We start from the raw sequence: 72,089 nt of genomic DNA on the forward strand, positions 1-72,089 counted from the left end.
GCTTTGGATTCTGTGTCTCCCTGTCTCTCTCTGCCCCTCCCCTGTTCATGTCCTGTCTCTCTTTGTCTCTCAAAAAATAAAACAAAATGTTAAAAAAAGAAATTAAAAAAAAAAAATCATTGTTAAAGCAGGAGGCCTGCCTTAAAGGATTTAGATTTTTAGGCTTCCAGAAAGTGGCCATGACATTTAAGAAGTTTCAGAGCCTCTGACTCAGCCAGATAAATGAGTAGGCATCTTTAATTTTCCCAAAGCTAACCATCTATTGATTTTTAGAAAGCAGTCTCTGTGAGGTCAGGGCTTGTGCCCATGCTGTTCGCGGCTCTGTACCCTGGGCCTGGCACAGAGAAGGGGTGTAGTACATGTTCATCAAATGGATAAGCAGGTAAAGAAATGAATGAGTAAAAAGGAAAGAAGGTGAGATGGCACCTGGGCAATGTGACCACTTGGTAGTGACAATGCAAAAGTAAAGGTTGTTGAAAGGGACATCGTTCAGAGTGTCTTGTTTAAAGCCATGCAGACCTAAATCGAAAGGCTATTTCTGTTATTCACTAATCTCTGTGACCCTGGGTAAGTCCCCTAACTTCCTAATTCTCAGCTTCTTCATCTGCGAAATGGGGCTAATAGTCTCTACTTTAGGATAGTTGTTTTGAATGCTAAATGAGATACTTCGTTCAAAGAATTTAGCACCATGTCAGCTCATGGTAAATTATAGCTATAGTTATTATTACTCTCATTTTTAGGCAATGAAATACCCCGTCTCCCTCTTAATGAGTAAATGTTAAACTTTTTTAAGAAAATTAACTTTTGTTATCTTTCAAAGTCTCATTACAATATAATGCCTGGTTGAGTGTTATCAATGTTGTTGGCAATTTGCTGCCCTCTTTGGGGTGCTGTGGACACAACAAACCACATATTCAACAGAGGTTTTCCTGGCAGAGGTCTCCAGTTCATAGAACATAAGTAGTCGGGTTCATTATCTGGATAAAAAAAAAATGGTCATCCGTATCAAATCGTTGATTTGTAAGTGTTTAGAAAATTTTGTTGGTCTCACAATTACTTATTGTGAAGAGTATAGAGTAGGATTAATTTCAAATATGATTCTAGGCATCTTTAAGAGTTTTTAAAACTCAGATAATAGAAAACGTTCTTGACTATTCTATCAGCTGTTTTTTTCTCTTTATGGCAGAGACACAGACACTGGAAGCCCTCCATGATAAAAATCAAACTGTAAGTGACATGGACATGTGTGTGCGTGCATGCATGTGTGCGTGGGTGCGCGCGTGCTAACCTCATATTCAACTCAGAGGAAAGAAAGTTTGGCTTTAGTCTTCATTCTTGTTTGCTCCTCGCCTTTGGAGAAAACATGCCTCACTCTCCATTAGCCTCAGAGCCCTCCGCTGTAACATGTTGATGAGGGCCACTTCTAGCCATCTAAGGACAGAATGAGGGGGTAAGTGTAAAGTGCCTAGCACATAGTAAGTGCTGGAAAACAAAAACACAAAACCACTAGCTTCTTGTTTCTCTTCTCATATTTCACAACTGCGAACCGCTGTGGAGGGTTCAAAGACCCTCCATATCCCTGGAATATATTTCTTCTCGCTTGCATGGTAACCCTGATGAGAAAGATTGTGTAAATTTATTTATGTCTGACAAGACACTAGTCAGGAGTATTTGAAGTCAACAATGTATATATCGAAGTATAAACAAATCAATATTTTAATTAACCACAATTTTAGTGTCCCCCACTTTCTCAGAGCAAAAGGGAATCCCCTAGATATCAAGCTTATAGTAGTGACTTAAAAATTCTTTGAGGATGTATACAGGAGTCTGCATTCATTTGACGAAGTCCCCTACTTGTGTGTTCACAACCAAGGCTCAGCACTTTGTGTTTGTCCCTGCCCCTCTTTGTGACCAAAGACTGACTCTAAGTACCTCTGTATATCCATAGTATTTAATGCACAGTACCTTGCATATAGCACTCCTGTAGTAAAAGTTGATTGAATAAGTGGAAAATTTAATTTCTTTGACTTCTTTGTTTTAAAATTATTTATCATTGTTGCTTTTAAAGGGAGAATATGGACTAAAATTTTGAAAGCAGAAGAATGTTATGGCTTTCAGTTAAAAAATAAAATTAATAAAACTAATTAGAGAAATAGCCACAATACCTATCACCACGTAAGCATTGATTACATTTACTGCATACAAGGCCCTGTGCTAGGCATTTTGTATTTCTTGTTACTTCATTTTCCTAAGAACTCTCCAAGATGATGGCAGAGCTGGGATTTGAACCCAGGACTGTCTGGCTGCAAAGGCCTGGCCCTTGAATCAGTTTTTCTGTGAAGGTGGGGGCTTCTCTGCAAGACACCAAGTTTAAACTACTCTGAAACTCCCTGGAACACCAGGGGACCTTGGATGAAAAGGGTTCCACCCGAAAACCTATTTATGTTTGTGGGGGAGGGGAGTCCATTTATTAAGAGTTCCTTGTTCCCCCCCCCCCCCCCCGCCCACATTGTAGAAGCAGCACATTTTATTCCCTTGCTAAGTTTAAGGATTATGCTGATCCCGTTCTTTGGGTGGTTTGAGGCTTGTCTAGAAGGAGATAGATCATGCACGGTCTCAAGGTCCCTGCACTCCTCTGGTGCCGTACGTCACGAGACTAGCTGAGCACACAACTGATTTCTGCCCATCTGCTGCAATTCTGTTTGTGTTTCCATAGCAAATACCCACATTGGCTAACGCACTACAAGACTCTGCTGTGACCACCAGAATAGGCATCTACATTGGAGTGGGGATCTCTGCTGGGCTGACTCTCATTCTTATCATTGCTGCTTTAATTCTCACATGTAAGTTGGTTGATGTTGCAACTCTCTCCCTCTGATAAGGAACTGTTAAAATAGGAACCAACACAAACCTAGACACAAATGTAAGTTTGTATTTATAACTGAAGGCGATTAAACTGAGTACCCTGTAGTCCTTCCAAACCTAACAATAATAATAGCTAATTTTTATGCAATGCTTTACCATGTAATAGCAGGCCTGGTGCTAAACGTTTTACGTACATTTTATTGTCACCATCTCATGTGGTAGGTAGTATTTATCACTGTTTTATAGTGCAGGAAACTATAGCTACTAGAAAGTGAGCCTCTTTCCCAAGGTTTCAGAATCCATAAGAGGCAAAGCTGGAATTGAAATTCAAGCAGACTGATTCTAGCACCTGTTCTCTTACCTTTCGTTAAGAAAATAAACTTCTTTAATTCATGAATTAAGTTTATTAGGAAGTGCGACAACAGAAAGTAATTTCTTTCTGTGCGTTTTTCTATCTTATTTGTTTCTCAGGCACAGGTCTTTAGAGAGAGGGGTGGCAAGTCCTTTTAACAATAGGTCATGGCCAGGATTGCAGCATTTGTATTTTGCTCTATCATGGCACTCAGCACACACATTGTTTTCTAGGTTATTTTTATTAAAAAAAATCTTTTTGAAGTATGATTCATATATAATAGCTGCATATTTGAAGTACGTTCAACTTGATGAGTTTCAGTAGATGATTATGCATGGGAAACCATCACTATAATCAAGACCCAAACATCGTCATCACCCCAAAAGCTTTGCACACTTTTATACTTGTGATATATTCTCTTCTCTTTGAGGACAGAGGCCAAGACCTTATACCCCAGGGCTTAGTACATTCTAGCAACCCTTCCTACTAATACTTAAAACATGGACTGCATATAGGGTGACCAACCACGCTAGATTTTCCCAGGACTGAAGGGGCCTTAGGATGTGATCCTGCCAATGATAAAACTGGGACAGTCCAGGGAAAACCAGGATGAATTGGTCACCCTAATTGCGTGACTTAAACCTGCTGAGTACTTTATGGGCATTAAATCTTCATGATTACCTTAATGAGAAAGATACTAATATTATTCTAATTTACCAAATAGAGAATAACATGCTGGCCAGAGCCACACAGTTATTAGATACAGAATTTGAAAGCAGGACTCTCTTATTCCTTACCATTATGCTATCCTCGGTAAATGGATTGTTCACGGAAAGAAACTACCCCAGCCACACTTACCTGGGTTTGCACAGAGGCAGTAGTGGAGTTTGTGAATTGATCACATGAATGCAAAGTCTACAGGTTGAAAAAGAGCAATGCGAGTACTCACTAGTCTTTCAAGTTCTGCCATGCCATTTCAGCTGGTGCAAAGAGGCTTGAAGTGAAGATAATGAATGGGAGAAGTTTGACACTTTATACACACATATGTATTACTCCAAAAACATGGCTACTTCGAAGGACAGATAGGAAAGTCCTGTTTGATTTGTGGTCTACAGGTTGTTAGACAAAATCTTATGACCAAGGTGACAGGTTTTTAAGTCATGACATCAAAGCCATAAATTGGTAGCAATACAACCAGCAATCCCGTATCTTTCTAGGGCACTCTCTGAGATGAGCGAGCATACCTCAGTACCACTCAAACCCCTCTCATTTCTCACTCAACTGATGAAGTATAAAAGACCTGTTCCATCTCCTTAGACTTAGCTAAGACTTAATTCTCCTTTTACCCCTTTCTCTAGAATTATCTACCTCTCCCTTTCTATTTATTCTATTCTCATCAGCATAAAAATATGTTCTAACTCACAAATTCCTCTTTAGCTACTCCCATTTCTGTTTTCCTTCACAGCCATATTTCTCAGATGAATTTTTCCTACTTTGTACCCCCTGAACTCTTCAGCCCATCATCTAGCTTCCATCCCTTAAGCACCATGGAGATAGTTTTAGTCAAGCTCACTGACAACCTCCATTTTGCTAAATCCAATAGACACTTCTGTCTTCATTGTAGTCAATCTTTCGGCAATATTTAATCAAAATGACTCTCACTCATTCTAGATAGTATTCCTTCTCTTGGCTTCTAAAACACCACTCTCCTACTTCATTGGCCATCCATTTTCAGTCATTTTTGTTATTTCCTCTTCTGCTTGACCTTTAGATATTCCTATTCCTCAGGACTGGCCCTTTCCCTTTCTCTATACCCTCTAGGTGATGGTGTCTATTTCCATAGGTTTAAATGTCATCTTTAATTCCCCCCTCCAACTCTGAGTGTTTGTCCTGTTGATACCTCCACTTAGATGCCTTCCACATTTAACATGTCCCAAATGGAGGTCTAGAGTCTATATTCCACCTTCCCAGAACACGGCCTCTGCCTCTCTGGTCTTTCCCATTATAACGTTTCACTACCATCCATTTGGTTGTTTTAAGCCAGAATGCCATAGGCCATCCTAGAATCCTGTTTCCTCCTAACATAAAATCCAATTTTAATTCCTTCAGACTTTATCCAAAATATATGTAAAATACATTCATTATTCTGAATCTCTTTTTATCACCACCTTACTGTGATGTGAGGCATCATGATCTCTACTTAACTTCTTTTTTTAAATACCTGCTTTTAATCTATTCCCCACATAGGAGTTAGAGTGATCTTCTTTTTTTTTTTTTTTTTTTTTTTTTTAATTTTTTTTTTTTTTTTAAAAATTTTTTTTTTCAACGTTTATTTATTTTTGGGACAGAGAGAGACAGAGCATGAACGGGGGAGGGGCAGAGAGAGAGGGAGACACAGAATCGGAAACAGGCTCCAGGCTCTGAGCCATCAGCCCAGAGCCCGACGCGGGGCTCGAACTCACGGACCGCGAGATCGTGACCTGGCTGAAGTCGGACGCTTAACCGACTGCGCCACCCAGGCGCCCCTAGAGTGATCTTCTTAAAACCCAGTCAGCTCATATTTCTGTCCTCCAATGATTTCTTATAGGAATAAGAGTAAGATTCTTATTTTATAGAATAATATCCAAAATCTAGATTATGACTTAAAAGGTCTTAGAGGAGCTATCCCCAGCCTACCTCTCAGAACTTATCTTGGGATATTTTCTTATTTCAGCCATATTTTCAGTTTCAGGAAGCCATACTCATCATTACCAGGGATTCTCTTTGCCTGAATTCTTCCCCTGCCTGTTCACTTGGCTGACTCATTTTCTTTATTTTCAGAACTGAGCTTAAAGTTTACCCCTCCTGAGAGTTTTTTCCTGACCACCTTCTCAGTCATCTGTTACAGTGCATTGTTGGTTCCACAATTAGAAATTATTATTTTCAATGCCCCCCCCCCCTCACTAGAACACAAGCTTTCAGAAGTAAGGGCTCACAATTCACCTTTGCATTCCCAGTGCCTACCAGATGCTCCATGTATTTCCTGAATGTGAAAAATGTATCTTTATTGCTTTCTAGAAGAGTCCATGTAACAATCCAAGACACACATTGATAGTTTGATTTAATTCAGTCCAAGGGGAGACCAGATTTTCTTAAACAATCCTTGCCTTCAGTGAGTTCATTTTATTTCCTAACTCATTTGTTTTATGAGAGCAGTTTTAATGGACTTTTCTTCCACATTTTACCTAGGGTATTCTTATAGCAAAGAGAAGTTACAGAATTCAAGGTAAGAGTAATGGGTAGGGTAGGGGAAGGTGGGAATCTTGGAGGCCCCTATTCTAATATGGCTTTGCTCTTAGAAGCCTGGCCCTGGGATTTAAACTTGTACTTCCTTCTTACCTTAGATTTATGTAATGCCAATTAAACACACTGCTCTGTTTTACTTACTGATTTCTCTAGCTTCATTGACTAAAGTTAAGGTATAGAATTCATCTCCCTATTGATAGGAAATGCTTATTTGTATATTAATGGTTCTTGGTTTTTTTTTGTTTTTTTGTTTTTTGTTTTTTTTTTTTTCAATGAACTGACCCTTCTAGTGATTGAACTACATCCAGGCTCTGGGTTGAGCTTTGGGTTACAAAAGTGAGAAAGAAACCCAGACTCTACTTTCAGGGCTTTTATAGCTCAGCCCAGGCGTTCTTAACTTGGGTTGCCTACTAGAATCACCTAGGGCACTTGAACATACTGTTGCCAACCCCAGAGCAAATACATTAGCATCTTTGAGGATGAGACCTAAGTATAGGTGTTTTTCTGAAAGTTTTCCAGGTGATTCTAATATGCAAACAGGGTTGAGATCTACTGGTCTATTATACTGCAGTCTCGGTATCTGTTTTTGACTGTATACATATGCGTACATATACACACGTGCACACCTCCCCATTCCAAATATATGAAGCTTATAGCGTGTACTAGAATTTAGTGATATTTGGCACATGGGTAGAATGCAGTACATTTCAAGAAAAAAAATGACTCATCCCTTTGAATTATATCTAAACCATGAGTGATTTTAGGTAAATATAGATAGTGTATCAATTAAGACAAAATACTCTGCAGTAAAAAGAGCCAAATAAAGCCAAATAAAACAATTTAATTATCAATGGCTTTTGATCATCTGTGCCAGGATCTGTTATTAGAACTGAAACTTGAAATGTGATATTACCCATGGGTGATATTTACATGCATTAATTCATTATTTGGTGAAATTAGTTGGTTAATGTTCATCCCTACTTATAAAGGTAAGCTCTGTAGAACGTTAGGAAGTTGTTGCCACATTAACAACTATATCCCCTGATACAGTATGTGATGCTTAGTAGACACCTACACATCTGATGATTGAATGAATAAATGCTCCTTACAGCAGCCCTGTAAAATAGAATGTTCATTATTCCCATTTTACAGATGAGGACCCTGAGACACAAAGTTTGCTAATACGCAGCCTTCATGGGATTTTTGTGTATTGTTTACTGCTGCATTTCTTGCTTCGTAGCACAGTGTGTAACACACTAAAAATTTCTTGACTGAGTAAATGAAAACAAACAAACAAACAAAAACCCAACCACTCAATTTATCCAAGGTCATATAGCTGGTAAGTGACAGACAGAATTCAAACTCAAGTCTGATTGGATCCATAAAATATTTCCTTTTTTTTTTTTCTTTTTGAAACTGTTCAAGTCCACAGAAGAATTGAAGTTATAGTACAACAACAACAGAACGCTTCAACCAAACTCATGGTTTGAGATTTGGACCTGCTTGCTTTGTTTGTTTCTCTATTTACAGAGAACGTTTCTTCTGAACTATTTGTGAGGACATTTCAGACATCTTCCCCCTTCACCTAAACACTTCAGTCTGTACCTCCTTCCAACACGATGCCATTTTTATACTTAGGAAAATTAAGATTAATTCAAAGGAATTCAAATTTCCTCAACTGTTCCACAAATTGTTTTACTGCTATTTTATGGCTTTTTTTTTTTTTTTTCCTAGTTAGGACCTGATCAAGGATCATGTACTATATTTAGTTGTTGTCTCTTCAGCAAAGCCTCTTATCTTAACTCTATTCTGTGCTGCCCAGGAAATGCTTAACTCAATTGTAACATTTATTTCCACAGCCTGGTCACTTTGGCCAACGTCGCTCCCTCAGGGTTAGCAAATACAGTAGCAGAAGGAATGCACTCGGAGGAAAACATCTATATCATTGAGGAGAACATATACGAAATGGAAGATCCATATGAATACTACTGCTATGTCAGCAGCGAGCAACTATCCTGACAACCCAGAGGTCTAACCCTTTAACCCTGCCAGATCCCACTACTTCATTTTTGAGCATGGTATCATTGTGAAAACTATGAAATGTGTCAGCTGATTGGTTTTAGAGGCCCTGTCCATGGCCACCAAGCAGAGTTTTTACATTTTGGGAGATAATTAGCTCACATAGGGATGGAACTGTGTCCTACACTGTATTTAGGTACAACATCACCTCTGTATTTCAGCCAGTGGGGCTACCCAATTCAGAGCATGCTAATTGGGGCATTAGAGTTCAAATGGGCTTTTATATAGAGTAGGAATTTTTTTTTTTAATGTTTATTCACTTTTGAGAGAGAGAGACAGAGACAGAGACAGAGGACGAATGGGGGAGGGGCAGAGAGATTGCGAGACACAGGATCTGAAATAGGCTCCAGACTGTGAGCTGTCAGCACAGAGCCTGATGAGGTGTTCAAGCCCACAGACTGTGAGATCATGACCTGAGCCAAATTTGGATGCTTAACTGAGCTACCCACACACCCCTGGGCTAGGAATTCTTAATATGTGGTCCCAAGAATTCCAGGAAATTCAATCACATGATGTATCCACAGAGCTACTGAAAATATAGGGAAAATTATGTGTTAAGATATGTGCATGTCTTTTTGGTACAGAAAGTCTAAAGGGGCCACTGAGTTTCAAAGAGTTCTGTGACCCATAAAAAGTTTAGAAGCTATTAGAGGAGGAGTAGATGGTCTCAAAGGTTCTCTCTGAGTCTCAAGACTTATGCTTCTTTGAATATTGATTGTTTCCCAGTAAGTGCTGCTGCACAGCTCTCCTTTGCCAGTTAAGTAGACTGCCTAGCAAGTCCTGTGGTGTGAAGGAGCTCCTAGAGAAAAAGGAAGTGTGCTCCGTGTGTTGCCAAGTTTTGCTTGGGGTGCACTCAAAAGGAAATATCTCTGACCAACTTCTCCATTCATGGAGAGAACTGGAGCTATGTTTTTCATAGAAGAAGAAGCAGTGACTTGTACACAAACTCTGTTTCCTGGTGGAAAGAAAGCACAGGGCTCCAGCAATCTATATTTATCGGCATCAAATCCTGTGATGGAAAGGCTGTGGTCCCTAAACTTCATTTCCAAGGTGGTGGTGACTAAGTTTGTCTTCTCTTACTCATTGCCTGCCCAGTGCCTGGCCCGGCTCTCCCACATAATAGAAATGTACTAAATGCCTTTGGAACGAAAAACATAAGCAGAAAGGCAGCCTTCTGGAAAGACTTTTCCATTGCAGAACTTAGAGCTCTTCTTGGAGAACTCACAGACACTCCTAAGCTCTCAAATCTGTTCTTTTCTAGTTCAAAGTGGTGTTTGCTTCTTAGCTCAGGCCTTTGAAAGTCTGTTACTCTCTTGTCTGTGTCCCCTTTTCTGCTGAGCCTCCTCAGTATATAAAGAATCAATGAGAAGGACCTGTTGCTGCCTGAAAACTACCCCTCCCCAGGTAATAACTAAATCGCTGTGATACTGTATGCAGAAAATGTTGGTCACCGAGGATGTAAGCAGCCTGTTTATTTCCAGGAGTCTCTGGAAGTTTTGTTGTGTGAATTATAATGTTTGGGCTGCATTTAGACAGTTTTGGGAATCACTGGATTTCTACTGGGAGATATATAAGGGAGATCATTTCATAAAATTATAGGGAGCAACTCTCATACAAGATGAAGAATTAACTGTAACTGTTTTAAAGTTATGAAATTCTAGAGGGAAAGGACTTCAGACACATTTGAACCATATCAATGGTTCCCACCACCACACCCCTCCTGGAAAGAGATTCTTATCCTATTATTTAAAAATCTTTAAATGATGGTATGTATACGGGATGATTATTGCAACGGTGTTTGTAGGGGACTTTTTATGTCAATTGGGGAATAGTTGATTATTGTAATCTCAACACACTGGTGCATTTAAGTGGTTTCACTTAAGAATTAAGTGGTTTCATCATTGAGCTGTTTTGCTAATTCAATGAATATTTAAGTGCTTACTATGTGTCAGGTACTCTCGTGCTGAGACCATAGAGAGAGACCAAACAGACATATCCCTGACCCTGTAGAACTTGTAGTTCATCTGACAGTAAGGAGGATTCATTCCATTCATTCAGTTGGCGAACATTTATTGGCACCTACTATGTGCCAGATACTGTTCTAGTCCCTAAAAACAGCAGTGAGTTAAACAGACGAAATCCTGATTCTCGTGTAGCATATGTTACTTACTTGTCAGAGAAGAATGCCATATTGCTAAGTAAAAAAAAAAAAAAAAAAAAAAAAAAGTTCTAGAATAGTATATATTGTTGATGCTAATGTTTTCTTTTGCCTTAAAAAATCTAGAAGAATATTCCAAAATCAATATGGCTATCCCACAGGGGCAAATGGTCATGAGGCAGACTTCCACTTTTTCCTTTTATGTGCTTGTAAAATTGTTTGAATTATTTTCTTTTATAATAAAAAAAATTAGATTTAAGCATTATAGCAATGTTTTTCTGTCTGCCCTCCTCATCATAGAAAGAAATGGACACTAGGATAAGCTAAATTCAAGGTCAAGGCTGACAGTAAGCCAGGACTGGAACCCTGGTTGTCAGAGTGGGATCTATTCTACACCAGTTATTTGGAAGGGGGAAGGTGGCAGAATGGGGAACAGAAATCTTCAAGGCTGCTCCAAAGGGCCCAGGAGGTCAATGGGCAACTTAATTAAAAACAATGTAATAAGACTGAACATGTGGCTTGCTCTTAGAAGCATCTTAGGATTTTTTTTCTCCATAGCTCTTCCATAAGAGACCCCAGGACAAAAGGGGGCTCCCTGATCTTTTTAGACTGAAAAAGTAAGGTCTTCCCATGTTTTGTCTGCATCACTTCTAGATTTGGAATTCCCAAGGCAGAAATTCCCAACAGTTCAATCCCTCCCTCATTAGTTGATTTTCGGGTACCCCCCTCATGCCTATTCATATTTTTCATTTCTCATTTAAGTATAAATTCAAAAACTTAAGCTGAACACAATTTTGTCTCCATTTTTTATTCAGAAAGTTTAGATCCTTCTGGAGAAAAGTATAGAGAGATGCCCCAGAGCTGCAGTGTTTAAGATTTTTCCACCACCTTTTTGTGGGACTCAGTTGCTAAGTGGGGAAAAAGAGAGGGGCCTCTGGACCATTTGGCTGAAAAGTTCTCAAGCCTGAGGAGGGCTCAGATTTTAGCCCATTTTCAGTGGAAAATTTGTGCAAAGGAGCAGTATGAGTCAGAAATGTTTCAGGCTTGTAGATCCTCTGTGTCTTTTTCTCAGTAATGGTGACTACAATGATAAAGGTCATTCCAAGTCACTCATTTACTTATTGTAGTGATTATCTTTTGTGAATTCTTGTTTGAATTCCTTCTGCTTATGTGAGTCTCCTTTTCCAGAGAAAGCAGTGAGGCTTTTTTTTTTTTAATGATTGTTTAAGCTATTCATGTGTGGTGGTGGTGGTAATGGGACGTTTGTCTAAATGTGCACATTATTTTAATGTAATTGTTTTGTGGGTGGGTCACTTTTGGAAAATATTTCATTATAGTTTTATATTCTGTACTTGCAACCTGTTTTATGGTAAGTTGATATGTCGTCCTTTGTAATTTCTACATTTTGTATTCATACTTTTTCATTCATTTAAACCTAGTTCATGTAAAATAGAAATACTTCTTACTCCAATGCAGTGTTTACCTTATTTTTGTCAGCTCTGAAATATCCATATTCTATATATCTATATCTGATCTGTTTTAAATTTTACTTGTGGTTTTGGTTTCATTTGCCATTACTGGCCCATTGCATGCTGAGTTTAGTTCTTGTTCAGAAAACACTTCAGTAAAAAGTAACAAATGTATAAATGTAGGTGAAGATTATTTCCAACAGTTTGGTTATATTGCAACAAATAAATTGTATATTATAATATATGTAACTATATTATAATATAGATTTTTGATTCATTTCTCTATCCCAAAGTTCACCACTGTGTCTTAGCAAAAATCTCTTGAACTTAGTATTAGCTGAATCTAAGGGTTGAAGTAGGAATTCAAGGGGGAAGGAGCTTTAAAATCTGCTCACTGGCTAGGTTTCCAGAAGGTTCTTGGGGGAGCAGTGCTTTTCATCATTCTCTCCAGCAACCTCCAACTTCAACAGAAATTCCTATTATGTAAACGGCAGCCAAATAGCTTGTAATCACCATGGGAAAAAAGCATTACCTGAACTAAATGGAATCTTAGGTAAAAACTAAGACATATGACAGCTATCCTAGCTGCCTTACTTGAAGCAAATGAGTTTACGAGGGGCACTCTGGCTGGGACATACAATTTGGAGCTAATTACCTTACAGTATATTGAGACTAAGTAAGAATCTCTATGAAGCAGAAGACACACATCTTGTTAGATTGCTTTTTTCCATTATTATTGTTATTATTATTAATGTTTATTATTTATTTCAGGGAGAGAGAGAGAGAGAGAGACAGAGTGTGAGCAGGGGAGGGGCAGAGAGAGAGGGAGACACAGAATCCGAAGCAGGCTCCAGGCTCTGAGCTGTCAGCACAGAGCCTGACGCAGGGCTCGAACTCACAAACTGTGAGATTATGACCTGAGCCAAAGTCGGACACTCAACTGACTGAGCCACCCAGGCACCTGATGTTTATTTATTTTTGAGAGAGAAAGAGACAGAGTGTGAGTGGGGAAGGGGCAAAGAGAGAGGAGACACAGAATGTGAAACAGGCTCCAGGTTCTGAGCTGTCATCACAGAGTCCCACACGGGTCTTGAACTCATGAACTGTGAGATCATGACCTGAGCTGAAGTCAGATGCTTAACCAATTGAGCCACCCAGGCGCCCCTATTATTTTTTTTTAATGTTTATTTTTGAGAGAAAGAGACAGACAGAGCATAAGTGGGGGAAGGGCAGAGAGAGAGACACACATAGAATCCGAAGCAGGCTCCAGGCTCTGAGCTGTCAGCACAGAGCCAGAACGTGGGGCTTCAACTCACAAAGGGTAAGATCATGACCTGAGCCAAAGTTGGACGCTCAACTGACTGAGCCACCCAGGCGCCCCTCCCTTATTATTGTTTTTTATCTTTTTATTTTGAAATACTTTAAGATTTACAGAAAAACTGCAACGATAATACAGGGTTCCTGTAGTCACCAGTTTCTGCCAATGTTAACAACTTACATAACCATGGTACGTTTGTCCAGACCAAGACATTAACATGGTAAAATACTGTTAACTACAGACTTTGCTTGTTATTCAGTTATTGATTTTTACTATTTGAAGTTAAATTCTTTTTGAAAAATATAATAGAGTTTAGGTTAAAGGTGAATGTCCCTATTCCCTGTCCTCCTTATCCAAATTTCTCCCCAATCTCATTCCCCAGGAATAATCAGTGTTTTTGCTTCATTTTTTTCCACCAGCACCATCTAGTAGAAATGCAATGAAAGCTATATAGGTAATTTAAAATTTTCTACTAGCCACATTTACAAAATAAGAAGAAACAGGTGAAAGTAATTTTTAATAGATTTTTTTTAAGCCCAGTCATTTAAAGTATTGTCATTTTAATGTAGAATAAATATAAACATGATTAATGAGTTCCTTTTTTTCCCCCCATTTTATGCTTCAAAATCCAGTGAGTATTTTATATTTAGAGCACATCTCAATTCTGACTAGTCACATTTTAAGTGCTCTTTAGCCACATGTGGCCAGTGTCTACAGTACTGGTACAGGTCTGGACCATTTCCTATTCTCTCTCATACACACACCAAGACGTACATTGTAATTTAGTTTTCCCACTATTCGTACGTAGAAGGCCATCTGTCCATGTCAGATTACATGGGACAACAACGTTCACTTAGATAACTGAGTAGTATTAAGTAGAACACACGTGCATAATCTATTAAATCACTTTCCTATGCATCTATATTTAGGGCCTTTTTTTTTTTTTTTCCATTTCAAACAAGGCTGCAAGGAACATTCCTCATACAAAAACCTATGTATATTTATGCAGTTTCAAGGCATAGAATTCTAGATATGGAATTGTAGGATCAAAAGATGTGATTGTGTTTCAAGTATTATGATTATAAAACAGTGTATTTTTAAATAGATATGCCAGTCATCATATTGCTAAATGTATATTATCTTTCTCAAGGCAGTCATTTTAGAAAACTATTTACTCCAACAACGTTCCTTTATCTCAAAGTAATTTTTGGATTTTTGGAATTTGACTTAAGAACCAGTTTAAGCTAAAAATACATAGGTCATGTGACTCTCATAGGCCTTGCTCCTTTGTAATCACAGTTATTATTTATTTATTCATTAATTTCTTTCCTTCCTTCCTCCCTTCCTCCCTCCCTTCCTCCCTCCCTTCCTTCTTTCCTTCCTTCCTCCCTCCCTCCCTTCCTCCCTCCCTTCCTTCTTTCCTTTCTTCCTTCCTTCCTTCCTTCCATCCATGTACCCACTCGTCCATCTAAGGAATACCCTCCTATTGGTACCCCCCATTTCACTTTTGCTCTCCTCAGAATCCATTCTCCTTACACAGCAGCCAAAGCAGTTTCTTTTTCTTTTTTAAAGTCATCAACCAGGTTCAATTGCTTTGTTATTTAAAACCTTTCAACAACTTCCCACGGGACTGGATTTTGTCTGACTTGCCCAACGTTTTCTTATTCACTCTATTTCAGCCATGCTGCTCTCCTTTCTGATTCCAGAACAAATTAAGTTCTTCCTGGTTCTGGTACCTTTTTTGATGGAGCTGATCTGTCTGTTTGGGGTACTTCTCGCAGACCATTTGCAGAGCTGTCTTTGTAATTTTTTGTGGGTTAAGTGTCATGAGTGTCCCTGACCACCCACTCTGAAGTACCAACCTGCCTAACTTTAGTCTAGTATATTTCCTGCATAGTTTATTTGAGTTGGAAATCCTATTTATTTGCTTTTATTTCCATGTGATTTGCCTTCCCCAATACCCAACTATAAAGTACTCTACCCTTCATTTCATATCCCAGATGCCTAGTACAATACTTGGCTCAGAGTGGATACTAAATAAGAATTTGTCGACTGACAGACTGAATATATGCCTGCTATATGCAGACTCAAGCCATGATACAGGTACCATAGAAACACAGATTTGTAAGTATTTGTCCATCAGGAAAGCCTCATAGCCAAGCAACTGACTACAATAAAAGATAGTAAGCATATAGTAGACCTGCATACTAGATTCCAAATAGTACAGCAACGCATTTTTTGGTGCTGTCTTCGTTTGTTTCCTCTTTGCTGGGAATACTATTCCTTGTCCTTGCCGCTTCCTTAATTTAACTCTATAAAATTCTAAATGACTCTCATAGAATAAAGATGGCCTGGCACATGGCAGGTGCTCAATAAATATTAATTGGGTGAATGCATGAAGTGGTACAGGTGTCATAGAGTCTAACAGCAGACCCCCAACTAAACACATAGTGACTTGATGTATTTTTTATTTTGCAGAAAAAAAATGTGCCTTACAGTATAAGCACTTTCATATTAATTAAAACATTATTTCATAATCGGCCATCTTTCTAGGTGCTTGGTGATGTCTGAATGTGGCTTGAGGCAAGTTCAGCTGCTTTTTTTTTTCCATCTGGGATAAGGAAAAAGGTGGTTGTAATTAGGTTGTGAAAAATATAGCAGAATGTACAAGACCTCTGCTTTTGTAAGAACATGCTGTTTGAGGACTTGCCTGATTTTCTTATTTTTTTCTTTAGTTAAAACATTTTACATACATTATATAAACAGTACATGGTACATTCTTGTTTTAAGATACTGAAATGATACAAACATATTCTTAAACTGAAAGGCCCCCTTGCCTCTGCTTGTCCCCCTACCGGAGAGGACATTCTGAAGGTGTTGGATGGGTATTCCCAACCCCTTTGCCATGACTTTGCCATGTAGATACGCATGCATGTAAGTTTGTTGTTGTCATTTTATCATGGGGATTTTACAAAATGGGTTTCTATAAAATAGATTGTTGTGTAAATTTTTTTTTTCATTTAGCATTTCTTGGAAACAGTTCCCAACAAAATTTTGACACTCTCAAAGTATATCATTAATAAGCAGAGGGTTTTATCGACACTGTTTAAAGTCTCAATCCCCACCACCAACGCAGTGCCTGCCAAGGGTTTTGATCAAACTCAGTGTATATTTTATCTCAGTGCTACCAGCACACACAGGCAGTTTAACCAGGTGTGCAAGTCGTGCAATAGTCTTGGTTTGGGAGAATAGAATCCTTTAGAAAACTACTCTAACCCTATTGATAAAAGCCCAATGCCATCAAGTGTCTTTGACTCCCCTTCTTTCCTGAAATGGATGTGGATGAAATGTATCACAATCATGTGATAATGAAGAAAGTTACAGGTTAAAACTGAAAAGTTTTAATCCAAAAACACATCTGTGATGTCATTGTTTTTAAGTAGGCAACCTTGTTTTAGTTTCAGGGGGAAAAGAAAAGGACCCATAGTCTCTTAATTTCTTGGGGAAACATTCTGCTTTATACAAATAGTGCCCTCTAGCTGTGTGAGCCGGGGCTTGGCTTGCATCCAGCTTTCTGACATCCTTGTCATACACAACTTTAAAACTCTGGGTCTCAATCGACATGTAATTATAAATTCTACTGGAGCATAGTATAGCTCTACCACTTTCTTATAAAAGGTGACAGCTTGTCTTCCTAAACTTCCAAGGGCAGAGATTGCAGATTTGCTTTATGTGATTAGAATGTTCCATGTTTAGCATGGGGTACTCAATAAAGACTTGGTGAGATAACATTTGTTGAGTGATAAGAATAGTAGAGTAGGTGAAGCTGGCTTTCACTTCTGCATCTGTCCTGAGTGACGTGTACAGGTCCTGCACTCTTCCTCTTTTTCTTCTTTGCTTTATTTCTCTATAAATTGAGAGGTTTGCCCCCTGTTTAAGGTCCCATCATGTGTAAGCAGTATCAAAGTCTATATGACTTTTCAGGCTTGGAGCCTTACCTAAAATCAAGATCTGTGCTGAATCCTTTATTTTTATTTTTTAATGTTTATGTATTTCTGAGAGAGAGAGAGACAGACAGAGAGACAGACAGAGAGAGAGAGAGAGAGAGAAAGCAGGGAAAGAGCAGAGAGAGAGGGAGACACAGAATCTGAAGCAGGCTCCAGGCTGTGAGCTGTCAGCACAGAGCCCAATGTGGGGCTCAAATTCATGAACCATGAGATCATGACCTGAGCTGAAGTCAGATGCTTAAATGACTGAGCCACCTAGGTGCCCCTGTGATGAATCTTTTAAAAACATCCCAGCAGAGAACAAAAACAGAGCTGAGTTCCAGCTCACTAACATCTCCTTATAATCTATTTCAGTTAGTAAATAGACCAAATCCAGCAAAAAAGATTGTCAGACTGGAGAAGTTTGACTTTCAAAGATACCTGCCACTATTCTTATGTAAGGGTGTGGCAAAGAGATGAATGGATGCTGGGAGAAAGTTGTCTGTACCCATAAAAACCTTTGAGGGAGGATTAGTAACAACATCAGGGGAGCTGGAAAACTACCTCTTAACTTGTCCGAATGTAAGTCCTCTAGAAACCAGAAGTATCACATGGGGTATTAGGACAGTGATGACTGAGCCAACAGGAATTAGGGGAAACTTGCATAAAACTGGACAAATATTTGGAGCTTTGGGGAGGTAGATTCTTAGTTAAATAGGATCATGGACTTGTATGTCTGAGTTGTTTACACTTTTCCTGCACGTCAGCCAGAAAAAGAGTGTACCTTTGGAGGAAGCCATATTTATTTAAGCTTGATTGAAAACTGTGTGACCTTAGAGTCAACACATATTTTTGCCGAGCCTCTCCTTGTCTGTGAAATGGATATGATATGATATTATGAAAATGGGAGTATGTGTGTCTAGAGCATTGTTATGTTAGCCCTTTGGCTTCTTGACTTCTGTGATTTGTAAAATAAAAATACTTGTAAATTGTAAAAGATAACTAGTTGTGTAAGTGTAATGTTCATAAAGGAGGAGCTTAGTATTGGCTTCGGACTTTTGCAGGTTTTGTGATGGTCTCTCCTGGGATTACGGGGCACCTGGCTGGCTCTGTTGGTAGAGTATGCAACTCTTAATCTTGGGGTTGCAAGTTTGACCCCCATGTTGGGTGTGATATTACTTAAAAATAAAAAAGAAGCTATTGGGGTTACAAAGGTTAGCAGGTAAAAATGGTTTAATTTGGTTGGCGTTTTGTGAGGCTTGGGGTGGAAGGGTGTGCTCACTTGGGGAAGGTGGGGAAGGTGGAGAAGGTGGGCAGTTTTCAGAGTCTGGACTTTGGCATTGGGAAGCCATTGAATGCTTTTATGGTAGAAGAGATACTTGATTAGATTATTTTTTGAAATATTTATTTTTTATTTTGAAAGAGAGAGAGCATGCACAAACAAGGGAGGGGCAGAAATAGGGAGAAAGAGAGGATCCCAAGCAGACTCCACCCTGTCAAGCACAGGGGTGGACATTGTGCTCTATCCCATGAACCATGAGAGCAGGACCTGAGCCGAAATCAAGAGCTGGACGCTCAACCAACTGAGCGACCCAGCCCCTGATTAGGTTATTTAGAGAGAGATGTGGGAGGAGATTAAAAAAAAAAAAAAAAGGCCATACTCCACTGTGGAGTCTCCTATTCCTCCCCCGTAGCCTGTGCCTGCAGGTAGCTGGAGAATAGCACCAGCCTCTTGGGCTGCTCTCACTTTCATGACCCCTACCTTCAGTGGCACTTTAATGCTGCCTGATGGTCCTACGTTAGTCCCATTTTCTCTTGCTGATGTGCTCCCCTGGTCATGTCTAAAACAAAATCCCCTAATTAGGCACTGGATTTTATTCCTCCATTACTCCACAAATCTTTCCTCTCTTAAATCAATTTTTATTTCTCCTCTGGATCATCTCCGGATCATACAAACATACTGCTATTTTGATCATCTTAAAAAATCTTTCTCTTGACCCTACTCTCCAACTCCATTTCCCATTTATTTTTCCCTATAACACTCCTTTAAAGAGTGCCTGTCTCCAATTTCTCTCTTGATTTTCCCTTTCTTTGTAAACATTTCTTTCTGAAGTGTAATGTACATAGGGAAAGTAAATAATCACTTAAGTACTCTTCACCACAACTGCTTTTGTCAAGGTCATTAGGTTGAACAGTCCTTTAGACAAATCTCATTCCTTGCCTTTGCAACATTTGATTCATGATGATCGCCTCTTCAGTGGACAAATTTGTTTTACGTGACTTCCAGAATCCCATTTACTTTTTTCTTTTCCTCTTACCTCCTTGGTCTGCTTCTGTTTGTGTGCTGGCATCTCTTCTATTTCAACCATCTGTGGGATGCCCCCGAGCCTAGTCCTTAGCCACAAGCATTCCTTTTGATTGAATATCTCTAGGTTCATGATTTGAAAATACCATTTCTATACCAGTGACTCCCAAATATTTATCTTTGTTTTAAAAATTTTTTTAAATGTTTATTCATTTGTGAGAGACAGAGAGAGAGAGAGACAGACAGAGCACAAGCAGGGGAAGAGCAGAGAGAGAGGAAGACACAGAATCTGAAACAGGCTCTAGGCTCTGAGCTGTTAGCACAGATCCCGATGTGGGGTTCGAACCCACCATCCATGAGATCATGACGGCAGCTGAAGTCAGACGCTTAACTGACTGAGCCACCCTGGCACCCCCCAAATACTTATCTTTTTTCTAGATCTCTCTCCTGAACTTCAACAGCCTCCACCTGAAACCCAACACTTTCAAAATCCAGACTATTTCCTCCCAAATCTGTGTCACATGCAGCTTCCCTATCTCAGGTGGTGGCACTTCCAGTTCTTCCAGTTGTTTCAGGCCAAAATCCCCTGGAGTCATGTTTAAGCTCCTGCACCTCATATCCTGTAGAAAATCCTGGTTGCTCTACTGTGTAAACATCCAGAGCCTGAACTGCCCACTACCATCCCTTCCCGTCTTCTGACATACTGCACTCCTGACAGTTCTTCATGCTTCTCAACCCAGCAGCTACAGAGTCCTTATCAAAGGTAAGCCTGGTCTTGTCACTTCTATGCACCTGCAGTGGTGCTCCTTCTCGGGTAGAGTAAACAGCTGGGAATTCATGTCTGGTCCCTGAACATTGTTGCCCATTGAACCTTAACCCTCAACTTGAGATGTATCTTTCAAGGGGTCACAAATTTGGCACTAAAGAGTAGTGATTCATGGAGGTTATGCAGGTCAAATTAAACAAACAAACAAACAAACAAACCACTATGCTGTTTGGGAGCCTTTAGGACACAATAGAGGCTGTCATAGGAGATGGACTTGCTAGAAAATTCAGTCCTACAAAATTATACTTAATCAACATCTCAGAGCCTTGGTTTTATGTCCCTGTTCTGGCTCTTGCTCATTATTTATTCCACTTAAAACACCCTCTGCTCCTTCCCCCATTTTCCAATGATGAATCTCACATGTCACTTTTTTTTTTTTAATTTTTTTTCAACGTTTATTTATTTTTGGGACAGAGAGAGACAGAGCATGAACGGGGGAGGGCCAGAGAGAGAGGGAGACATAGAATCGGAAACAGGCTCCAGGCTCTGAGCCATCAGCCCAGAGCCTGACGCAGGGCTTGAACTCACGGACCGCGAGATCGTGACCTGGCTGAAGTCGGACGCTTAACCGACTGTGCCACCCAGGCGCCCCTCACATGTCACTTTTTTAAGGGATTTTTCTGCCACTCCCTGCATCACCTCCCCACCCTCCCCTGTCAATGAATGATCTCCCTCCATACCTTCATGCTTCCATTACTTTATTTAATCAATGCTAATTGGCTCCCTGTGGGGGGCCGGGCCCCGGTGCCAGGCTGAGACCGGGTAGAGCAACGTTCCCTGTTGACTCAAGCCAACCCGGTGGTTCCCCCTCCCATTCCCCCACTTTCAAGGGCATACGAAAGCCTTGTCAAGGCTGAGAAAGTTAATTCCTGAAGGCTGTGGTCTGCAGGTGTTGGCAGTAATTCTACCTCCCTTTTTCTACCCCGAGTCAGATAGAAACAAACATGGGAACTGTGTTTTGCTAGCAATCTATCAACAAGGTCTTGTGACTCGTTCACAAGGTTCACAAGGTATACAGAACTAAATGTTTTGGCTGGCAGTGATCATGTGAAACCTGTTTATTCTTAGAATGACCTGATCCATAAGAGTCTTATATTATAAAAGATTGTGTATAGCAACAATAAAGCCGTCACTTGGGCCATCAGCCCAGGGGACCCTCCTGTTCCCAAACTTTCTCTTCTCTCTTTTTTTCTTGCATTCCCCTACCCTCAGGACCCTGACCTCGGTGTTTGTCGCGCCGGTCGCGACACTCCCTTACAATGTTTCAGGAGTATAACAGAGAAAAAAATGGAGGAGCTCTATCTTAGAGGAGTTTATGGTCTAGAATTGAGTACCTTTCAAGACCATAGCCATGTGTGGCTATTTCAATTTAAGTTAATTAAATAAAATTAAGTTAATTATTTTTAACTTCTAAGTTGTACTAGTTGCATTTCAAGTGCTCAGTAGTCAGATGTGACTAACAGCTACTATATTGCACAACATCCATATGCTATAATAACTCCGTCATCATGGAAAGTTCTAATGAACAGTACAAGGGAAAGGAAGGATGGACAACACACACACAATCAAGGGCAACAAGGTAAGAAATGCTGCACAGAGAACTGAAATAGTGTAATAGAGTGATGGGTTGGCTACTTTAGACAGAGGGACCAGAAGAATGTCTGAGAAGGTGACAGTTAAACAAGGGCCCAAAAGACAAAGAGAAATCTGAAACTCATGGGGTAAAGGAATGGAGATCTAGGCAGAGGGTATCACTAGGGAAAAAGTCCTAATATGGGGATACATTTGAAAGAACCCCAAATGGCTGGAGCCCCGTGGCAGGGGAGAGAGACATAGAAGAAATTTGAGAGGTAGGCAGGATCCAGATAACGGGGGGATTTTGTAAATCTGGGTAAGACATTAGGGTGTTTTCTTGCTTTTTGTTGTTTTCTGAGAGAGCCGTGGGAACATTGTAAGGGGAAGAGTGACACAATCTGATTATATATTTACCAATTACATCATTCTGCCTGAATTTATTAGTTGCTTACTTACCTGTCTCTCCACCTGATTGCACAATCCTGGGTTTTTTTCATTCTTAGTATATTAAGTCATGCGGCATTAGCCTCAATATATTGATAGCAAATGTGGTATGATTGAATTAAATTAGAAAAATCCTTATCATTGACCTTCTGGGCTTTGACTAAGTCTCGGAGTATAACGAAGCTAGTCATAAAATATTTTGCCTCCCAAATAAATATAAGGCACGACCTACTTCTTTGTGAAGCATTTCAGAATGTGTTCCCCCACTTTTGCTGGTGGTCAATGTGGGGTCAATAGTGTTCCCTTTAAATGGAGAATAAGAGGAGGATGGGAATCCAGAAAGGAGTTGTCCCTTGTGAGAACTCATCTTGTTACCCAATTGAATTCAAGTGTGTGGCATCGTAAAGCTAGGAGGACTAATAAAGGTCATATAATCCAATTGTTGGATGGAAGAGGTGAGTTTCAGCAAATAGGCCAGGGGGACAGCCAGTGTGAAGGCCCAGTGACAGGAAAGAGCTTGTATTCGTGAAGGTGGAGTAGAGTCTAAGACAGGGGCCCCCTCCACACACAGAAGCACCCCACACCCCCAACAAGGCTGGCGCAGGAGCAGGCTGGAGAGGGCACACTCTAAGGGGACTGGGTGCTACAGGCCATTGCTGGCCATCTAATTGTATTTCATAACAAAGCAGAAAAACTGAGTTCTCATGTGGGCTCTCTAGATTTCTAAATGGTGGCCATTAATTAAAAATGAATTTTTTTAAATATTAGTTTTTAACATCTCTACGTGGGGTTTGAAACTCACCACCCCAAAATCAAGAGTTGCATGCTCTACCAACTGAGCCAGCCAGGTGCCCCCAAGAAAAGAATTTTTGAACACCGTGGTACAAAGCACTTCTGTGGGCCAAATATAGTCTTTAGGCCACCAGTTTGTAGTATTAGGCTTTAGGTCTTTTTTCCAAGCGCAGAGACTGCTGGAGTCAGGAGTTCACATTCCCGAGCAGCACAGGACCCGTTGCCACTGTTTTCATGTCTCCGTGAAGCCTGTGATGGGCTGCAATTAGCCTAGAAATGGAGCATCAGTACCTTCCTGGGAGGAAGTTACTGAATCTTTAGATCAGAGGACAGTTAATGAAGTACTAGGCAGGCTGACACATACTTGTATGGCTTAATGATTAAGTGCAAAAGTCGGAAGAGCTTGTCTGGAACCTTGGCTCACTTAACATCTACAAGCCTCAGTTGCCTCTTCTATGAAATAAGGTTAATAGCAGGACCTGCCAAAGGAGGTCTTTGAGGACTAAGTACATGTGTGTGTTTGGCATAGAGTCCACCACACAGTAAGTTTTCCGAAAACCTTGGATAGCATTAATGCATATTTACATTTCATTTTCAAAGGTCTCCCATATCGCTTTTGCTCATTATAACAATTCTTTGAGGGAGACACAGCAAGTACTTTTAGTGCTATGTTACAAATGAGGAAGTCAAGGCTTGGAAGAGCTCAGTAACTCATGGAGATACCCAGCTTTGCAAGTGACAGAGCTGGGATCTAAACCCAAGTCTGGTCCAGAATCTACTTCCTGAAATACTTCCTGACATCACTCAGTGAGATGTGGTCTGAGTCATTGCTTCCTGTAACATGGTCAGGCACGGTGATTTACATTTTTGATTAATTCTTGCCACTGGTAAACTTGACAGTATAACTAAGGCTGGGGACTGATCATTGTGGCCACAGAGCAGGGAGTTCTCTGCACTCATTAAAGGGCCAGTTGACTCATCTCTGAGGCCAAGGGTAAGTGAAGACCAGTCTTGGTTGTGATGGTCCCCTCACTGAGCCTGACTCTGGTTCCTTTCTGTTTGCCCCCTATCCCCTGTGTCAGCATCAGGAGTCAGTTTGGACTCTGTGGGGAAGGAGCTGGGAAACAAGGGGCTGACCTGAGGACAGCTTTGCCTGTCTGTTGGAAGGTGCAGGATGGTCACACTAGAGATAACTGACATGTGAAGCTGTTGTGCATGGTCTCTCCTCACTGACGGGGCAGGCTCATGTGATCCACCCAGTCAGGGTGAAAGGAGAAGTTGCAGTCTGAGAATTAAGACTTGTTCCGAGACCATCTGGTGAGGGGCACACCTACCAGTCTGCTTTCTCTTTCCTTCAGGCCAATACCATCATGCAGCTTTGGGTAGCCATCTTCAGCCCCATACTACTTCTGACAGTAATGAACAGGTGGCCGGCGTCTGGAAGCCCTGAAGATTGGGGCACGTAGGAGACGTGTGAGTGTGGTGTAGGAGATGATGTGCTTGGGCTTTGGTGAAAGGTAATGGGTCAGTTAGTGCCAAAGAACCAGGCTAAATCTTACGCAAAAGAAATTGCTAAATGCTATGACTTACAAAATCCATGGGTGAGTGAGCCAGACCAATGTGCAGAACTGTGTATAATATCTTGTCATTTGTGTTTAAACAATAAAAAGGACGAGTGGACAGCATTGTCAGCATGGACTACTCAAGTGTATGTAGGATATAGTAACAGTGTTGCCATGAGCAGGAGGGATGGGGAGAAGAAGCTGGGATTAGTTGGAAAGGGAACAGTCTCCATTGAACCCATCCTGTGTCATTTGATTTTTTTAAAATGCTGTTGCAACTATTTCTTTTTAAAAGACTCTTAAATACAGAGACAAACTGAGGGTTGATGGGGAGTGGAGGACAGGAGAAAATGGGTGATGGGCACTGAGGAGGGCACGTTGTTGGGATGAGCACTGGGTGTTGTATGTAAGTGATGAATCACGGGAATCTACCCTCCCAAATCAAGAGGACACTATATACACGGTATGTTAACCAACCTAAAAATAAAATATATTAAAAGAAAAAAAACAACAGAATAAAAAGCATCCTTCAAAGTTAAAATAAATTAAATAAATAAATAATAAATAAATAAATAAGATGCTTTATAGGGTTTGAGGACATGATTATACTTAGTCATGAATAGAGTATTCCTTTTAATCAGAATTGAAATAAGCATGTTTATAAGTGATAAGAGAATTTAGTGATATAACTGAATGTCAACTCAATGTATAGGGGCGCTCTGGTGGCTCAGTGGTTGAGTGGCCAACTCTTGATTTCTGCACAGGTCATGATCTCAGGGTTCGTGGATTGAGCACCATGTCAGATTCCCAGAGTCTTCTTGGGATTCTCTTTCTCCATCTCTCTGCATGCACGCATGTGCACTCTCTCTCAAATGAAATAAATAAACATTTAACAAAAATAAAAATAAAAAAATAAAAAATATAAAAATATTTTATTTCAAAACACTCCATGAGAGTAGCAAAGTTAGGACTAGACATAATGCATACATTTTAAAAACAATAATCTCCAGAATCAGATTATGAAGGAAAGGTTCATTTATATAACTTATATAACTTGATTTTTATAATTAACATGTATTATATTTATAATCTAAAAATGATACTAGGCAAAACTAAATATTCTAAGAATTCAGTGCCTTTTTCTTGGTTTATATAACCATGAACATTTTATTCCCAGAGCATTTCCAAAGTCATAGCCAAAATTGTAAATGTGATTGGTTGGTGAATTTCAGATTTCTTTTCATGGCCACCTTGTCTGTATTTGGCAAGATAGGGCTTTTATGCCACTGCCCCAGGAGAGACTTCTTGCTTTTGTTTTTTAAGTGTCATAATTTAGAACTTGGTTGAGTGTTTTCCAACTGTCTGTTTTCACAGGGGAAGTGGGCCTCGCTCAGTTGTGGGGCTGCTAACAACATATGAGAAGGGGGTCCCTATTGGATTTTTTTAGACTGATCTTAAAGCCCATGATAAACCTCAGCTCCTCCTAGAAGTATTAGAAACCCATTCCTAAATTTTAAAAAAATTTTATTATTTATTTTCAGAGAGAGAGAGAGAGAGAGAGAGAGAGAGAGATCATGGAGGAGGGGTGGAGAAAGAGGGATAGAGAGAAAATCCCAAGCAGACTCCATGCTGTGTGGAACCCCATGTGGGGCTCAAACTCACAAACTTTGAGATCATGACCCGAGCAGAAATCAAGAGTCAGACGCGTAACTGACTGAGCCACCCAGGCACCCCAGTCAATAATACTTTAAACAAAACATTAGTTCTGCTTTTATTTTTTTTTTAGCGTTTATTTATTTTGAGATAGAGAGAGTGGGGGGAGGGAGCAGGGGCAGAGAGAGAGGGAGAGAGAGAATCCCAAGCAGGCTCCACGCTATCAGAGCAGAGCCTGACGAGGGGCTGAAACTCACAAACTGTGAGATAATGACCTGACCCGAAATCAAGAGTCAGACACTTAACCCACTGAGGTAGGTAGATGTCCCAAGCTCTGCTTTTCTTATAAGAGAGGTGCTGTGAGGGGACATCACTTGCAATAGAAGTTTAAAAAGCTGCAATAAAAATTAAAACTTTAAATGCAATAGAATTTTTCAAACATATTTCAATTGAGACAGCGAATGAATCTGGGGAAGTGGAAAAGCCACATGTATGTCAAACACAGGATGAAATACATACTCATGTATTACTGGAGTGTCATTTGGTTCAAACCTTTTGGAAAGAAATTTGGTCATGTTCATCAAGAGAGTGAAAGTATTCCTGGTAATTTCTCTCTTAGACATCTGTCCTGTAGAAAATAATCCTTAATACAGAAAAAAAAAGCTTCAATTATATCTTATCTACAAATATCATATAAATAATGCTTTTAAGAAAATGTTAACATAGGGGCGCCTGGGTGGCGCAGTCGGTTAAGCGTCCGACTTCAGCCAGGTCACGATCTCGCGGTCCATGAGTTCGAGCCCCGCGTCGGGCTCTGGGCTGATGGCTCAGAGCCTGGAGCCTGTTTCGGATTCTGTGTCTCCCTCTCTCTCTGCCCCTCCCCGTTCATGCTCTGTCTCTCTCTGTCCCAAAAATAAATAAATGTTGAAAAAAAAAGAAATGTTAACATAAAAATTTTTTTTTAATGTTTATTTTTGAGACAGAGAGAGACAGAGCATGAATGGGGAGGGTCAGAGACAGAGGGAGACACAGAATCCGAAGCAGGCTCCAGGCTCTGAGCTGTCCGCACAGAGCCCGATACAGGGGGCTTGAACTCACAAACCCACAAACTGTGAGATCCTGACCTGAGCCGAAGTCAGACACTTAACCAACTGAGCCACCCAGGCGCCCCAAGAATATGTTAACATAAAAAAGGAGTATGTTACATAAAAATGCTTACAATGAATTTTTTTAATTGAAGATACAAATCCATATGATTGCAAATGAAATAAACTACATTGAAAAGAAAACAGTGAAAATAAATATAAAACTGAAATACTGAGGCCTCATATTCTTCTTTCTCTTTACTTACAGATGCTGTAGTGTCTCACAAACAAGTGAATGGAGTGGTAGGTCTTTCTGCCACGCTGTCCTGCGCTTACTCGACAGCTAAGGGAGTCACCACCATGTGCTGGGGCAGAGGGGTATGTCCTGTGTCCCAGTGCTCAGATGTAATCATCTGGACTAATGGATCCCACGTCACTTTTCGGAAGCACCCACGTTATAAGCTAAAGGGAAACCTTTTAGAAGGGAAGTGTCTTGACCATAGAGAACGTGGCTCCAGACGGACAGTGGCCTATACTGTTGTCGTGTTGAACACAGCGGGTGGTTCAATGACATGAAACTCACCCTGTCATTGGAGATAAAGCCAGGTGAGCTCGTTTTCCTTCTTCCTTTGATCGCTTCATGTGGGTTGGCTGAGATGTTGACTGTTTGGTAGTGTTTTTCTCCTTTAAGAGGGCAAGAGGAGGTTCCTACAGTCTGTTTTTCAGCAACTGTTGGAAATAGAATAACTTTTATTTGTATAAAATGAAGTCTTAGACCAATCTTAATTCAAGATGGTAAGCTAGAGGATCTTCCCAGTCAGCTACTGTTCCCTAAAGCAGTGCTTCAAAAATGCTAGTTGGTTCATGAAAAAGCATTCACTGTTCCACTGTGAAATATAGTAACATTTTTATCAAGCTGAATTTATTCAACGTAAAGAACTGCCCTTGTTCTCTGAGATTATGTTTTAGAGGAATTTTAAATGTTCTTAGCATTTTAAAACTATTTCAGAGCATTTCAAACATATAAAGTAGGTAATATGGTATAAGGTCTTATCATAATAGTAGCACCCAGCTATAACAATTGTCAACTCAATCTTGTTGCATATCTTGTTATTAAGGAATATATAGTTCCTTCCTTCAGCCTGCCTGGGAATTTTTGTAGCATATTCACATCATATTGCAAAACTGCTTCTTTAAAAACAAAAATGACCTTATTGCAATATGAAAGCATTTATATTCCAATAATGATACACCAGTTGCTTTTAAGAATTTCATGAAATCCAGGGGCCCCTGGGTGACTCATTCGGTTAAGTGTCCGGCTTCAGCTCAGGTCATGATCTCATAGTTTGTGAGTTCGAGCCCCACGTTGGGCTCTGTGCTGACAGCTTGGACCCTAGAGCCTGCTTCAGATTCTGTGTCTCCCTCTCTCTCTGCCCCTCCCCTGCTCATGCTCATGCTCTGTCTGTTAAACATAAATAAAGGTTAAAAAATAAGAAAAAAAAAAAGAATTTCATGAAATCCAAAATCTGTCTTGATGTGAACATCTCATTTTCTTTACCACTGGATGAACAGAGTGGATTCCTCAGGATTCCCTGGTTTCTGGTGTTCTTTCCTAATGAAGTTCCTTCCACTAAACTCTTATATTGACAATAGAACCCAATACCTGTGGCCTTAATAAACTGTCTCTCTCTCTATCTGTCTTAAGTTAAGAGGAACTTGGTCTTGCAATCTACCAGCTTTTGGACTTGGCCTGTTTCTTTTGTGAAGGCAAGTGGGATAAGGTCAATTCTGATGGAGAAAATAGCTGACTCTGGGGAAACTACATCTGGGAAGCAATTTAGGGAAGCCCAAGAATGCTGGTGACTGTAGTGTGCTCTAGACAGAAGTGAGGAGGCAGCATGTCCAGAAGAGATGATGATTGTAGCTTTTGTATTTGTGAATTTTTTTATGGTTGGTTGAATTTTTTATGGTTGGTTGTATGGTTTGATTATGTGATAAAGTGCTTCAAAATTCTTTAATATGTGGGCATTTACAAGGGCAGTGCCTGTCAAGTGGGAAGAAGGTTCATAACTGAGCCAAGGTGACTCTGCCTCCAATAACTAACTCTTTGCTAAAGTTGTCTTACATTTTTCATAGGCTGAGCTTACTCTTCAAGCTTCTGTTAGGGCTTTTTTTTCCCCCCACCAGCATCTATCATTATAGTTTCCTAGATTCTGCCCGGGAAAAATATTTACCACTGAAGAAGTCAAGTTCATTAGACAATTCCATCAGGTTACCTCCTCTTTATTGTTTCCCTTATTCTCCTTTGCTTAGATTTTTTGCATACTCAGCATACTTGGTTTTAGCTGGAAGGAGGGGACTGGACTGTATTCTTTTCGGAAGCCTCTGACTACACCTTAGATCAGGGTCAGTAAACTATAGTTCCAGAACTAGATCAGATAACAAAACAGGGTCATTGTTTTATAAATTTTTATTAGAACAGCCATACACATTTGATATATATATTGTCTATGGCTGCCTTTCACTGACAGAGTTGAGCAACTGTGCCTGGGACTATAGGGTGTCCAAAGACTGAGGCATTTACTATCTGACCCTTCCCAGAAAGTTTGCTGACCTCTACTTTAGACTAATGATTCACATTTAATAGACACTCACAAATATTTGTTGAAAAAAGTTTTTCCTCTTCAGATTCTAAATTAAGTTAGATCTTTCAGAAGAGTTTTCAAACCAATTGTCCCCTATATAAGTGAAATGGGTTTTCCTTTGTAGTTAGTCAAGTTGAAATTGAAGGAAACTTCTCGTGGAGAAAAACGGTGCCTAGTGAGATCAAAAGTTTACATTCTTCATTCAGTCCTTGTTGGGGCTTAATTCTGGTTTCAGTTCTCTCTGGGTACTTCTGTGACCTTCACTAAGTGGTTTGGAATCCTACCCCACTTCTGACTCCAGAAAGAGTCTATGTTATTAGCTATTGTTATTATCTCTTAGGTAGAAAGGAACCGTAAAACATCTAGTTTACCTTCTAACCAAATATATAAATCATCTGTGTGATTTATCTAGCTAATACACTAATGGATGTGAGTTAGCCCTCATTTAGGTTGCACGTCCCTCTATTGGCACGGTACCCTCAGGACTGATGGAACTGAATGCTATTTGTTTGGTAAGCATTCTGGGCCTGGGAAATTCTGTTGAAGTCTTAGTCATTCACCACTTAGATGATGAAGACAGCTCCAGGCTCTAGACATTTTCCTTAACTCACAGGTGTTTATGAAGATACATAAATCTCATATGCATGACTGGTCTCAAAGTGCTTCAGTGCAAATCCCAGGTGTCATTTTTCACCTCGGAACCTCCCCAAATATATATCTTTTAATGCAGCTGTTTTCTTTTCACCAGTATGTCTTCAAGCCCTCCTGTGTCACAGATTCTAGTTGACCAATGACAAGAACTCTGAGTTCAGGGAAAATTGGTGCCTAATTCTGCCTGGGTACAGTTTCTCATTGGTTGCATTGGTACATGGGCCCAACCCAAGGCTCTTGTTTCCTGCTGCTTGACTAATCCTTGCTTTCATATTGATTTCTAACTCCAGCTGTGGTCACCAGTGTTCCAACGTCACCTAGGGCCTTTACCTCTACTTCTTCAATGTCAGCACCCACGCAGAACCTCAAGCCAGGTAAACAAATATGTTCCTTGAGCCCTGAGGTCTTCTAATGAGAGGATGTAGACCATCCAGGGCATTATGTTAAAGCAGAAGCACAATCTAGGCCGAGTGTTCTTACCTGGGTTCCAAACATGGGCTTCACAGGGTCTGTGAATACCTGTCACAAATTGTGTACACCTTTTTACATGTAATCATTTTTAGAGAAAGGAGACTCATAGCTTTTGGTCAGATTATCCAATGCATTCATTATTAGCACCCACCAGGCCACCAACCCCCCGCCTCCCCCCCCCACCCCCCCACCACCCAAAGCCAGACCTTTGATCTTAGACAACTATTGAGGGTGGAGTGGATTTGGCCCAGTTGAGCACAGGTTTGTAAGGAAAAAATAGGGAATGCCAGGGAACAGGGGCCAGGTTAATGAGATTCTGTCCTTACAAGGAGCTCTGAATAGAGATCATTTAGTACATTCTGAAGCTGGACCTCCACTTGAGGATAAGATTTCAGTAAAGTTAACATTTACTGTGTTTTCTAAGTGATAGGAACCATGCTAACTGCTTTACAAGTATTATATTGTTTAATATAATACTTATGACAATCTCTCTGCACTGTAGGTGTGATTCAATCCCACTTAATAGTTGTGAGAACTTAGGCAGAGTCTCAGTTCATTGCAGAAAGTTATATGGATAGAAAGTACTTGAATCAGGATTCATTCTCCATTAATTTGAATTTTGGGTTTGTGCTTTTAACTACTGGATTGTTCCTTCTACCATGAGTATTGAGTTTATGTTTGGATGAATTTGTCCTGATCTGACATCCCTCACTGAAAAATCCTTTATACGATTACCCTGTCTTCTCTAGGCATTCAATCTACTCACACAGTTTTGCTTCCAGCATCTTTTAATTTATTTATGTAGCATGGAAATGGCAAAAGATACTATTTATACCGATGAAAAAGTAAACATCGGATTTAAAGACTTCAGGGATTTAGAACTTACACTTTTTTTTCCTCATTCAGGCCACAAGGTTAACACTTCAAACTTCTGATAAATACGAGTTTAGATTTAATACAAATGAAGAATAATTTGATTTAAAGGTAGAGAAATAGCTTGTCATTCTGAGTACAAGTTTAGGTTCAAACCTTCTATCTCTAGGATTAAAAAGATAACTTTCAGTGGAGATTCTTAGAGCCTCCAAAATCTTTGACCCCTTGGGGTAGCAATGGAATCTGAGGAGTAACAGAGATGTCACAACCTCTTAGCCAGAAAAACCTGATGGAACATATTGATTTCCCTTGACTCCTATTGAACCATATGTATATTTAATCAGGAGGGATCTGAAGGATTGGGCTGTGAGCTGAGTTTGGAAGAGAGGGCTTTAGGTTAAAACTGGGATTTTAGAGCCATAAAAGTTTGTAAGAAAAACAGCTCTGTTTGAGGCAGCTGAACATACTAGAGAATCTGTTGACTTTCTCAATATTGATTTAGCTTCATAATATTTAGTTTGTGCCTGCAAATGTGGATGGATTAGTGGACTTGGTTTGGTGAACATGCATGTTTAAAGCAAAGATTGAGAAGAAAAGTGTTGGTTCATATGTCCATGTGACCTCCTCAGGGATAGTATTAATTGAGCCTTATCCTTGTCTTGATGCTTTTCTTAAGAGTTTGAGTTGGAGTTGACAGGAAGGAGGTGCACATTGGAGAAGATCCAACATGGGGATATTTATCTTTACATCCACTCTCTTCCTGTGCTCAATGCTTCTTGTATATACAACTTGCCTAAAAAATTCATGGAATGGTTGGCTGTAAGGTTGTAGAAATGGAGGTGGGGGGGGGGGAGAAAGATGCCTGCTAAGACAGAAACTTGGAAAAAAAGTTAAGCCCAAGAGGTCTTTTGCACAGATCCAAGTTGAATAAAGATTCTGATCACCCAACTTTCTTATATTGTCCTGTTCTTAATTCTTCAACAGAGCTACATGCTATTTTAGATTTGAACATTAGAGATAGGCAGGAAGATAGTTCAGAACATGAGAAAGGGTAAAGTTGAAATGTGGAGATCACTGTGGGGAAGGGAAAACAGAAAGACCAACAAAAGGCGAGAAAAGCCCAGGTTTGGGAATTCTTGTCCAGCCAGCACCAATAACTTGCTCCAAAATTTGTGGTGCTCTAAGAGGAAGGTATATAAAAATAAAATATTTAAAATATTTAATAAAATGCACAAAGAGGGAAGTGATCAATGCTGCATATAAGGTAAAATATCTGATAGAAAAGAAAGGATTGATTTTAGAAAGGAAAGGGAAACCTATCCCTGTACTGGAAAACTCTTAGTGAAGCTTTTGGTGTGAAACATAAGATGAGTCAGATAACAGGAAATCAGTCTTAAGAAAGGAGTGACCACAACGCAACCGCAGAAGGAGCCAGGCCAAGGTCTACCAAGAATGTTGCTTTTAGAGTTGTTAATCATCATCAAGGTTCAGACATTGGACAATATTGTCACCTTGAAGAGACCTCAAAGAATTAAATATTTTGAGTATGTATTCTGTGCTGATATGTGGATGGATACTGGGAACTTGAATAAGGTCAGGAAATCTAGATGGCGCTGTTGTGAAGGGGAAAGGGCAAATAAGCACAAACCCCCAGGCCCTGTTCCCATGAAAGTGAAATGTCATTTGTATGAATAAAAGCTTAATTGGATGTCCTACATAAGGTGCTGTTGTAGACTTTGGACATTTAGGGGGATCCTAGGAGTAGAACAAGTGTGGAATAACCCTATGTATTGATGAACTATCCGGATGATTATCTAGATCAGGTTTGTTCATGATAATGGTATGCCTAGATAGTGGTGCCATCTGTGATTAAATTTCTAAGAGGGGGTTGAAAGGACTGGAAGTGAGTGGGTGAGAGGCATGCCTTCAGGGACTGGCTGCTTCAGGGAATGGCTGCGTGAAGGTGCTGTGGGAAGTTGATCGTGATTCCTGATTTTAGTTGTGTTTTTCATTTTTGTTGGGGGTGGGAATTTTCCTCTACAGATGGAGCACAGTTCTATTCTTTTCATTCCAATAGCTACTTCATCTTCTCCAGTGCAGACAGCAGAAACCCAGCCTACAGCACCACAGGAGACGAGGACACCACAGCCCACCAGTTCACCATTGTACTCTTGCCCAAAAGGTAGCTTCGTTTTTTTCCTGAACACCTGAGAGTATTCAAATTTTGATAATCACCGGCACATCGTTAAAAGCATATATTTCGGAGTAAGACAGACCTGACCTGAATGCTGATGCTGGCCACTCTAATCAGCTATGTGGTTTGAACAAATGTCTTACCTACTTAGAATCTGTTTTTATCGTTTGTGAACTGGATGGAATACCAATTATCTTGTAGAATGCTGGTGAAGAACCTCAGACATAGTTAAAAAGTGGTAAGTAATAGATACAATAGCAACTCTGACTCTTACTTAGAATGTCCAGAATCCCTATACCTGACTGGCAGAGGTGGCTTGTGTGAGTTGGGAAGCACTGACGTGCATATCACTCTTTGTCTTAATCAAATCAATCAGTCTTGACTCCAAACTTATTAGTGGGCTTGCTCCCTTGGGCCAGAGCCTTAAAACAATTAAATCCAGCTCCCTGGTATCCAGACCAAACTGGTCAACCACGTTTCTGCTTTAAGACCCAGACCCTAAGTGTATCTACGAAGCTCCCCTGTCACCCTGTGGAGCTTGTAAATGGACACTTTGAGATTAGCTGAGGACATCAGCACCAGCACCAAGAGGCGTATCCTGCTGAGACTGTCTGTTTACTTCCCCAATTTTTCCCTACTGTCCCTATTCTGGGCAGGTCTCATACAATCTCTGCTTTTTTGAAATGTAAGATTCTCCTGTCTTCCCTGTGGTAGAGAAAGGTGATTTGAATCCTTTCATTTTCCCCAGTTAATTCTGTTACCCATGGTGGTAATTCTGGAGAGTGCCACACGCTGAACCCCTTTGTAATGCAGAGCTGGCTTATGTGTGCTTGTGCATGTGCTGAATCCAAACAAGGTCAAGCCTTGCAAGACTCCTCCCTTATGTGTATGACTCACTGTGCTTAGCAGTTAACAATCCGTAGCTGCCTCCCTGCCCCCCTTCCCCCCCCCCCGCCTTTTGGCTTACCTTTTGCCAATAATTCCTGGAAGCTGGTTAATTTAAAATGGAGCTGCAGTGAGATTTACAGAAGGACCTATTCAACTGGGATTAGATAATGGTGACATTTGGTTTTGAAAGTGGAATCCTTAGTGTGAACTGTTTCCGGGCACAAAAGCAAAGTGAAAATATATAGAAACACAAGGTGGCAGCAGTAGGAGTGGCGGCACCCCACGCTTTCAGTGGTTGAGTAGGAAGAACATAGGAGTAGGAAATCATTTTCTAAAAATCATGTCACTACAACCTGGTCCAGGTAGAGCTTTCCAGAGTGAAACAGACATCAGAGCTGCTGTGTCCCCTATGAGTCATGTGATTGTTGCCATGTTGGCAGTGTACCTGAGGTTCTCGAGCCAAATCCTCATTGTGCCCGAGTCAGCCTGCAGTGGGCCGACGTCTCACAGAAGCAAAGAATGTTAGGTTTGGAAGGATTTTGGTGCTCATATGGCCCACCACCCACCTTAGATGGATATATGTGCCAGGAAACTGTTGTATATTATCTCACTTAATTCTTTTAAGGCAGGCCTTATTTATTGCCATTGCTAGATTAGGGAGGCCCTATAATTCTCCTTTAGAGACAGCTTCCAATTCAACGGCCAGTTATTAGCTTCAGACCTATGGGCAAGATGTTGCATTCCTCACTGGATGTTAATGATGATCGAAAGACATGATGTTTGGAAAGCATACTGCACAGTGACTCTCTCCCCACCGCTCCTTCTATTGTAACATATTTAATTCGTCACAGCTAATATTCATCTAATATGGTGTTAAGTCCTTTACATGCATCATCTAATTTAGCAACTTTATGAGATGGGTGCTGCTATAGCTTGTAGTTCTATCTATATTACAAAATAGATATTTCAAAACTCTATTAAGATTTGAATGCTCAGAACTTTAGGGAATAATATAAATAAAATCCTTTTATATAGGATTTCAGGTAGTATAAGATACATTAGTTTTATAGCTGATATAACAGATTTTTTATAAAATACTTCTGGATCAAAGTGTGGGCACATTGGCATATAATGTAGGAGTTATATGCCCCTTGTTTTAGGTATCTTAGTATGTTTTACTCACATTCTGAATAAAACCAATGTAATGTCCATTCAGAATAGAGTGGTTCTGATCTTTGGATGTGCATGTGGCCTTTGGGTACTCATGGCCTTTATGCCAGTTCTTAGCTGGCATAAAAAATATTGATTTCCTACCATTAAGTGGCATTCTTAACTTGCTTCCAAGAATGGGCCTCTGTGATTCCCCTAAAACTGTAGGTGAACCTTTGTGTATACATGCATTTTTTTTTCCATAAAGAAGAACGGTCCATGACAAAATGGTTAAGACACACAATCTTCCACGATAAATTAATACATGTTAGTAACTTGGTATGACTTTTGCAATGTCTGCAGCATTTGGCCATATTATTATTCAACTTTTCATTCACCACCAGAAGGCAACGTGAATATATTTAGTGTCTGCAGTGAAAATTCAATATTTTTTGTAATTATAATTAATTTTCTTTCTTGTTGAGCAGATGGGAATGGCACTGTGACACAGTCTTCAGATGGCCTTTGGCATAGCAATCAAACTGTAAGCATATTTCTTCCTACTTCATTAGCCAGTTTCACTTGTGTGCCCCCCTGGAAGCAAGTTGCATTTAGAGATTATTTCTGTAAGATTGGCCCACAGATTGATTCTTTCTGGTTGAAATTTTTAAAAAAAGGGAGAAAAGAATTTGACTCTTAAATAGCGATACTTTAATTAATTTGGAAAGTTCATATGGGTGGTGGACCAGTTTGTTAGAATTTGCCTGCTAAATGATATTACATTCTGTGTACGCATACATATACATACAAACGCCCACCACAGACTTTCTCCTGGCCAAACATTAAGAAGAAAGAATGGTCTAATTTAAGGAGAGTGACTTAACATAATAGACCAAGGAAGACTTTAATTATCATTAGGGAAATAACATGCTTTGAATCAATGAAGTGGAGGCCACCCCAGACAAAAATATATCCGTGAAAGTGTGCTTGCTTAAGCGTATCCTCCTTCATATTCTTTTCAAACCCAATTGCCATTCTTTATAGAAATATTGAGGCCACTATTGAGTTTTTCATATATAAACCTCCCCATATGATGAATTTTTAAGGTATTAATATCTTATACACATTTGTGATTTTCTTACACTTTTCCACAGTGAGCTTGGGAAAACTCTAAGGGGCCCTAAATACTCCTGATGCTTGTCAAAGTCTCATCTTTGTAAACAAGTTAGACAAATTTATCAATAGGACCTTTTCTTTTGGTTCCTCTGAGAGAAATAAGTTTTCTTTTAGTATGTGCAAATAACTCTCAGAAACAGCAAACAAAAAGAGTTTGAGGTATGAGAATAGTCCTTCTGGTCCCAAGTACTGAGAAATGACAACACAGGCCATGGTAAGAAAAACTCAAGCTCAGGCACGGTGGGATTATTTAGTGTGGGGTCAAATGGCTTTATGTTGTATACGTTAGTAACAATGAGACCATTACATAGGAGTGATATTAACATTTTTAACCACTTATGTAGCATGGGTACTGATTGACCTGATGGATGTGGGTTGAATTTGTATATACATGCTAAATGTCAGAACTGCAACTATGTGAATGATTCTTCTATTGGTATATAGCCAGGCCTATGCTGGATTAGAAAAAAAAAGTAAATAAAACATTCTGAATGGTGATATTGTTCTCGACCTCAGTTATCTGTAGGACAGGTATGTTTAGCAGCAAATGGAAGCAATTTAGAAGCAAGTCACAACAGGCAGTAGTGAAACCATGGGCTTTTTGTGTCTTGACTCTGAGGATGTTAAGAGGTATCTCAGGTATCTTGAAAACATGCAGCATGTATTTTGACCCAGTGGGTCAGCTTCCTGGACTCTATTGTAGGAGAAATTGAACAAATGCATGAAGATGTATGAGAAAAGATGTTCATTGCTGCTATTTACAGTCATGAAAATACTATAAACAACTTAAGTGTTCAATAGTAAGGGATTAATTACTTAGTTAAGCATGACCACATATTGCCATTAAGAATGTAGTCACTGCAGTGCATTTGCTGACATGGGAAGACAGTGACTGTATATTAAGTGAAAAAAACAACTGTTAAAACAGCATGCACACATGTGGAAATGTAGTAGCATATATTGAATATAGTAATTGTTTCTGTCAAGAAAAACACTAGGAGGATAAAATTCTAGAAGAGCAGATAATGAAAAATGGTAATAGTGGTTGTTCTTGGATGTTAGGATTATGGTTGGTTTCAGTTTTCTTTTTTCATGCTTCGCCGCACATTCTAAAATGAACATGCAGTTTTTATGTAATATTTTTGAAAATGAAAGCAAAGCCTGCCTCCTGCAGCCCCATGTTACATCTAACTACTTTACTCCCCGTTGGAAAGCTAATAACACAGCTCTTCCCTCCCAGACACTGGCCATTTCGCCTTTAAGTAAGGATGGCTCAAACACTAAGTATCTTTTCCTATTGTCCTCATAGTATTTATCAGAAAGTACCTAAAAGTACCTTTCCCAAGAACCCTATTTAATCTGTAGTTGACAGACACAGACACAGAGGCTCAGAGAGGGTAACTAACTTATCCAGGGCCACACAGCAATGAAGTCGAAGAGCTGGGATCCTGACTCCAGACATTAAACTTTTACATAAGAAGACACTTGATCCTTCTCTCTTACCTTCTTTTCTGTTAAAATACTTACCCTCTGGGATCTCTTTAGGATTTGAGCTAAGCTATAAAAAGTTGCTGAGCACAATGCCTGGCATATTTCGGGCTTATTCCAGGAGGTGGTGATCCTTTACAAACACGCACTAGGGTGTTTAAACAAATTTCTGCTTGGGGCGCCTGGGTGGCGCAGTCGGTTAAGCGTCCGACTTCAGCCAGGTCACGATCTCGCGGTCCGTGAGTTCGAGCCCCGCGTCGGGCTCTGGGCTGATGGCTCAGAGCCTGGAGCCTGTTTCCGATTCTGTGTCTCCTTCTCTCTCTGCCCCTCCCCCATTCATGCTCTGTCTCTCTCTGTCCCAAAAATAAATAAACGTTGAAAAAAAAAATTAAAAAAAAAAAAAACAAAAAAACAAATTTCTGCTTCTCTACCCAATTGCACAGCACTTCATGTTGGTTGTTAATGAGGGCCATGTCTGTGAGCACCTACTTTCAAGTCCATTTATGTAGACTTTCACAGACTCTTGAGTTATAGCTAAAAAAATAAATAAAAATAAAGACTGTAATCAAGGGCCAAATTCAGTCACCGAGCATATGCAGATAACATCACCAAGCCAACTTATACACGATCAAAAATTGCTTTTTCTTTTTTAATATCATGGTGGATATATTTATGGAAATAGTTTATTTGTTTTTAAAAATATGCATAATGTACATATAATAAAGTACACCCCTTTGAAACATACAGTTTGAGTTTTGACAAATGCATACCCCTATGTAAATACCACCCCATGCAAGGTATAAAACATTTCTGCCATCCCTAAATACATTTTGAATTTTAAATGGTCTTTGAATTTCACCATATGGTTACAACCTCAGATCACTTGGTCTTATCCCTCATGAGCCAGAAATAGCCAAGGGCCAATAAAGAAAATGGGTCAAAAAAAATTAAAAGTAGATCTAGCCTATGACCCAGCAATAGCACTGCTAGGAATTTACCCAAGGGATACAGGAGTACTGATGCATAAGGGCACTTGTACCCCGATGTTTATAGCAGCACTCTCAACAATAGCCAAATTATGGAAAGAGCCTAAATGTCCATCAACTGATGGATGGATAAAGAAATTGTGGTTTATATACACAATGGAGTACTACATGGCAATGAGAAAGAACGAAATATGGCCCTTTGTAGCAATGTGGATGAAACTGGAGAGTGTTATGCTAAGTGAAATAAGTCATACAGAGAAAGACAGATACCATATGTTTTAACTCTTATGTGGATCCTGAGAAACTTAACAGAAGACCATGGGGCAGGGGAAGGAAAAAAAAAAGGTTGGAGAGGGAGAGCGCCAAACCATAAGACACTCTTAAAAACTGAGAATAAACTGAGGGTTGATGGGGGGGGGGGGGGGGGAAAGTGGGTGATGGGCATTGAGGAGGGCATCTGTTGGGATGAGCACTGGGTGTTGTATGGAAACCGATTTGACAATAAATTTCATATTAAAAAAAGGAAAAAAAAAGAAAAAGAAAAAGAAAAATGGGTCCAAGTACATTATTTTAGGGAATGTCTTCTAATCGTAACTCTAACAAGATGCTTTTCTGATCCACTGATGTCTCCTTAGCATGTGTCGCTGGCACAAAATTCATGGATGACCATCAGTAAGGGACTCTACATTGGAATCTGCATTACTACTGTGGTATTGCTCACTGTGTTGGTTGTCGTGATTACCAAAAGTAAGTCATTTCAGAATTATGCCTAAGGGAACACAGTGCAAGGGTTCTAGAGCCAAACTGCCTGAGTTCGAGTAGCTCCACACATTATGTGATTGTGATTTCACATTTTGACATAAATTTCTGTTTCGTTTCATTTCTCTTCTTTTCTTCTCTTTTCTTTTTTCTTTTCTTTTCTTTCCTTCCTTCCTTCCTTCCTTCCTTCCTTCCTTCCTTCCTTCCTTCCTTCCTTCTTAGAGAGAGAGAGAGAGGATGTGAGTGGGGGGAGAGGGACAGAGGGAGACAGAGAGATTCTTAAGCAGACTCAATGCTCAGTGCGGAGCCCCATGTGCAGTCTTCACAGGGCTCAATCCCATGAGCTTGGGATCATGACCTGAGCTGAAATCAAGAGTCAGACACCCAACCCACTGAGCCACCCAGATGCCCCTAAATGTCTGTTTTCTTAACTGTTCTTTAAAAAATAATATTGGCCTATAAAGATGCAAATTAAATTCTCCAAAGGTGAAATTAAATCTTAAGAAATGAGAATTTTGGGGGCAGGATTGGAGTTTGGAAAGCAACAAACCATTGTAATATATACAACTTGTTCACTCCTTTTCCATTCCCCCCAGGAATCAGTTTTTGTCCTCATGAGTGATGATATTGTTGAATTTTACAACACCCATTTAACAGGAAAGGCAAATGAAACATTGGGAGGGAAACTGATTTCAGGGCTAGAAGAAAGAATTTAAAAAAGCAGTCATCCAGCTGTTGTGTACAGGGTGTGTGTGTGTGTGTAGCCTTCCTTCTATGAAAGAGCCACAGTCATTTATTTTTAATGAAATTTATTTATTAATAATTGCATTAGAGTAAGCCAGGGCATGTGGGTGAATACACTAAGCCATTATGAAAATGAAATACTTTTATGAGAAGTTTGTTTGGGTCTTATCGATTCAAAAGGAGTTACTTGAGTATCTAGGAAAGCACCAAGTCTGGTTTTTTTTTTCTTTTTTTAAACATTCTTTCTTCTAAATTTATTTTTTCAGGCTCTAGCTCTGTCCAGGTTTTGTTTATAGTAAAGCAATAACAGAAATAATATACTTGTTTGAAAAAAAGATCTTGTAAACTATTTGACCAATGTGTGTAATTTTCTCTTTTGCTCTTCCCCAATTTAGAATATTTATGCGTAAGAAACAAGCTGGAACAACTAAAGTAAGTTTGAAAGTGTGTCAATACCTTTTGGTGTTTCTACTCTGCTAAAAGTAAAGAAAAATTTGTCTCTGTCTTTCTCCTCTTTTTCCCCTAAACTCTTCATTTTATACTCTACATCCTGAAAAATCTAGTTTAATGAATACCACTGTTGTTATCCACAACTTCTAGTGATATTTTTCACTTTCTACATTTCTCTGGAATTGTGCCAGAACTGCTACAGAGGGAGCACCCCAATCTTACCTCTTAGAGAAAGAGAACAAAATCACAAATGTTTGATAGAATGTTTGAGTAAGTTATTTGATTTGTTCTTTGATTTCATTCAGTGCTTTGTCTATTGAATGTTTATTGAATGTCTACTATATTTCAAAGAGATGAACAAAGCGGACAGAAACACATCAGCAAATAAACAGGGACCTTGTAGTGCTTCTAGACAAATATCATTGGGGATACGGAAAAAGGTAATGGGTTGAGTGAGCCCTGAAGGAACAGATGGCAGCTCTGCAGAGATGCAGAAAAAGACAGCTCCAGGCTGAAGAAGTGCAAAGGCACTGTGGTGAGGCAGGTACCTCCAGCTCTACACAGGTCCTGCCTTCTCCTGCTGTTCCATTCCCAGCCAGGTGTGCTCATTTACATGGGTTATCTGGCCTCATAAACATTGGCATTTACAGTTTTTGGAAATCTATCCTACTGCCCAATTAAGACTTAAATCCCCTTTACCTGCATCCAAAACTTGGGGTCATCTACTGGAATAGCTGTAATAGTAGGAAGCCAAATCCAAGTAGCTTGCTTCATTTGATAGAGCTTGAGCTTCATTAAGCAAGGTGTTTATTTAAAATCCATTTCTCAGGGGCGCCTGGGTGGCGCAGTCGGTTAAGCGTCCGACTTCAGCCAGGTCACGATCTCGCGGTCCGTGAGTTCGAGCCCCGCGTCGGGCTCTGGGCTGAGGGCTCAGAGCCTGGAGCCTGTTTCCGATTCTGTGTCTCCCTCTCTCTCTGCCCCTCCCCCGTTCATGCTCTGTCTCTCTCTGTCCCAAAAATAAATAAATGTTGAAAAAATATTAAAAAAAAATAAATAAATAAAATCCATTTCTCTTAGATCGCCATACATTATTCCTAGTTCTCCTTCACTGGATGTTTGCACACAGCCTTTCTTAGGTCTGAGTTAATTGCATGAGCTAATCCAAAGAATGCACCTTGAACAATGCCCAACACATTGTAAGTGCTCCATAAACATTGGCTTTTGTAATTGCTGTTATGCCTGTCACGGTAAATCTACCCATGAGATAGGCACTATTATTCTCAGCTTACAAACTAGAATACAGGTTTAGAAGTGTGAAGTGACATCCAAAGTCACACCACACAGCAGGTAAAAGGCTCAGTCTTAGGTCTTTTAGAGTCCCAAACCCATACTTATAGAAGTTTTTGACTGTGCGCTTCTAAGAATGGAAGAGGAAATTACTCCCAATAGGCAGAAAAGCATGGAACACAACATCCTATTAGTTGATCTTTGTTCTTTCACCATTAACTTTTTCTAAGGGCTGACTTTTTATCACCTAATCATAATAGAAAATATTTGTTGTAGAAAATCTTATAAAATATAAGAATATTAAAACAACAAAACCCCAAGCATTTCTTCATGACTTTTTTTCTTTTCTTTTCTTCTTCTTTTTCTTTTTCTTGGTTTTCACAGTTCTCATCACACTGACTCATTTTAAGTCTTTGACACTTGTTTTCACAATGTATGGGTGGTCACTTAAAGATCAGAGCTGAGTGAATCCTCAGTATGTTCCCTATCATTTCTCAGCAGGCTTAGGTAATAAAAATAGGCACTCTCTACAAATTATGAAACAGCAGCTGTACAAAACTGCAAACATGAACTTTCTGTACACTTACTGTAGGAGTGTATGTGTTATGAAAGTTGTCTAACCCATAGCTTTCAAATTCGGATCATTAAAACACAGTAAGATTTCTGCACCATGATCTAGCACACGTTTATATGAAGCAATACCCTTTTACTATGTCCAATATATTCTGATATATTTTGTATTCTGTGTTTATCCTAAATGCAGGATTTAGACCACTAAATAGATTTAATAGTGCTCTCTGGAAAAGTACAACCCACAGTCAGAAAAACAGCAGCCAAACCATTTCTTAGCTACTACCCTTGAGAATATGCTTGATTTAGGACTTCAATTTGATGTGCGATACCAGTCTTAGATTTTCAATTTTTGCATTCTATTACATGAGTCTCCTGAAGGAGAATACTTAGGTTTTCTACATACTTCTTAAACAGACTCTCCTTCAACTTAATATTCACAACCCTGGATCTCCTTTTCATTTCATAGACTGTGAATGGGGCTCTGGGACTGGCAAATACCCAGTCTTGCCTGCGTGTAAACAAATGTGCTCACCATACTTTAGAAGTGGTCTGCTTTTCCTTTACTCGTGTTATTCTTTCTGTAGCTTGGTTTCGTTGAGTGACCCCCAGACTGGAGCTTTGCAAAGTGCATCTGAAGTGGGTGTGAGAGCGGAAGACAATATCTACATTATCGAGGACAATCTTTACGTCATGGATTAAGACCCAGCGGCACTCTAAGGATTTATACCCTTGACTGCAGAAGACAGTGACAAGATATCACCATGTCAGAGTTCTTTTAAGCTGTAGAATGATTTTTCTGTCAATTTCAAATGATATTCCAATATGTCAGTTATGATGGGTAAGCTGACTTTGGTTCATCTGTGTACAGTCAACCTCATTGGTCATGTAGTCCTAATTTTTTATACTACAACTGGTTCAGTATTTCTGGTCATTGCAGAGATTTCTCTCAAACACGAAGTGAACACTTTAGAATTGTGTATTCTCTTTGAACCCTATGAACCCTATATCCATCAAGAATTCTCGCTGGTGAGACAGGAGAGGAACTACTACCTTGGTCACCAAAGCTGTCAAGAAGAGTGGAGTAGGAGTTAAAGTCAGCAAATCCAATTTGGGACTTAAAGTCTTCACTTGGAATCATTTCACAATTATCTCTTGTGTTTTACCTTGTACTAACTCCAAATGTTACATTTCTTAGGTTCCCCAAGGCTTTCAAATCACAGGGGTACACAGGCTTTTATTTCCCCCATAGGGAAATAGAAGTGAATGTGATATTGCCATTGTGGGTAAATCCAATTTCTCATGGCTCTGGAAATACATGGTATTAAGCCTTTCCTTAGAACCAGGGTGGGTATTTTAGCAGTTAGAAGAAACTAGGGTAATGAGTGAACCAAGAAGATTCTCCAGGAAAGAAAATCAGTTGATTTATTACATGCTATTTCTGCTACATCTGTTCCATAGTCCCAAGCATTTGTGTAGATAATTGTCATGCTCTCTGAACTAATTTTTAGAATGAGGCAGGGCATAAATAAATAGAAGAAAAAAAAAGGGAGAAGGCTAAAAGGCTTTCTGCTTTAGAAAAGTTACTTTGCAAATATAATAATGTTGTTTGAAAGTGTTACTAAGTTTCAGTCAAAATTGTCACTAAACCACTGCAATTTTTAAAATTGTTTTGGAAGGATGAAGGTTTTTTTTTTTTTTTTAATATCAAAGCAATTCCAATGCTATTCTTTTTTTTTTCTCACAATTCAGTGAAATTTTTGGCTTTTCCAAGAGAGTTAAACAAAGGCTAAAGGTAAGGATTTTTTAGTCAACACAGGCATTTCTACATGAACAGTTAACAAGGTTGGGTATTAATTTCAATCTGAGTAAACCCTGAAACAACTCCTGCTTGGGGTTCAGAGATACACTATAGCAGTTGAGGAAGGCAGGATGTTCATTTCTGAGGGCAACATGCTTGACATTCTTCTGCAGGTTCTAGGAAGTTAACAGGACCTCTGAATAAAAGTTATATGGGCAAATAATATTGTTAAACATGCTATCTTGGGTTTTCCAAGTGTGGCCAAGATCTGATCTGGCCTAAGAAATTTTTTTGTTTTTGTTTTTAAACTACAGTGTTTTTCTTTCAAATTCAAGACAACATGCATAAACATGGTGAATTCAGATGAAAGCCTGAATTTGTAGCTTTTCTGGAAAGACCTTGCAACATTGGACTGCATTCCTAGGTAGTCAGGGCCCCATTAAATGGTGCTACATCCTCTCAGCCCCTAGTGCTCAACTTTACTGCACAGACACACATTTGTCACCTGCTTTGTGACTGGGAATTTGAATTTATAACAGCTCTGCTCTCTCTACCCTTCCTGCAGATTTATGATGGCACATTCAAAGTTCTGGGAATCTGGTTAACTTTGTTAATCCAGCACTTCCAAAACTTGCTTGAACACAAGGACTACTGCCATATCCAGTCGCATTCTGTGAAACAGAATGTGAGGATGTGTGGGAAAGAAGGTGGTACACAGAATCAAGACTAGGACCTGAGTTCTACTCTTAACTCTTAACAGAAACACTGGATGCCATTAGGGCGAATCTTTCTTGATGCCTACGTTTTTTAATCTATCAGGCATAATTATTCCTATAATTATGTCAGTGTATAGTGGTAATTCCAATGCTATGTTACTTGTGACAGGTCTTTGAAAAGCGGAAAACACTACAGAAATGCAAAAAGTGTTTTTTTTTAATTTGTTTTTATTTTTTGGTTGATTTTATAGTAATAGCAGATGTAGATTTAGTGCTCAGTAAATAATTTCAATGGTGTTGCATTCATATGTATTTTGCTATATGGTACTTTATTGGAGGGAATAATTTACTTTTTGGAAAGCTGATATAGGGTAATTGGGCTAGTTTTATACTGGAGTAAAAACTGTCAATAACTGAAAGGACAAACAGGTGAGTGGGGAGGAAAGGGAGGCGTTCAGTTAATATTAAACTCTTTTTTGTGAATATATCCATCTTATAGAATGTATTGATTTGTTTTCAATCCTTTGAGATGATTGAGGTTCCATTTTCTACAAACTGTCTTGTGATGTTAGGACACTGGTGTAAGTAAGGTATTTAAACTTGGGAAATTTTGCACATCTTTAAGAAGTAGCAGAACGAATTTTTCACTAATGGCTGTGAAGATAATTCTGGGAGTACATGAAAGTATGAGGGACTCTTTGGGACTAGTTTAATTTGTATGTACACTCATTAATAAAACAGATTTTTGTTTTCATTTTGAAAATGACTTGTTGCTTTCTCAAGCTCATCTGTTGAACATGAGCCAGGCATGTTCAACTTGCTGTGGGCTCCCAGGATAAGGGAAAGTAGGGCAAGGTTTGAGAGTCAAGTGTGCCCAGTGCTCCTCTAAATACTGGGGGTAGAGCAGAGAACAACCCTGAAATCCAGTTCCTGAGAAGCTCCAATTTAGTAGGGAAGAACGCCCCAAACCATCGAATTCTATTGCGGAGGAAAAAGAGCATAATGGTAGCTAGGCTCCTCAGTTGTGACATTCGGGGCCAGATAACCCTTCATTGTGGAGGCCGTCCTGTGCATTGTAGGATATTTAGCAGAATCTCTGTCCTCTATGCACTGGAGGAGACAGCTGGGCCCCACGAGTTGTGACAATTACAATACCACCTCTGGTTGAAAGCCAACGTTAGACAGATACCTGAAGGAAGTGGCTGGTGTGGGGAATGGTGTTGCTCGGTTGGTTACGAGCTACCTCTGGGTAAGAGGTGACATTGAAGTCGAAACCAAATGAATGTGTGGGCAGCAGCCTCTTCAGGGAGTCTACCAAATGCAAAGGCCTGAATCAGGAAGAAGCCTGTGTATTAAGAGAAAGTAGGGTATGTTCTGAGGACTAGAAAAAAACAAAAACAAAAAAAAAACCACACAAAAAAACCCAAAACAACATTATGGCTGCAGCAGTGAACAAGCGGGAATAGAAAGAACTGCTGCTGGAGAAATGGCCTGGTAACTGGCAAGATGCTAGGTGAAAAGGGCTCTAGGAACACATCTGTTGGAGAAGAGTCCTTTTCTTAGAAAACAAAGCACTTGTGCACATTAAAGATTAGACCTGCTATCCATCACTGAATTATATATATATATTTTTCAAATGTTTATTTATTTATTTTGAAAGAGAGAGAGCAGGGGAAAGGCAGAGAGAGAGGGAGACAGGATCCCAAGAAGGCTCCATGCTGTGAGCTCGGAGCCTGACACAGGGTTAGAACCCACGAACCATGAGATCATGACCTGAGCCAAAACCAAGAGTTGGCCGCTTAACTGACTGAGCCACCCAGGTGCCCCTCCAAATTATATTTTAAAGTGCATTAATGTGCTCCAGTGACATTGTTCTTAGATCAGATCTAAAAAGTTTGGGGGCACCCGGGTGGCTCGGTCGGTTAAGCATCTGACTCTTGGTTTTGGCTCGGGACATGTGATCTCACGGTTTGTGGGTTCAAGCCCTGAGCCTGCTTGGGATTCTCTGTCTCCCTCTCTCTCTCTCTGCCCCTCCACTCCCCTTCTCTCTCTCTCTTTCTCTCTCAAAATAAGTAAACAAACACTAAAAAAAATTAAAAAGCCAGTTTGATTGGGGTAACAAAACAAGGGGAAGGAGAGGGAAGGGGGGTACATCCTGGCAGTGAGGGGCTTTCCACAGGGCTGTGTGAGGGCACCCAGGCCCAGCAAGAGAAGTCCTGGAAGAACAGGGCTAGGGTGTCACTGCAGCGTTCAGTAGCAGGTGGTGTAGGGATGCCTTCGGTTTGCCCACAGTGGATTTTTAAACTAGTTTTGATGTGCACTTTTAGGCAACAGTGCATTAGAACCATGACTTAATGGATATTGTTCAGGATGACTAAAATTTTAAAGTTAATTAATCTAAAACAACTTGAGTGAACAAGAGCCAGACACCAGTGTGAGTTTAGCAAAGGTCATGCAGACGCATGAAATCAGGGAAGCAACAGGTTAGATCAGCTGGGAGGTAGTTCAAATACAGACTCCTGGGCCCCCCTCCTAGAGATTATGTTTTGTAAGACGGGTGGGACCTAAGAGTTTATTTTTTGTTTAAATTACAGAAGACAAACTACTACAGATTATTTTACATTTCAACCAAAATATTCAGATTTCCTGAAAGAGTATGTAGAAATAAGAGCAGGTAATCTTCCTTCATTTCTACTTCTTTCTTTCCTTTTTAAAAGTCTATTTAATTTGAGAGAGAGAGAGATAGAGAGAGAGAGGGAGCACAAACAGGGGAGGGTCAGAAAGAAGGAGAGACAGAATCCCAAGAAGGCCCCACACCATCAGTGCAGAACCCGATGTGGGGCTTGAACTCACAAACTGCGAGATCTTGACCTGAGCTGAGATCAAGAGACGGATGCTTAACTGACTGCACCACCCAGGCACCCCATTTCTACTTATTTCTAAAGTGAATCTCGGGAAATGAAGCTGGAAACCTTATATTTAGAGTGGGTGGGTATTTTCATGCCAGTTTTGAAGACAAACAAAATTTCTCAGAGTCCCCCGATGTAGGGAAGATGCATTTATCCTCTGCATTTCATAGCCTGGTTTGTGCAGAATTGTTTCTTCTGGGTTCAAAAGTGCTCTCTAGAAGGAAAGAAATAGCAATTGATCATTTGTTCTTCCTCTGATCAAGTTTCTTTATCAGTTGGTTGTGGACCACTTTGGGTACATGTCCTCCCAAGACTTGGTTTCTTCTTTGACTCTTGATGACATCAGATTATCTGAGGAAATATAACAGAAGGGCATTCCTCACCCCTCTGCAAAGGCGATGACAGGTAGCACAAATAAGTAGCTTTGATGTGGAACATGAGCATGGTGTCTGTAGGGCTGTGGGAGAGTCTAATAATTAGGACCCCCAGGAATCTAATTGCAAGGTTCCCTTGGGGATTGTCAAGGGCCCTTCCAACTCTGACTTGTAATCATCGGTTACCAATTGTGTCTTCCCACTCCTTCCGTCCCTTCCCCCACACGGCCATCGGGATAATCTAAAGAACCAAGATCTGATTGTGTAAAGTGTGAACTGAAAAGCTCCCACTGCTCTCTGGTGGGTAAAAGTTTGTAATAAGCCCGTCAGAGCATCTTCCTTGTCTGCTTCATGCAGCCCCCCTCTGCCATACCCCAGTGGATGGAAATGCCTCAGATACCCACTCTCTGCTCTGCAGGTCAACTCACCTTCCAGGAATGCTTGTCTCCTACCTCTCCACTGGGTATGTCATTCCTCAAGTTTCAGCTCAAAATTGTTATCTTCTTCAGCCTTTCTGGACCTCATCTACCTAGACAGAATTAATCCCGTCTGACGAATACTTCTGGTGCAACCCTTTCTAGTCACTGGGTGAATGTAATGAGTGCCTCCCCTCAGCATACAGCGTGGTGCTAATGCCTGCTCAGCTCATTCTACATGAGGCCAGGGCATGTGTGGCATCTTTGCGTGAATTACAAGCAGCCCCCTCTTCCTTCTGGCTGACACAGCCTGAGCCAGGGCCCGATACTTGTCCACTGATCTGTACAAAGTACACAACCATAATAGTGACCTAATAACTTAGTTCTTTGTATTAAAGGAATTTCAGTTGACCGCTTTTTATACTGAGATCTTTGAGGGAAGTATCTAGTGTCTTAGCACCTAGCATTCATATGTTACTTAATACATAGCTGTGAAATGAGAGTAAATTGTCTGAAAAGAACATTCCTAGAAACTTTGTGTATGTGCTACAGTGGGGTGGGGAAGCGAAGAATGTCTTTAAAACTCTTTTAGGAGATAGAAACAACTCTGTTCGTATGACTGGCCGGAGTGTAGGAGTCTGTGTGACTCCCAAGGACTCTCTGAGGCCAGTGATTTGTAACCTTGGCTGTAAATTATAATCACCTGGGAAGCTTGGCCAACCTACCTCTACTCAGACCAATTGAATCAGAATCTCAGTAAGTGGGGCCCAGATAGTGCAGCTTTTCAGTCTCCGCAGGTGATTTCAATGTATAGCTGAGACTGCAAACCACTGACCTAGAGAGAGGGGGAGGGAAAATTACAGCATGTTTTCCTTGTTCTGTGTGACAAGTGCTCTGGAAACATAAAACAGTACAACTAAAACAAGAAAATATCAACAAGGGGCTGGGGCAGGTGAACAACCAAGTAGGAAAGGGCATGCTGCTGGGTAACAGCAGATCTGTCCTACATCTGGCTTCTATGGCAACAGCATTATATTGGCAGCCCTGGGGACAAGAAGTCTGGACGTTGCTTCACTTTTGTAAAGCTTCTCAGGAAGTTGGCCCATGGCTGTCTAGCTGACTGTCCCTGGGCCTCCTAAGAACTAAATGTTTTCTTCTACAAGTTGTAAGAATAAGCAAAGAAGAAAATCCCCTTTGCCCTGTGAGGAAATGCTCTAAGGTAAACTTCTCTGTTTTTGTACTGTGGATTGCTGAGATGGGGTTTGCTCTATCTGGCAGTTCCTGCACCTGCTTGAACCTAAAAAATACTTGGATGAGGACTGATTCACACATTTCTCAATAGACTTTATTTTTTTTAGAGCAGTTTTAGGCTTACAGAAAAGCTGAGCGGAAAGTATGGAGAGTTCCCATATAATCACCCTCCTCTCTCCTAAACAATGCATTCTCCTCCACCATTAACAGCTCTCCCAAATGTGGTACATTTGGTGTCACTGGTGAACCACCATTGACATATCACTATCAACTGAAGTCCATAGTTTACATTAGGGTTCGTACTTTGCATCGTGAATCCTAAGGATTTGGGAAATTGTATAAGGATGTTATCCACCATTATAGTATCATACAGAATAGTTTTACTGCCTAAAAATCCTTATGCTCCACCTTATTCTTCCCTCACTCCCCCCAGACCTGGGATAACCATTATCCTTTTTATTGTCTCCATAGTCTCACTTTTTCCAGTATGTTATCTGATCACAATTATATAGTATGTGGCCTTTTCAGATTGACTTCTTTCACTAAGCAGTATGAGTTTAGGGTCCCTCTATTTCTTTTTGTGGAATGATAGTTCACTGTCTTGATGTACTACAGTTTGTTTGCTCATTGACCAATTGAAGGACATCTTGGTTGCTTCCAAGTTTGGGCAATTATGAATAAAGCTGCTATAAATACCCAAGGGCAGGTTAAGGACAATGTTTGCTTGGTAAAGAGTAGGTTTAATTTTGTAAGAAACTGTTAAACTGTCTCCCAAAGTGGCTATAGCATTTTGTATTCCCATCAGCGATGAATGAGAGTTCCTGTTGTTCCACACCCTTTCCAGCGGTGGGTGTTGAACTTCAGCCATTCTAGTAGGTGTGTATGCCGTTGTTGTTTTCATCAGCATTCTCTAATAACATATGCTGTTAAACATGTTTTTTATGTTTATTTGCTATCTAGATAGCTTCTTTGGTGAAGTATCTATTCAGATATCTTGACCATTTTTAAATCAGGTTGTTCATTTTCTTACGGTTGAGTTTTAAGAGTTATTTGCATATTTTGCATTTTGGTCTTTCATCAGATATGTCTTTTGCAAATGTTTTTTTCACAATCTATGGCTTGTCTTCTCATTCTCTTGACAGTATCTTTTGCAGAGCAGAAACAATTTTAATGAAGTCCAGCTCATCATGGTTTTTCTTTCATGGATCATGTCTTTGGTCTTGTTTCTAAAAAGTTCATTGCCATACCTAAGGTCGGCCAGATTTTTTCCTATGTTATCTTTAGGAGTTTTATAGTTTGGCACTGTATGTTTTGGGGTATGATCAATTTTGAGTTAATTTTTGTGAAGGGCATAAGGTCTGAATCTAGGTTTGGATTTTTGCATGTGGATATCTAGTTGTTCTAGCACCATATGTTGAAAAAACCATTTTTCCTCATTGAATTGCCTTTGCTCCTTTGTCAAAGAGCTGGTGACTATATCAGTGCTGTTCCCTTTCTTGGCTCTCTATTTTGCCCATTTATTTGTTTTTCTATCCTCTGGTTAATAGAACACTGTCTTGATTACTGTAGCTTTATAATAAAACTTGAGATTGGGTAGTGTCAATCCTCTGACTTTGTTCTTCAGTATTATGTTGACTAGTCTGGATCTTTTGCCTCTCTCTAGACACTTTAGAATCAGTTTGTCAATCTCCACACAATAACTTTCTGGGATTTTGATTGGGATTGCATTGAGCCTATGGATCAGGTTGGGAGGAACTGACATTTTAACAATATTGAGTCTTCAGATCCATGAACATGAAATATCTGTTCATTTATTTAATTCTTTGATTTTCTTCATTAATTTTGTAGCTTTCCTCATATATATCTTACACAAATTTTGTTATATTTATACCTAAGTATTTCAGTTTTGAGTACTAATATAGATGGTTTTACATAGAAAAGCAATAGACTTTGGATATTAACCTTGTATCTTGCAACCTTGCTGTAATGGATTATTCTAGGATTTTTTTTTTTAGTCAATTCTTTTGGATTTCCAATGTAGACAATCTTGTCACATGTGAACAAAAGAGTTTTATTTCTTCCTTCCCCATCGATATATCTTTTATTTCTTTTTCTTGTCTTTTGCATTGGCTAGGACTTCCAGTATCATGTTGAAAGGGCATACCTTTTTTGTTCTTGATCTTAGTGGAAAAGCATCTTGTTTGGGCTTTGAACAAGGACCAGGATCATGAGACCTTTTAAAGATGTCTTGGTATATGTTCATCCCAAACTCATCTATATCTTCAATCTTCTGCTTTCTACTGGAATCTTCCCCTCTGCCTGCGAGTATGACAAACAAAAGCCAGTAACAACTTTCCCTTGACCCTTTAAACTCTGGCTGCTCTCCTTTCTCTTTCCTTAACTTCTGAGCCAAACTTCTCTGTTCCAAATATCCATTTCCCTGACTCTTATTTACTCCTTAAACTAATGCAATCTGGTTTCCAGCTCCACTCCTCCAATAAAGCCATTAAGCAATAATAGTTCGATGCAAATGCAGTGACTATTTCTTAATCTTTATCATACTTGACCTTTTTGTAGCATTTGACCCCACTAAGTAAACCATACTTTTTACAAACTTTCTCTTCCTTTTGCTCTCAGGGAGTGGTGCAGTTTATCCTGATTTTCTCCCTATTCTGCGTTTGTTCTTAGAATCTGTGGCTGGATCCTCTTTATCTCTCTCCTTGGGTCTTAATGTGTCCCAGGACTCCATCTACCACTTACTTCTTTTTTGACATCTTCTCTGCTTTTACTGGAGATCCCCAAGTTTCTATTATAGTCAGATCTCTCTCTTTAGCTTCAGACAGAGTTGTGACAGTTACATTATCAATGTTTATTGAAGTGTAGTGTTGAGCAGATTACACACAATTTAGTAGTAGAAAATCCCATTCCATAGATGGAGAAATTGAGTTCAGAGACTGACAATTGGAAAGTTCTAGAAACAGATGTGATTCCATCCATTTTGATTCTAGAGTTGTGCTGTTAAGTTAGCTACTAACCATATATGGTTGTTTTAAATTTACATTAATTAAAATTGAATTGAAAATTCAGCTTCTTGGGGCACCTGGCTGGCTCAGTTGGTAGAATATGTGACTCTTGATCTTGGGGTCATGAGTTCAAGCCCCACAATGGGTGTAGAGCCTACTTAAAAAAATTCAGTTTCTTAGTCACACTAGCCACATTTCAATTGCTCAATTGCCACACATGGCTAGTGGCTTCCCTACTGGAAAGCACAGTATAAAACATTTTCATCATCACTGAATGTTCTATTGAATATTGCTGCTCTAGAGACTTCCTCTAATCACATCTGGAAAAGTATTTTCCTCAGTCTCCTTTCTCATTCTGCAATGACGGGGTAATCATTATTCACAGTTACCTGTGTAACCTTCCACAACTTTCTCTAAACAAATTCATATAAAAACACCCATATAATACACATTTTGTTTTATGTTATTTTTTTAAAATGAGATCAAATTATACTTATTGTTCTGTAACTTGCTTTGTTACCTAGCAATAGATCTTGAACCTACTTCCACATCAGACTTTTAAGAAACTGCCAAACTATTTTCCAGAGCAGATATACCATTTAAATTCTCATAGGTTATGGTGGTATCTCATTATGGTTTTAATTTGCATTTCACTATTGACTAATGACGTTGAACATCTTTTCATGGCTTATTTGCCATCTGTATATCCTCTTTTTAAAAGAATGTTTATTTATTTTTGAGAGAGAGAGAAAGAGCATGAATGAGGGAGGGAAAGAGAGAGAGGAACAAAGGATCTGAAGTGGGATCTGGACTGACAGCAGCCAGCTGGATCCAGGGCTTGAACTCACTAACTGTGAGATCATGACCTGAGCCAAAGTCAAAGTTCAAAAGACTGAGCCACCCAGATGCCCCAACCTGTATATTCTCTTAAGTGAAATTTTCATTCATGTCTTTTGCTCATTTTGTGATTGGAATTTTTTATTTTGTTTACTGTTGAGGTTTGAGAATTTTTCACATATTCTACGTACTAGTCCTTGTGGTTTGCAATATATGTGGTTTGCAAATATATTCTTCCAGTCTGTAATTAACTTTTTTTCCTCTTAACAGGTTCTTTCATGGAGAAAATATTTAAAAATTTGATGTGGTCCAATTTATCAGTTCTCCTTATGTGAAGCACGTTTTAGTGTCTAGTCTGAAAATGATTTGCTGACCCTAGATCCAGAAGAGTTTCTCCTATAATTTTTCCTAAACCCTTAATAGTTATATGTTTTACATTTAAATTCATAATGCATTTTAAGGGTTAATTTTTATATAAAGTTTGAGGTTAGGTCGAGGTTTATTTATTTATTTATTTTGCCCATGGATGTTCAATTGTTCCAACACCATTGTTGAAAAGGGCATCTTTTGGGGCGCCTGGATGGCTCAGTTGGTTAAGCGGCCGACTTCGGCTCAGGTCGTGATCTCTTGGTCCATGAGTTTGAGCCCCGCGTTGGGCTCTGTGCTGACAGCTCAGAGCCTGGAGCCTGTTTCAGATTCTGTGCTTCCCTCTCTCTGACCCTCCCCCATTCATGCTCTGTCTCTCTCTGTCTCAAAAGTAAATAAATGTTAAAAAAAAATTAAAAAAAAAAAAAAAGGTCATCTTTTCTCCATTGAATTACATTTGTACCTCTGTCAAAAAAATTATTGGTCATATTTATGTGAGTTTATTTCTGGGTTTTCTCTTTTTTTTTAACTGAGGTATAATTGACATATATTAATGACATTATATTAGTTTTAAATATACACCGTAATGGGTTGATGTATGCATATATTGCAAAATGATCATCACAATAAATCTAGTTAACATCTGTCATCATACATAGTTACAAAACCTTCAAGGTTCTTTTAGCAGCTTTCAAATATGCAATATAGTATTATTGAGCCACACCAACAATTGATGTGGTCATATGAGTTTTCAGTGGATTACATTGGTCAATTTTTTTAATGTTGAATCAGTCCTGTGCCCTTGAAATAAACCCCATTTGGTCATAGTGTATAATTCTTATATGTTGCTGATTTCTATTTTCTAATATTTTGTTAAAGATTTGTGTGTCATATTCTTTTTTTTTAAAATTTTTTTAAACGTTTATTCATTTTTGAGACAGAGAGAGACAGAGCATGAATGGGGGAAGGTCAGAGAGAGAGGGAGACACAGAATCTGAAACAGGCTCCAGGCTCTGAGCTGTCAGCACAGAGCTTGACGCGGGGCTCGAACTCACGGACCGTGAGATCATGACCTGAGCCGAAGTCGGACGCTCAACCGACTGAGCCACCCAGGCGCCCCATTGTGTGTTGTATTCTTGAGGGATATTGGTGTGTATTTTTCTTTTTTGTATGTCTTTGTCTGGTTTTGGTATCAGGTTAATACTAGCTTCATGAAATGAATTGGAAATGTTTCCTCCTCTTCCATTTTTTTGTTGTTGAGAATATTGTGTAGAATTGATATTAATTCTTCTTTAAATATTTGGTAAAATTTTCCAATGAAACTATTGGGCCTGGAGATTTCTTTTGGGGAAACTTCTTTAAGTTATGAATTAAATTTGCTTTAATATTTATAGGGCTATTCAAATGATCTATTTCATATTGGGTGACTTGTAAAATTTGTGTTTCCTGAGGAATTGGTTCATTTTATCTAAGTTATCAGATTTATCTGGGTAGACTTGTTCTTAGTAGTTCCTTATACTAAGGTAGGGCCATCAGTTGTATCCCCAGTTTCATTTGTGATATTGGTAATTTGTGTCTTCTTTCTGTTTTTTCCTTCCTTCCTTCCTCCCTTCCTCCCTTCCTTCCTTCCTTCCTTCTTTCTTTCTTTCCTTCCTTCCTTCCTTCCTTCCTTCCTTCCTTCCTTCCTTCCATCTGTATTGCTCGAAGTTTGTCAATGTCATTGTTCTTTCAAAGAACCAGCTCTTTGTTTCACTAATTTCCATTAATGTTTTTCTGTTTTAGATTTAGTCAAGTTTTGCTTCTATGTTTGTTATTTTCTTCCTTCTTTTGGCTTGAGTTTCTTTTACTCATCTTTGTGCATGTTCTGGGGTAGGAGCTTAGATTACTGATTTGAAATTTTCCCCCTTTCCTAATGTATGCTTTAGTACTATAAAATTTACTCTCCCCATTGATTTAGCTGTGTCCCACAAGTTCCAACATGATTTTTATTCGGCTCAATGTATGTATGTACGTATGTATGTATGTATGTATTTTTACTTCTTTGAGAGATCCTCTTTGATACATGGTTTGTTTTTTTTTAATATAATTTATTGTCAAATTGGCTAACATACAGTGTGTAAAGTGTGCTCTTGTTTTTGGGGTAGATTCATCCCAACAGGTGCCCTCATCCCTGCTCATCCCAATAGGTGCCCTCCTCAATACCCATCACCCATCCTCCCCTCCCTCCCATCCCCCATCAACCCTCAGAATGTTCTCAGTTTTTAAGAGTCTCTTATGGTTTGGCTCCCTCCCTCTCTAACTTTTTTTTTTCCTTTCCCCTCCCCCATGGTTTTCTGTTAAGTTTTTTAGGATCCACGTAAGAGTAGAAACATATGGTATCTGTCTTTCTCTATATGACTTATTTCACTTAGCATAACACTCTCCAGTTCCATCCAAGTTGCTACAAAAGGCCATATTTCATTCTTTCTCATTGCCACGTAGTATTCCATTGTGTATATAAACCACAGTTTCTTTATCCATTCATCAATTGATGGACATTTAGGCTCTTTCCATAATTTGGCTATTGTTGAAAGTGCTGCTATAAACATTGGGGTACAAGTGCCCCTATGCATCAGCACTCCTGTATCCCTTGGGTAAAATCCTAGCAGTGCTGTTGCTGGGTCATAGGCTAGATCTATTTTTAATTTTTTGAGGAACGTCCACACTGTTTTCCAGAGCGGCTGCACCAGTTTGCATTCCCACCAACAGTACAAGAGGGTTCCCGTTTCTCCACATCCTCGCCAGCATCTATAGATGGCAGCGTAGGAAGACGCTGGGCTTACCATATCCTGCTGATCGCTTAGATTCCACCCACATCTGCCTATATGATTTCAACTTTTAAAAATTTGTTGAAGTTTCTTTAATGACCCAGGATGTTGCCTATCTTGGTATATATGTTCTGTGATAACTTGAAGAGAATGTATATTCCACTATTGATGGGTATTTGTAAATGTTGATTACAAATGTTGATTGGATCTTGTTGGCTATTGTGTAATGGAGTTCAATATCCTTGCTGATTTTATGCCCAGTTACTCTTTCAGTTATTGAGAGAGGGGTCTTAAAGTATCCAGCTATAGTTGTGAATTTTTCTATTTCTTTTAGTTCTGTCAGTTTTTGCTTCACATATTTTACAGCTGTTTGGTGCATATACATTTAGGATTGCTATGTCTTGCTGGATGGTCATTGTCCTTTCCTGCCTCTGGTAATATGTTTTGATTTGAAGTATACTTTACATGATGGTAATATAACTGTTCATGCTTTCTTGGATTAATGTTCAGATTAGTGTTTGCTTCGTAATATCTATATTAGTTTGCCAGAACTGCCATGACAAAATACTACAGATTGTGTGGCTTAAATATATGTGTGTGTGTGTGTGTGTGTGTGTGTGTGTGTGTGTGTGTATTCTCTCACAATTCTAGAGGGAGGAATCTGAGATCAAGGTGCCAGCAGGCTTGGTTTTCTCTGATGTATCTTTGGCTTGCAGATGGCTGCTAAGTCTCATTATGTCTTCACTTTGTAATCCCTTTAAGTATTTTTGTGTCCTGTTCCCTCTTCTTATAGGGACACTAGTCATATTGGATTAGGGTCAACCCCTACTTTAAACGTAATTACCCTTTTTAAAGGACGAAATACTGTAACAGTCTGCAGTGCTGGAAGTTAGGGCTTCAACATGAATTTGGGGGCAATACAATTCAGCCCATAGCAGTATATTTTTCTATCCTTTTATTTTCAACTTGCTGATCCATGTATATTTGAAGAATAAATATCATATAAACTGACAATACCTTTTAATCCACTCTTCTAATCTCTCCTTTTTAACTGAGGTATTTAGACCGTTTTCATTTAATATAACTCTTGATACATTAAGACCTAGGTTTCCCATTTATATATTTTTTTAACTTTTTTTCCTTTTTCTTTTTCTTGCCTTCTTGTGGGTTACTTGGCTGTTTTTTAGGATTCCACTTTGATTTATCTGTCATGTTTTTGAGCGTGTCTCTTTGTATAGATTTTTAGTGGTTTCTCTACTTATTGCATAATACATGCATAACTTGCCACAGTCTACTAGTGTCAATATTTTATCAGTTTGGATGAAGTATAGAAACTTAATCTCCCTTTACCTCCTCCCACTTATAATTGTGTTAAATATTTCCTCTACGTTAATTAAGAACTTCCTTCATCTGAGAACATCTTGAACGTCTTTTTGCCAGATATAGAATTCATGTTTGACAGTTCGTGTCTTTATCACTTGAAAATGTGTCACTTCCTTTGACCTCCATGGTGTCAGATGAGAAATCCGCTGTTACTCAAATGAGTGTTTCCCCCCAAAACAATGAGTCATTCCCTCTTGCTGCTTTTAAGATTTTTTTCTTTGTCTTTAACTTCAGAAATTTGACTTATGTGTGTGTGCGTGTGTGTGTATGTGTGTGTGTATGTGTGTGTGTGTGTGTGTGTGTGTGTAATTATTTTCTGATTTCTCTTGTTTGAGGTCTTCTCAGCTCCTTGCATCTATAAGTGTCTTTCTTCCCCAACTGAAAAATTTCTAGCCATTATTTACTACTATTGTTTCAATTCCACTCTTTCCATCCTCTCCTTCTGGAACTCCAGTGATACGAATGTTAACTCTTTGTTCAGGTTGCTAAGACTCTGGATTTGTTTGTTTGTTTGCTGTTGTTGTTGTTGTTTCTCTCCGTCACTCAGATTGGGTAAATTTGTTAATCTGTTCTCAAACTCTCTGTGTCTCTCCTCCATTATCTCTATTATAGTATTGAACATATCTGTCAAGCTCTTATTTCAGTTATTTTATTTATAGTATTTTTCAATTCCATGATTGCAGTTTGGTTCATCTTTGTAACTTTTATTTCTTTGTTCACAGTCCTAGACATTTTTAGGAACAAGCATATGTTTTCTCTAAGTATTTCACTATACATCTCTAAACTGTGAAATAAAATTTGTATGTAATCACCATTATTACACCTATAAAACCAATGATAATTCTTTTTGTTTTTAAGGTTTATTTATCTTGAGAGAGAGAGAGGGAAAGAGAGCATGAGCAGAAGGAGGGACAGAGAGAGAGAGGGAGAGAGAGAATTCCAAGCCAGTTCTATGCTGTCAGTGCAGAGGCTGGTGTGGGGCTCGATCCCACCGCCCTGGGATCATGACCTGCGCCAAAATCAAGAGTCAGATGCTTAACTGACTGAGCCACCCAGGCCCCCCAAACCAGTGATAATTCTTTATTACTAGTCTAAATTTGAATTTCACTGATTTCCCCCAAATGTCTGTTTATAATTGATTCATCCAAATTAGTATCCATACAAGACCAATAGACTGCATTTTGTTGCTTTGTCTTTTAACTTTCTTCTCATCTAGAATAGTGACTCCTCACTTTTTTCCATGCCATTGACTTGTTGAAATACTAGATAGTAATTCTTTAAAATGTCCTACCTTGTGGGCTTTTCAGATTGTTTCATTCCCTATAAACTGGAAGTTTAAGATAAATGCTTGATTAAGTCCGATTTCAATATTTTTGTGAAAAATACTTCAAAAGAGGTGTTATTAAAGTGCTATTTCTAGTAGTAAAAAATTGAGGTATAGAACCTAACTATCTAGTAAAGGGGACTTACTTAAATAAATTATGACAGGGGCACCTGGGTGACTTAGTTGGTCGAGCATCCCACTCTTGATTTAGGCAGAGGTCACGATCTCAGGGTCATTGGAGTGAGCCCCATGTTGGGCTCTGAGCTGAGTGTGGAGCCTGCTTAAGATTCTCTCTTTCCCTCTGCCCTTCTTCCCTGCTTGTGCTCTCCATCTCTAAAATTAAAAAAACAACCCAATAATTAATAAATAATGACATATCCATAATGTGCAACCAATACTGAAGACATGAAGAAATATTCAGTAAGAAGAGTGCTTGAATACAAATTTGAGAATGTGACCCATGTTCATATTGTGGTAAATGAGAAAAGCTCGTCGCCAAAGCTAAGATACGCCCTGTGTGAATATGGGTGGTAGGATCTACATCACAACCCTGTTGATTAGTGCTGGGGTCAGTAAGCTATTTGTCCTGTTTTTCCTTTGTAGGAAATAAAGAAAAGAAAGATCTGTAATGGTCTTTCATTACTTTGTAATAACACTAACATAAAAGCAATGGAAGTCATCTTCCAGTAGATAATCAAAAGAATAATAAAAATAATAAAATTTAAAAAATTTAAAAATGTAAATAAATCGCTTAAACGTACACCCCAGAAATAAGACGGTGTAAAGAGGATGTGAACCTCTGCGGTTTCCTGTAGGTTCCTCAATGCCTTTAAACCACCTTCTTTAAAGAGGGAATGCAGAGTGAAGCAAAGCAGCACATGACCAGCTTTAGGAGTCACTTACACTTGAAGCCCAGAACGTGGGAAAGGAGGCCGACAAGACACATGAGAAACGAAATGTAAGGCGCATGGGTGGCTCAGTCTGTTAAGCATCCGACTTGGTTTTGGCTCAGGTCATGGTCTCTTTGGGGGTTAAAGCCCCACATCAGGTTCTGCGCTACTAACACGGAGCCTGCTTGGGGTTCTCTCTCCCCCTCTCTTTCTCTCTCTCTCTCTCTCTCTCTCAAAATAAATAAAGAAACTTTAACAAAAGAAACAAAATGGAAACATCCCCCAGTTTAATAAGTAGGGCTGGTAGCTGCTCCTTCTCAACCCAGAGCTTCAGTCAGCCCTCAGCATGTGAATGCCCCACCCTATGACTGACACACACTGGGCAGTCACTCTAGGCACAGTCCAGGCCATGTCATGTGGACAGCCCTCCCTCATGCCCGTGGTAAGGGGCACTAGAGGCCAGCCAGGCCACAGCTGTGAAAGGAAGGCCTGACTTCTGAGGCCTCACCGTTTCCTCTCTGGGGTCCTTCTTGTATGCCGCCCCCACCTTTCTCACTTCCTAGTGCCAAAGAGGTCCTCCTCCGGGACCCCATCACCACACCCACGTTGGTTCTTACTGTGTATTTATTTTGCAGGAAGCATCTCTGTGAGGCAGGGTGGGGTGGTGCCCTGGTGTTCAGGCTCTAATCCCCTGGAAGAGTCTGGCTCTACCTCTTGCTAACCTGAATCCTCAAGCAAGTAATTTACAAGTCGGTTTCTTTACAGTGTCCTTAGAAACACAGCATGTGAGCTTGAAGGGTTTCCAAATATTTAACATCCGATGGTTGTTTTGTTAGGTTCCCAATGGCATGTTTTGGGGTTGAAGCTCAGGAACTTTTTTCTCTACTTTCTCCTCTCTTCTTTCCAACTAAGTATTTAGCAGAGAAAAGAATTAAAATAACTTAAAGGATATGTATTTTTTCCCTGAATTGTTATGTAAAATTTAACACAGCTAAAAAAAAAAAAAAAAGGAGCAGATAACAATTACTCTTTTTCCTCTTTGCTTACACCCACTCCCCCATTTATCAAAGGGAAATCTTTGTTAGCTGAATCTGTTCCAAGGTTGTTTCTTTGTCCTGGGCTTAGTTTTACAAGTGCTTAAGAAAAATTCCTTACATTTCTATAGAGCTTTACATTTTACAATGTGTTTGTACATACTTTGTGTAATTTTCTCCCCTAGCACTTTTAAAAGCAGCTATATTGAGGTACATTTTACCTATAATAAAATTCACTCATTTTAAGTGTACATCGTATTGGCAAATGAGTACAATTATCTAAGCACCACCACATTCAAGATGCAGACATTTCTATCACTCCAGCAAGTTCCCATGTGTCTCTTCTCAAGCAGTGCCCTTCCTTCCCGCCCCAGCCTCCAGCAACTACTGATCTGGATCTGTTTCCTTATCTCTACAGTTTTGCCTTGTTTTAGAATTTCCTCTGGATGACACGGTAGAGTATGCAATCTTTTGTGTCTAGATTTTTCACCTGGCCTAATGTTTTTGAGATGCATCAGTGTTGTTGCACATATCGATAGTTTGTTCCTTTTTATTGACGACTAGCATTTTGGTGCGTGAACATTCCAGTTTTTGACTACTGGGAATAATGTTACAGACATTGATGTACTTGTATTGACATAGTTTTATTTCTCTTGGGTAAATATCTAAGAGTGAAATTGCTGCGTCTATGGCAAGTGTCCATTTAAGTTACTCCTAATTGTTTATGGGAGGATGTTTTGACTCATCACAAAAACTCTAGACCAGCAGAAGGCAGCTCTTCCTACTTTACAGATAAGGAAACTAAGGCACTAGGAAAGTTTTGTGCTTTACTCAAACTTCTGCTGTGAAACTTTGGACATGCTAAGATTAGGACATAGACACCTACTATTCACTTGCCTTTTCATTTTTTGTTTTCTTTCTCTTTAGATCTTTTGTTTTAATGTGAGAATGTAAGTTAATTGTACACAAAATTTAAAAATGTAGATATGTAAAGAAAAAGGAGCCAACAATTGCCTGTTTCCTCCACTCAGAGGGGACCATTGTTAATGCTTTTTGTATCATTGCAGGCTCGTGTCTGTGTGTGTGTGTGTGTGTGTGTGTGTGTGTGTGTGTGTGTGTTTCTTCCTGCAAAGACAGTTAAGATTGTGTGTAATCTTTGTGTCCTGATTGCCACATTCAGTCATGAAGATCATTCTCCCCACTTCTATCCTGAAGATCTTTTCACATTAATAAATACACACCTACAACATCCTTTTAAGAGGTTGCTGAATCTTTGTATTGATGAGTCAGTATGAATTTTTATATTGATGGCGCATGGCAGTTGGTTATTTTAGATTTTGTGCTATTATTAGCAATAATCTGATATTCAGTTTTAAGAACTTATTTGTATCTCCACCTATTTGTAAAGCATACCTATGCATTTTGAGATGATTCATTTTATTTTAGATTTGCTGTTCTTTAAAAGTGTAACTTTGATTTCTTTCCAAGTATACCCTAGAGATGTGGGTGAGGGGATTGGTCTCGCTGTGGAAATGAGAAATGGAACTCATCTGAGTGAAGAAATAGGTCTGTTATGTAAGACGCTTAGGTGGTGAGTTTTGTACTTTGTCTCAAATATTTTTTTGATATGAAAAAAATCCCTCCTACCTCCCAAAAGAGGAACATGGAGTAAAAATTTGGCAGCAAAGAGTCTGCAAGGAACAAGCTGCCTTTAGCAATGCAACTCCAGAAGTTTCACTTCTGTCTCTTCCTCTTCTCTGCCCAAGAGGGAAAACTCTTAAAATGCATGGAGCCAGTTGAAAAGAGCTTCAATATTAGAGTGGGGACAGAGCTGATGTCAGAGAAAGAGCCAATTCAGTAACCGGCCAAAATGACAGTGGTAAAAATAATCCAGTTCCTCTCTAAAAGTGTCCATTCCCAAATGGTCTCTGTGCAGTTATATGAACTAAACTTATTCCCCTTGAGTTCCCATAAAGAATTTCTCTTCTCAAATCCTCTTTGCCAGAGAAAACAGTGGAATAAAAAAGTCGACAGAGAGATTAATTCACACTTAAAATTATTTTCCACTTCTGTTGCTTCATTTTCTAAAAAAAAAGTATTTTCAGAGACCTGAGGTAGAAGGAAGTTTAGATATCATTGAGTTCTGTCTCCTCATTTTATAGATGAGGAAGTAGGTGGAGAATACAATGTTTAGATTTCACTTTGATCTTTGTTTTCTTTTCCTCTAAAGATCGAGTTCTTCAGTTCTGGGCTTCTGTAATGCTTTTTGAAAAGAGTTGTTTCCCTACTCATTCCTTGATTTCCTTGACTGGACTGGTTTTTCTAGGAGAAAAGTATTTTCTGTCTTTATGGAGTACAGTATAAACCTCTCAGGACAAGTTCCATTGAAGAAATGACCTGTTCAACTTCCTTCCCTCAATCCACTCCCCTTTTCTCTCTCTTTAACCTTTCTTGTTTCTTTCTTTCCTGTTTTAGAGAAAGAAATAGTCTTGTTCCTACAAAGAAAAAGTTTTCACATGTAGTCTGTTACCCCCTTTTGTTTCATAAAGTTTTTTTTTTTGAAAGGTAATCTATGTTAACTGAATACAAAATAGAAAGTAGTCTCTATTTCAGCAAAAATTGTCTGCAAAATATAAAAGTAAGGTATAAATCACATTAGCAAGAAAGTATGTAGCAGTTAATAAAAAATGCATGAAACCTTTATGAAAAAAAAATTGAAACTCTATTAAGGAACACAGGACAACCTGATGTGCCGAGCTAATGAATGGAATGATTTAACATTTGTAAATATATCCATTCTTTTTTAATAAATCAGGTCATTTAGGCCAGTTGCAATAAAAATCCAACACGATATTTTTTCCTGATTTTATTGAGATATAATTGCAATGTCAGATTGTATTAATTTTAGGTGTACAACATACCTTAGTATGTGTGTATATTTCAAAATTATTACCATAATAAGTTTTGTCAACATCCATCACCTCACAGTTATAAATCTCTTTCTGGTGATAAGAAGTTTTAGGATTTACCCTTTTAGCAATTTTCAAACATACAATATAGCATTATTAGCTTCAGTGGCCATGTTGTAATTACATCCCAGAACTTATTTATCTTATAACTGTAAGTTTGCACCTTCTGACTACCTTCACCTATTTCACCGCTCCCCCCATCCTCCTTATGGACTCTATTTAAGCACTCAACAATTGATTCTAGAGTTTTCATGGAAGTATAAAATATAAAATAGCAAATTTAATAAATAAAATAAAAGCCAAAGGTAGTGGGATGTTCAGAACCATTCTTCTTAATAGTAGAGCCTGCTGCCCAACCATCATATTAAATAATGTAATAAGAGCACAAGGACAAGAACACCAACAAAAAGCCCAGTGAAACAGAATAAATAACACAGAACACACACACATCCACATACATTTATGTACCTGCCTAATATTCTATATAACATACAATAGAGATGGCATCACCGACCAATGAAGAAAGGATGGATTTTTAGGGGAAAGTAATGAGAAAACTAGCTTACTATATAGAAAAAGTTAGGTTTGTATCTCATACCATAAATAATAGTGACCTCCAGAGGGGTTAGGGACCAATTGCAAAACCAAACTATAAAGCTAGTGAAAAAAACTATAGATAAATATCATAGTGATCTTGGAGTGGCAAAAAGGAAAACCTCTTAAACAAGACCCTCCCAAGTAGACGTCACAGTGATAAAGCTTGATACGTTTTAATAAATCATTATTAAGACTTTCAGTTCAGTGAAGTATTCGATGGACAAAGTTGGTGGAGGGTTGATGGAGCAGAAGACATTACCTGTAATGTTTAGAGATGATACTGAACATACACATAAACACACACAGACACAAAATAGAAAAATGGGCAAAGATAAGAGAAGTCCATTCACTGAAGGAGAAGAAACGTTAACAGTTAACCAGATGTGAAGAGGAGACTAAGCTCATAGTAGTAAAAGAAATCTAAAGGGAACAAAGTAAAACATTACATTCATCAGCTTGGCAAAAATTATAAAGAAGGATATAGTTACTCACCCTTCCCTGAAGCTAGCTGTTCCTGAGCAGAGCCCAGAGCCGCCCAGATATTTATTCTGATTTGCAAATTTTGATTCTTTGGTCCAGGTTATAAGAGATTCAGAAGTTGTTTATTTACTGGAGGAGAAAAGGGCTCCCTTTGTTGGTGGTACCTTCGTTTTTCTCCAGATTTCCATTTGGTTTCTTCTGGTTGGATCATTAACAAATGATTCCCTAGTATGGATTTGTAATCTGCTTGAAAAAAAGGGGGGTGGATATCATTAGGAAGGATGTGGGGAACAGAATTCTCATGCAGAGCTGGTAAGAGCAAAACTGGTCAGTTGATTGGGAGAAAGACTTGGTAGCACTTACAAAAATTAAGTGTGTGACTAGCCTATGATTTAACAATTCTTTTCCTGGGTACCTATCCCTAAGAAGCCCTTTCTCAGGTCCATGTAGAGATAGGTATGAGATTGTTCATTGAAATATTTGTTCGTGTTAGTGAGAAGTTGGAGGCAAACAGATATTCATCATTAAGAGACTGTATGGGTGTAATAAGGGATATGCCTACAATGGGATAGTCAGCAATTAGAAGCTATAAGATAAATGTACATACAGTAATACAGATCTTAAGAACATGGGGTTAAATGAAAATAGAAGCAGAATGAAATCTATAGCAAAATGTTTTATAAATTAAAAAAATAACATTCAAATCAATACTATGCATCTTTAAAGGATACTTACATATCTAGGATACTTATATATACTCAATACATTAGAGAAAAAGTTAGGATAGGTATGTAAATAACAGAGAAAATAGGAGGATGTGTAACAGACCATGTTGATGTTAAGCTGTATAGTGGACTTAACTCTGCACCTGTGAAAAAGTGCACATGTTTACTCACACAAAGAAAATTTATTCATTGAACAAATACTTATTGAGCACGTGCTAGAAGGGAAAGAAAACATATCACCCAGATCACAGCATTTAGAAGAGCCACTCAACATTCTGTACACCAGTGCTTTTCCCCTACCCCCTTCCTCTATTTCTGTATCTTTGACTCACAAAACTTAAACTTTTCTGCGGAAACACATTTCCCCTTTTGAATGATGCTACAAAACTGCTTTTTGGCCATCCTAAAAATAACCCATTCTACAAAACTGCTTTTGTACAATGCTACAAATGCTACAAAAACTGCTTTTTGGCCATCCTAAAAATAACCCATTCTCTTGACCATCATCATCTTGTCTTTCTATTTCTTATGTCAAGACAACATCTTCAAATAGATAACCAAACTTTTTTTTTTTTGGAATGTATGTATGTATGTTACATATGTATGTATTTTTCCTTTTTTAATTTTGTTTCATTTGATTGTATGTATATGCCACATATTCTTTATCCATTCATCAGTCAATGGACATTTGGGCTCTCTCCATAGTCTGGCTATTGTTGATAATGCTGCTGCTATAAACATTGGGGTGCATGTACCCTTTTAAATCTGTATTTTTGTATCCTTTAGGCAAATACCTAATAGTGCAATTGCTGGGTCATGGGGTAGTTTTATTTTCAGTTTTCTGAGGAACCTCCATACTGTTCTCCAGAATGGTATTCCTACCAACAGTGCAAGAGGGTTCCCCTTTCTCCACATCCTCACTAACACCTGTTGTTTCTTGTGTTGTTAATTTTAGCCATTCTGACAGGCATGAGGTGGTATTTTATTGTGGTTTTTATTTGTATTTCCCTGATGATAAGTGATGTTGAGCATCTTTTCATGCATCTGGATGTCTTTTGAAAATTGTTTATTCGTGTCTTCTGCCCATTTATTTATTTTATTTTCTGAGAGAGAGAGAGTGCAAACAGGGTAGAGGCAGAGAGGGAGAGAAATCCAAAGCAGGTTCTAAGCTGTCAGCACAGAACCTGAGGCAGGGCTCAAACTCATGAACTGTGAGATCATGATTTGAGCTGAAACCAAGAGTTGGATGCTCAACCATCTGAACCACCCAGGCTCCCCATCTTCTGCCTATTTCTTAACTGGGTTATTTGGTTTTTGGGTGTTGAATCTGATAAATTCTTTATAAATTTTGGATACCAACTGTTTATCAGATATATTGTTTGCTAATATCTTCTCCCATTCTGCAGGCTCCCTTTGAGTTTTCTTGGTTGTTTCCTTCACTGTGCAGAAGCTTTTTATTTTGATGAAGTCCCAGTAGTTCATGTTTTCTTTTGTTTTCCTTGTCTTTGGTAATGTGTCTAGTAAGAAGTTGCTCCAGCTGAGGTCAAAGAGGTTGCTGTCTGTGTTCTCCTCTAGATTTTGTCTGTCTCACACTTAGGTCTTTCATCCATTTTGAATTTATTTTTGTGTATGGTGTAAGAAAAGGCCCAGTTTCATTCTTCTACATTTCGTTGTCTGGTTTTCCCAACATCATTTGTTTTGTTTTGTTTTGTTTTTTAATATATGAAATTTATTGTCAAATTGGTTTCCATACAACACCCAGTGCTCATCCCAAAAGGTGCCCTCCTCAATACCCATCACCCACCCTTCCCTCCCTCCCACCCCCCGTCATCCCTCAGTTTGTTCTCAGTTTTTAACAGTCTCTTATGCTTTGGCTCTCTCCCACTCTAACCTCTTTTTTTTTTTCTTCCCCTCCCCCATGGGTTTCTGTTACGTTTCTCAGGATCCACATAAGAGTGAAACCATATGGTATCTGTCTTTCTCTGTATGGCTTATTTCACTTAGCATTACACTCTCCAGTTCCATCCACGTTGCTACAAAAGGCCATATTTCATTTTTTCTCATTGCCACGTAGTATTCCATTGTGTATATATACCACAATTTCTTTATCCATTCATCAGTTGATGGACATTTAGGCTCTTTCCATAATTTGGCTATTGTTGAGAGTGCTGCTATAAACATTGGGGCACAAGTGCCCCTATGCATCAGTACTCCTGTATCCCTTGGATAAATTCCTAGCAGTGCTATTGCTGGGTCATAGGGTAGGTCTATTTTTAATTTTCTGAGGAACCTCCACACTGCTTTCCAGAGCGGCTGCACCAATTTGCATTCCCACCAACAGTGCAAGAGGGTTCCCGTTTCTCCACATCCTCTCCAGCATCTATAGTCTCCTGATTTGTTCATTTTGGCCACTCTGACTGGTGTGAGGTGATACCTGAGTGTGGTTTTGATTTGTATTTCCCTGATAAGGAGCGACGTTGAACATCTTTTCATGTGCCTCCAACATCATTTGTTGAAGACTTTTTTCCATTGGATATTCTTTCCTGCCTTGTTGAAGATGAGTTGACCATATAGCTGTGGGTCAATTTCTGGGTTTTCCATGCTGCTCCATTGATCTATGTGTCTGTTTTTGTGCCAGAATCATACTGTCTTGATGACTATCGCTTTGTAGTATAGCTTGAAATCTGGGATCATGATACCTCCAGTTTTGTTTTCTCAAATGGATAACCAAATTTACCTTCACTTCTCAGTGTAGAATTATTACAATTTATTCTATCCTTCTCTTACAGATGATTTCTCAAAGATTACCAATGGTTTCTTAGTTTTAATCAAGTGGTCTTGTTTTCTGTTTAAATAAATAAGCATTTATTGAGTATATACTTTGATATATAGTATGATAGGAGGTAGTGTCATAAGAAGATTCTAGTACAGTCCCTGTGTTCTAGGAGATTTAATACCCAGTTAGAAAGTAAATATGGACATGGATACTCTTACTATGATGTTCTAATTACAGAGATAAGATTTCCCCAGCTTACTACTGAAACTCAAGTGGGACCTTTGAATTCAGGAAGACTTTTTATAGACTATTCAGTCTGAATGTTGAGAGATGAATGAGGTAAGTAAAATTAAAGACAAGTGGTTCTCAATCCCAGCTGCACATTTGATCTTCAATATTAATGCCTCAGTCCCACCCAAGACCAATGAAATCAAAATGTCTGGGGGTAGAACCTGGGCATATTATTTAGAAGTTTCTCTTTTGATTTTAAGATGCAGCCAGATCTGAGTGCCACAGATCTAGACTGCTACAGGAACAAGAGCAAGGCTACAGCGGGGTAAATGGTAGCCATATGGCTAGTAAGCATCAGAGCCTCCTATCATGGATCGCCTCACCTGAATGTTCTTATCCACTTCTCATTGCTGTTTCCACAGAACTGAGGTGATATTAGGATATGGTGCATTATGCTATGATTAAGCAAATAAACAATTTAGTGGATTAGAACAATGAAATTTTGTTTTTGTTTTTGCTTGCTTTTATTGGGTGTCCTTGAGGGAGGGGTTCCTGCTTGATGCCATTCTCACTTAGGGACCCCCACTTGTGGAGCTTTCACTATTTGGAGCCAGTTTCTCTGTCAGGGGAAGGGAAAATAGTGAATTGTATGCCAATTCATAGAGACTTCCACCTATAAGTGACCCATGACACTCCTGCCCACAGGCACTGGCCAAATCAAGCCCTATGGCCATATCTAACATCATGGGGGTGGGTGTGCTACTTCACCATATGCCTGGAAGATAACTGGAATATCTATTAAAATATCACTAAGCTATATGAAATTAAATTGAACTCAACTGCCAAAGGCAGCCAGTTATATTTATCTGAGCTTCTACAATATAATGTGACCTGGAAATAGTTATTTCTTTATATGTGAGCCAACTAGGCTATCCCCAGCGAAGTTGAATGATGTATTTTTTTCATTCTTACATCTAATTCTTCCACTTTCAATTTCTTAACCTGTGTTTTGGCCTTACCAGAAAAAACAAGAGTTGGGTTTCCAAGATTTCAGCACTTTCCATATTATTCAGATGGAAACTTTCTTTCATCTTT

At 39.2% G+C, this 72,089-nt stretch overlaps 2 protein-coding genes across 3 annotated transcripts in view; both read left to right on the forward strand.

Moving 5' to 3' along the window:
* Window positions 1–8,880, forward strand: part of HAVCR2 (hepatitis A virus cellular receptor 2) — a 14,369-nt gene extending 5,489 nt beyond the window's left edge. For both annotated transcript variants that reach the window (XM_030306223.1, XM_030306296.1), the window contains 4 exons: window positions 1,187–1,227; window positions 2,717–2,843; window positions 6,446–6,482; window positions 8,362–8,880. In XM_030306223.1, the coding sequence (XP_030162083.1) occupies window positions 1,187–1,227; window positions 2,717–2,843; window positions 6,446–6,482; window positions 8,362–8,521 (365 nt within the window). In that variant the 3' untranslated portion in view covers window positions 8,522–8,880. The remainder of the gene's footprint in view (window positions 1–1,186; window positions 1,228–2,716; window positions 2,844–6,445; window positions 6,483–8,361) is intronic.
* Window positions 8,881–20,465: 11,585 nt separating this feature from the next.
* HAVCR1 (hepatitis A virus cellular receptor 1) lies at window positions 20,466–47,365 on the forward strand. Its single transcript, XM_030328564.2, is given in 11 exon segments — window positions 20,466–20,580; window positions 24,813–24,870; window positions 28,023–28,245; window positions 28,247–28,268; window positions 28,270–28,360; window positions 31,341–31,424; window positions 34,472–34,576; window positions 37,114–37,169; window positions 40,911–41,022; window positions 42,174–42,210; window positions 44,673–47,365. Coding segments are annotated over 11 exon segments (942 nt in total). The 5' UTR covers window positions 20,466–20,541; the 3' UTR covers window positions 44,788–47,365.
* Window positions 47,366–72,089: the final 24,724 nt, after the last annotated feature.

The sequence above is a fragment of the Lynx canadensis genome, chromosome A1, assembly GCF_007474595.2.
Source record: "Lynx canadensis isolate LIC74 chromosome A1, mLynCan4.pri.v2, whole genome shotgun sequence".
In the NCBI taxonomy this organism is placed as follows: domain Eukaryota; kingdom Metazoa; phylum Chordata; class Mammalia; order Carnivora; family Felidae; genus Lynx; species Lynx canadensis.